This window comes from Cornus florida, unplaced genomic scaffold (assembly GCF_030987335.1).
Source record: "Cornus florida cultivar Cherokee Brave unplaced genomic scaffold, ASM3098733v1 CherokeeBrave_3.0.0_Hap2_Chr04, whole genome shotgun sequence".
Classification (NCBI taxonomy): Eukaryota; Viridiplantae; Streptophyta; class Magnoliopsida; order Cornales; family Cornaceae; genus Cornus; species Cornus florida.
The window spans coordinates 102,400,443-102,461,390 of NW_026775574.1; the positions used below are offsets into that span (position 1 = coordinate 102,400,443).

The window sequence follows — 60,948 nt, forward strand, 5'->3', positions numbered from 1 at the left end:
CTAGGTGCACAGAACACGAGCCAAAGAGAAGAAGAAAGAGAAAAACTTGCCTATGATTTCAGTTATGAAATCTCGGCGTCGTCTCTAAGTTTTTCGGCAATTATTGCAACACTGTCTAGCCTCTTATACTTCTGTTCTTCCCTTTTCCTAAGCCAAATCTTGAAGCCTTGGTTGGAAACCTCACAAACTTGATCTGCTCTCTCAAAGCCTCATTCTGTAGCTCTCTGTATCTATGTTACGTGAGTAGGTTTTTTTCCAGCCCTTGATACAGATTATAACTATATATATATAGGCGTAAAAATCCTAAACCCTAATCCTTGTTTAATTAGAGACAGAACCCTAATTCTAAACCTAGTCGGCCCATGAAACTATCTCTGTTACGATTTACCTATACGTGAATTTTTGACCCCAAAGTTAACTGTAACTTAAAACATAATTAAATTAAAATTCAATTAAATAATTAAATACACTTACCCAATTAAATAATAAACGATAACACATGTCACATAGGTAAACAATTAAATCAAATTAATAAATAAAATAAACACATGTCACATAGGTAAACAATTAAATCAAATTAATAAATAAAAATAATTAAACCAAATAATCACCTAAAAATAATAAAAAATAATAAATAAAAATGCCGAGACTATCCTTTTTAAAATTAGGGGTATTACACTTGACCCAAAACTATATGGTGTCAGGTGTGAGCAAAGAGCATCTAACCTAATAATACAATCTTACCATCCTTGAAGAAGAGGAGAAGAGCACGAGCTTGTGGTGAGCTAATAAAAGAATATGTGAGTGTCCTTGGCATTGAGGGTATGTTTGGTACAGTGGGTTTAAAGAGAAAGGATAACATTAGTTATGAAGAAAAGGGAAAGAAAGGGAGGGAAAGATAATTTTAACCTCCTATTGTATTTGGTTGATTAATGAAGGAGAAAAAAAGGAAGAATAATAATCATATTTGGGAAAAGAAAGGGAAAGGGAATTATTTTAATAAATTGACTATTATACCTTTATATATATATATATATATATATATATATATATAGTTTCCTATACCTGCACGAGAAAAGAAAAAAAAAATTAGGGCAAATCATTTCAGCCTCCCCAATCTCGGCTCCATCTCTTTTATATATATATATATATATAGTCTCCTATACCTGATGGGCCACAAGAAAAGAAAAATTTTTTTTTAGGGCAAATCATTTTAGCCTCCCCAATCTCGCCTCCATCTCTATTCTCGTTCTCAACTCTGAACTTGCCCTCTCTCTTTCTTTCCCCTCTCTCTCTGTACTATAAGAATCAGAAGTTCAAAACCCATATATTTCAGTTTATCTATCTGTCTGCAAGAATCAAAAGTTCAAAACCCGTATCGGTATATCATTTCAGATTATTCAGAAAATCAAAACCCATATCTTTCAGTTTCCATCGCTGTTGTTCCAGTTCGGGTTCGCCGTTCACAAGCTTCAGCTGCTGGCCCGTCGTCTCTCATTCTCTCTGTAACTGCTAACTTGTATGTATATTGTTTTGCAAACTTGTGTAATCTTGAGGGTAAAATTGGCATCACAACTCCTTCATCAGCCATTGCCTTCCATTTCCTCCCATTTTTGGGAGGATAAGCAAATTACTATACAAAGCTATACATAACCCTCCAAACCCTTCCCTCTCATTTCCTTTCCTTCTATCAATTTTACCCAAACACAATTTTTTAATCACCCTCTATCACCTTTCCTTCCCTTTCCTCCCATTTCCACTCTAACAAACTGAGACTGAATTTTAGACATGAGTAAGAGCTTGATAGGATTTTGTGTAAATTTTCATTTTACTAAAACCTATATTTTAAAAACTTATACAAAAAATTTCGTTCTACTACTACCACTGCTATATTAATGTCAATTAATTTAAATTATTTTGAATTTATAATTTCATTTATATTCACAAAAAAATATTTTGCTTGTTTACAGTCATATTCATTATAAAGTATATGAATCAAATTAGTTTATGAATGGTATCTCAAATGATTCTATTTAATTCAATGTTACTTTTATTAAAAATATGTTTTGATGAAATCAAAATTCATTCTAAATCTCTTATTAATTTAATTGAATTTTTTACTATCTTATCATGACTTTTTTTTCTCTCCATGTCTAAAATATTTAATTATCCTAGTCTTGTCGTTTGATTTTATTATAAAAAAAAATTGGTGTGTTATTTGAGTTAGAATAACACTCATTTATTTATTAATCGAAATTTTACTATTTTTGTTTGAGCTCAATTCATTTATTAAATAGGAAAAAAAATTCATTTATTAAATAAACCAACACAAATCAAACACGTATGAACTCTGTTTGTTGCGTCCAATTGTGGGTATCTAAAAGGGTTAAGTGCAAAAAACACCCCCCAAGTATGTTTACAGTGCATCTCACACTCCTCCCTTGAAAAACACCCTTCAAGTTTCAATTTGGTGCAATCAAGTCTCTCTAGCACATTTAAAACCAAACTTGACTAAAGTACCCTTAGTCAACAATTTTTTAAAATATATAAAAATACAAAATTTTGTAAAAAGACCAATGACAATAAACAGTGACGGTGGTGACCTCGAAAGCTGTGGCGTTGATGGGGGAAACGGTGGCAGAGATGACCATGAACTCAAGGGGGCAGGGGCGGAGGACGAGCCAGACGATGAAAAAGGTGAGGACTGAGGCGATGGGTGCCGGCCGGAAGCTACACTCTACAAATATTGAGGGAAATCCGGCAGCACCTCCCGCGGTCAAAATGTGAAGCATCGTGTCTCAGAGTTTCAAACTCGCCATTTCCACCTCCGACCGTCCATATCGTCGGCTTCGGCGAGAGCCAGAAACCCTATGCGTCGAGGCACCGGTGGGCAAGGAGAAGTTCGGCTGTGAGCAACGGCGAGCTCGACTATGATGGAGCGATGACAGAGATGACGGATAGTGGTGAGAAGATGGGCTAAGCTGTGGAGAGCTCGGCCGTGGATGACTTGGCAGCGAGCTCAGCCACTGGAATCGACGACCGGCGAGCAAGGGAGGGCTCGGCCATACAGCGGCGGTAACGACAGATAGCTCTTGTTTGTTAAGGTTACCTTGAATGTGTTAGTTTATTTCCTTCTATATGGAGGAAAGCTGAGATACCTCTCGGATCCGAGACACGGGTTGATCAGGCCCAGGCCCAAACCCGAGGGAATATCAAACAATTAATATTTTATAATGAACATGGAATACAAAATAAATTAAGAAATGAAATTAAAGCTGGAAGGAACTAAAAATAGGATCCGCAAAATATTATAATTATTAAAATCCATCAAACCCAAACTCCAAAACTCCATCAGTTTACAACTTGGGAATCCATCTCTAGTGGACCCCTATTAAACATCCAAACGGAAGATAGAACAACTGTAATAAACGTCCAGAAATAAAACTATAGAGAGAGCCCTACATCGTCGGAAGAGTGAATAGAGACCTCTGCTCAGCACGAACACGTCTAAGCCTGGAACTGTCGTGTACCTGAAAAAATAGAAGTGGGTAAGGCCCACGCGCAAGTTCTATACTACTACAATCCAAACAGAGGCCCGATACGCATGTACATCCTAAACAATTCAACAATAGCTGATAGTCCGTAAATATATATATAGTCACACTAAAGGACTCTCACTGGACTACAGGCCGGTCTCAACCTGAATAGAGGTAACATGCTAAAACGCACACGAAGTGGGCATATGTACCTATACCTAAACAGGGTACACCTCCAACCATCGTAGCCAGCTACACATCCTGATGCATACACGCTCCCTAGCCATCGGTCCTGAGGCTTAAGTTCATACCGAGGCACCATAACAGTACATATATAAAATCCATCCAAAATCCCTGGTATTGCCGCTCAACAAGTAGTTGCCATGACAATACAAATCCACGGGACTTAACTTTTAGTTAATCCCATCCTTATTCCAATTAGGTGGGTAATGGTATCGTTTTAAAAACCAAACCCATCCTTAGTATGCCACCGTCCCATACCGGTGCCTACTTTCTAATCCTCCAGTAGTCAATAATACCAATAAATCAAGTATATATCAACTAAATTCCAACATCCAACATTCAATGTTAGCAGTGATAAAATAAGCATTGATAAACAGGGTCACAACAACAACAACAACATATACATGCCCAATTTAAGTTGTTCCCTTTAGTCTGATATAAAGACAGAATTTATTAAAACTTCCATTTAACACCTTACAAATGACATACAGATATGTAGGGTATGTATCACAAAATCCTAACCTCCACAGTTGATACTAACTTTGATAATGTAAGCATCAAAACAATATTCACAGTATGTATGTAGACATGCTCAAATTATAGTATTCCACAAAACCGATCTAGTGTTAAACTCAAATCCTCCTAGTATTTAAGTTCCAACAGTTGCTATTATAGAAGTTAAGATAGCTATCATCTAGACCCATCCTTCCAATAATTTATACTAGCAGTGGTAAGGAAAAACGTGAACCACAGAACCACAATGCATCCACAAACATGCTTAGTCTAGGTTAAACAAGCATACAACACTATTGTAACTACCAGTTTCATAGCAAAACAGATATCATTTTAGTTTGGTTTAATCTTCATTAATCCTGAAATCATTTAAGAGTGCAAAGAGTATGAAGCCTAAGGGAAAGAGTAAGGATAGAATCTTGCCTCAGAAACTTTTGTTCAAAGTTTCAACGTCGTCTTCTTAAAAAATCCCGGCGAGTTCCAAAACCCGGTTACTGTTCACGGGTACGAAACACTATTCCTGAACTCAAAATCTGATCTCCACCGTTCAGATTGTGTGACACTGAGTCATGAACCTATCCTCCAAATTTCAGCTCGATCGGACTACGGACGAAGCAGGATTGGATGTTTGATGAAATCTGGGCAGAATGGAAAAAAACCTGCGCAACCCAGTTACTGTTCACGAGTACGAATCAGTGTTCCTGAGGTCAAACTCTGATCTCCACCGTTCAGATTGTGCGTCACTAAGTCGTGAACCTCTCCTCCAAAATTCAGCTCGATCGGACCACGGACGAAGCAGGATCGGAGCTTTGATTAAACCTTGGCAGAATGTGAAAAACTGCGTTTTTCCTTCTCCACTTCCACAAAACGTGTGCTTTGTTTAAAAAAACCCTACACAGACGTCTACCTTATACTTATAGAGTTTTCCTAAACCCTAGGTTCACTTAAGTCCAACTCACAATCCTAACCGCCCCATCCAATTAACGTAGAAACCTACGACGGCTATAATATAAAACCCTAATTTATACTGTAATTAAAACCCTAGTTAGATGTATTTACCTAATTACCTTATTCACCATTAAATACTTAACAAATAATCTAATTGAACAAAATAATAATTAGTAAACCCAATTAAACCAAATAAGACACACATAAAATAAGACACACATAGAATAATTAAACCAATTACACTTAAACCATTAATGCCAATTAAATAATTAAAACACTAACAAGTAATTCCAATCAAATAACTAAACCAATTACACTTAAACCATTAATGCCAATTAAATAATTAAAATACTAACAAGTAATTCCAATCAAATAACTAAAAATAAATATCATTTAAATAAATTAAATCACGACAAAAGAAAACAATTAAGCACCTAATAAAAAAAAATAATGACACATAATCAAATAAAATATACTTAAATAATAAATTAAATACCATTAAATACCAAGAATATCCTTTTTAAAATTAGGGGTATTACAAAAGCCCAAGTGGGTTTTATTAAAGCCCAAAGCCCAGCTCTATAGGGTAAATAACCCTAAGAAAGTCAGAATAAAAAGGGAGAGAGATCAGCCGTTTTTTTCACAAGAGAAAAAAGAAAAACGCAGGTTTTTTTTCTATTCTGCCCATATTTCATCAAACGTCCGATCCCGCTTCGTCCGTGGTCTGATTGAGCTAAAATTTGGAGGAGAGGTTCACGACTCAATGAGTTAAAATCTGAACGATGGAGATCGGATTTTGAGCTCGGGAACAGTGATTCGTGCCTGTGAATAGTAACCGGGTTTTGGTATTTTTCTCTCCAATTATCTTTGTTTTTGCCAAGATTGTTGATATCTTGATGAGATGTATTGTAGCTTCTAATTGCGATTAGAGAAGACTTTGTGTACCCATTATTTGGTTGATAGTGGAGATTTTAACTGGACTAGGTCCCGTGGCTTTTCTTCCTCACACCGGGGAAGTTTTCCACGTAAAAATTGTTTGTGTTCTTGTGGCTTGGTGTGATTGATTTTATTTTATATTATTTTCAGTACATATAAAAGTAGAGATACATTATATTTGCTTGCATATAGGGATAAGAGTTATTCCATTGTGTTTATTTATTATTATCTCTCCCAACAAAATGGTATTAGAGCTCCAGGTTGACAGATTGTCAAGTTGACAGTTTGAGTTATGGAAGTAAATATGAGTAGAATGGTTAATCTCAATGGTTCAAATTATCACATATGGAAAGAAAAAATGGAGGATCTTCTTTATGTGAAAGATTATTACCTACCGGTGTTTAGTGCTGAAAAACCAGAAAATAAGACTGTTGTGGAATGAACTTTGTTACATCGACAGGTGTGTGGGTATATGAGGCAGTGGGTAGATGATAATGTCTTGAACCATATTAGTGGAGAGACAAATGCACGTTCTCTATGGAGTAAGCTTGAACAGCTATATGTTTGAAAGACTGAAAATAATAAATTGTTTTTGATTAAGCAGATGATGGCTTTGAGATACCAGGACGGGACTCCTTTATCAGATCTCCTGAATACATTCTAAGGAATTATTAATCCGCTGGCTGGAATGGGTATTAAGTTTGATGATGAGATACAAGGGTTATGGTTGCTTGGTTCATTACCGGACTCGTGGGAGGCGCTCAGAACTTCATTATCTAACTCCGCTCTAGAAGGTGTAATCATAATGGATATGGCCAAGAGTTGTTTGCTAAATGAAGAGATGAGAAGAAAAACACAGGGATCCTCTTCACAGTCAGAGATCTTGGTTACAGAAAAGAGGGGGAGAAATAAAAGCAGAGATCCGAAGAACAAAGATAACAACAGAAGCAAGTCCAACAAGTTTGCAAATGTTGAGTGTTATCATTGCGGGAAAAAAGGGACACATCAAGAAATATTGCAGGCAATTGAAGAAAGAAAACAAAAATGAGAAACGGAAGGGAACGAAGAATGGAGATGACAAAAATGGCGATGACAGAATTGCTACCACCACTCCTGCAGACTTCCTCATTGTTTATGATGATGAGACGATAAATGTTGCATACCATGAGACCAGTTGGGTGATTGACAGTGGTGCCTTAATTCATGCTACATCTTGGAAGGATTTCTTTACATCTTATAAATCTGGTGATTTTGGAACAGTAAAGATGGGCAACGATGGCTTAGTTAAAGCCATGGAATTGGGGATGTGTATCTGAAGACGAATAATGGCACGAAATTAGTTTTCAGAGATGTGAAGCATGTTCCTGACATTCGTTTGAATTTGATTTCTGCAGGTAAACTTGATGACAAAGGGTATTGCAGCACTTTCAGTGATGGCCAGTGTAACCTCACTAGGGGTGCTATGGTTGTGGCTCGAGGCATAAAGCACTTTGCACTGTGCATTCTGCAAGCAAAGATCTCCAACGACATTGTTAATGCGATGGAAGATAATGATACAACAGAGTTGTGGCACAAGAGACTGGCTCACATGAGTGAGAAATGATTAGCTCTACTAGGGAAGAAAAGTTTACTACGTAGACTGAAAAGTACACTTCTAAAAAGGTGTACTCATTGTTTGTTAGGGAAGCAGAGCAGAGTCTTCTTCATGAATTCCCTTCATTCGAGAAAGTCAGAGATACTGGATTTAGTACATTCAGATGTGTGTGGCCCTATGAAAACGAGAACACTTGGTGGCTCCAGATACTTTGTGACCTTCATAGATGACCATTCAAGGAAATTGTGGATATATACCTTGAATTCAAAAGAGCAAGTGTTGGTAGTGTTCAAGCAATTCCAAACCCTAGTTGAGAGACAGGCTGGGAAGAAACTGAGATGCATTCGTACCGATAATGGCGGAGAGTATTCTGGTCCTTTTGATGAGTATTGTAGACAGCAGGGTATCCGACATCAAAAGACAACTCCAAAAACTCCTCAGTTGAATGGTATAACAGAAAGAATAAACAGGACACTGGTTGAGAGAGTGAGATATTTGCTTTCACAAGCCCAGTTGCCAAAATCCTTTAGGGGGGAGGCATTGAGCACAGTTGTTCATGTATTGAATCTTACACCCTGTGTTCCTCTATAGTTTGATGTGCCAAACCGAGTTTGGATAGGTAAGGATGTTTCCTACAATCATCTTCGTGTTTTTGGGTGCAAAGCATTTGTGCATATTCCAAAAGATGAAAGGTCCAAACTGGATGTGAAAACGTGACAATGTATATTCCTTGGCTATGGCCAAGATAAGTTTGGGTACAAGCTTTATGATCCAGTTGAGAAAAAAATTGTGAGAAGCAGAGATGTCGTGTTTGTAAAAGATCAGACGATTCAGGATATTGAGAAAGCAGGGAAATCTATGTCTCAGCAAGGTGATATCTTGACTGATGTAGATCCAGCTCCTCTGAAGAATCTGCCATCTCAGGTTGAGAATGATGTACAAGATGTCCACTAGTGTATAGGTGATGTGGATGTTCCCCTACAGGTTTAGGGAGATGTTGAGATTGATGAGCAGTTGACAGCTCCAGAAATTCCACCAGAGATTCCATCCAGGAAGTCTCCCAGAGACCGGCGTCCTTCCCCTTGGTATTTAGTAGAGTAGTATGTGTTATTGACTGATGGAGGAGAGCCCCAATGTTTTGCAGAAGCCATAGAAGATGAACACAAGACAGAGTGGGTTGAGGCCATGCAAGATGAGATGCAATCATTGCATGATAATCACACTTTTGAGTTAGTGAAGCTACCTAAAGGAAAAAAAGTTTTGGAAAACAAGTGGATTTATAGAAAGAAACCAAACGGGTTCTCTTCACAGCCACGGTACAAAGTTAGATTGGTTGTCAAAGGGTTCGGTCAAAGAAAAGGTATTGACTTTGATGAGATCTTCTCTCCAGTCGTAAAGATGTCATCGATCCGTATAACACTTGGCCTAGCAGCTAATCTTGACTTGGAAGTTGAGCAAATGGATGTGAAAACTGCCTTCCTTCATGGTGATTTGGAGGAAGAGATTTATATGAAGCAGCCAGAGGGTTTTAAAGTGAAAGGGAAAGAGGATTATATGTGCAAGCTGAAGAAAAGCCAACAAGCACCGAGACAGTGGTATAAGAAGTTTAAGTTTGTAATGGGAGAGCAAGGCTACAAGAAGACAACTTCTGATCACTGTGTATTTATTAAAAAATTCTCTGATGATGATTTTATTATTCTACTGCTTTATATGGATGACATGTTGATTGTTGGCAGGAATGCTTCAAGGATTGACCAGTTGAAAAAGCAATTAAGTAAGTCATTTGCTATGAAGGATTTGGGGTCAGCAAAGAAAATTCTTGGCATAAGAATCAGTCGTGATAGAAGTGCCAAGAAGTTATATTTATCACATGATGAGTACATTGAAAAAGTGCTTCAGAGGTTCAATATGGACAACACTAAAGTGGTTGGCTTTCCTCTTGCTACCCACTTCAGACTGAGTACAAAGTAATGTCCTTCTATAGATAAGGAAAAGGAAAACATGGAAAGAGTTCCTTACGCCTCAGCAGTAGGAAGTTTGATGTATGCAATGATTTGCACAAGACCAGATATAGCCCATGCAGTTGGTGTCGTTAGCTGATTTTTGTCAAATCTCGGAAGAGAGCATTGGAATGCAGTGAAGTGGATCATGAGGTATTTTCGAGGCACTTCCAGTTTGAGACTTGGTTTGGGAAACGGACAACCATTGTTAGTTGGCTACACAGATGCAGATATGGCAGAGGATATGGATACTCGTAAGTCTACTTCGGGTTATTTGATCACTTTTGTAGGTTGGGCTGTAGGTTGGCAATCGAGACTTTAAAAGTGTATCGCTCTTTCTACGACAGATGCAGAGTTTATTGCAGCAACGGAAGTGACTAAAGAGTTGCTATGGGCAAAGAAGTTCTTGAGAGAACTTGGTTTCAAGCAGCAGAGGTATGTGTTGTTTTGTGATAGCCAGAGTGTCATTCATCTTACTAAGAATTCCAGTTTTCATGCAAAATCTAAGCACATTGATGTACGATAGCATTGGATCAAAGATGCGTTGAACAATAAGTTACTTGAACTTGAGAAGGTTCATACTAATGATAGTGGTTCTAATATGTTGACAAAGACCCTACCAAGAGAGAAGCTTGAAGTTTGTTGTTCGATCGCCGAAATGGCGATTCCCTCCACATAGTCGGAAATGGGGAGATTTGTAGGGTTTATTTCCTTCTATATGGAGGAAAGCCCAAGTGGGTTTTATTAAAGCCCAAAGCCCAGCTCTTTAGGGTAAATAACCCTAAGGAAGTCAGAATAAAAAGGGAGAGAGATCAGCCGTTTTTTTCACAAGAGAAAAAAGAAAAACGCAGGTTTTTTTTCTATTCTGCTCATATTTTATCAAACATCCGATCCCGCTTCGTCCGTGGTCCGATTGAGCTGAAATTTGGAAGAGAGGTTCACGACTCAATGAGTTAAAATCTGAACGGTGGAGATCGAATTTTGAGCTTGGGAATAGTGATTCGTGCCTATAAACAGTAACTGGGTTTTGGTATTTTTCTCTCCAATTCTCTTTGTTTTTGCCAAGATTGTTTATATCTTGATGAGATGTATTGTAGCTTAGAGAAGACTTTGTGTACCCATTATTTGGTTGATAGTGGAGATTTTAACTGGACTAGGTCCCGTGGTTTTTCTTCCTCACACTAGGGAAGTTTTCCACGTAAAAATTACTTGTGTTCTTGTGACTTGGTGTGATTAATTTTCTTTTCTATTATTTTCAGCACATATAAAAGTAGAGATACACTATATTTGCTTGCATATAGGAAGAAGAGTTTTTCCGCTGTGTTTATTTATTGTTATCTCTCCCAACAGAATGGTGCATTGTGAAGTGGACATCGACACCAAGAGGCCAACCATCTTGCTTCAACGTAGAAAGAGTGGCCACAAAGGACAACTCCATGATTGTTCTTGAAACCTCAGCTGGGAATGGTTTATCATTGCTAGTCGACTTTAGCTGGGTAGGCTCTGAAACAACATAAACTGAACATTTGAAAGGTTGTACCAAAGATTTGCGAAATGCGTACAGCTTTGAAGGGTTGAATTGGGTTGTGATGGTGGGTTTAGAGAGAGAGAGTGATGGTCTGGAGAAATGGGCAGTGGTGAGGATTGAAGGTAGAAGATGGGTTGTGACTTGTGAGAGATTGGGTTTGTAAAACTATTTCACTAAGTGAGATCAATCGCGCCTTCCAAGATTCCTGCTTTGCGAGATAATCTGGGAAGAGGAGGGAGAGAGAGAAGAGAGAGTTCGTAGAATTGGATCCGGCTCGCGCTGACCGTGGGTCCCACTGCTCCATCAAGCTGTGGTTGAAGAAGAAGAAAACGGTGGTGGGAGGAACAGGCGGTGATGGAAGAAAGAGTCGGTGGTGAAAAAGAAAAAGGAAACGTCAACGACCAAATCACAGAGAGTAGAGAGAAAAAGATGGATATTTTCGAAAGACTAAAAGGACAAAATGTGTATTATAACAATAATTTATGTAATAGACAGATAGGTAATTTTGCACAATTTCAAAAGATTAGGGATATTTATTACACATTTTTTTAAATAGAGAGTAAAAGTGCTACTCAAAGTATACTTCAAAAGTGTTTTATGCACTTATCTGATATCTAAAAATCCAGTTGTGGGTATCTAAAAATTAGAGTTACTTTACATTGACAAAAACAACATAAGCCTGGTGAAATATCTTAAGCATTTTAAATGTGGTATTTAAAATGTATATATATATTTTTTTAACCAATTTAAAATGTATTGTCCTAACAAATTTTGTAACAAATCCCAACAATTTATGATGCTATTCAAATACATGCTTTAGTACTAAAGGTGCAACGACTGCACATCAACTACGTCCTCGGACGCCATGATCTAACCAATTATAGTAAAAAAAAAATTCGGTCTCACGACTTCACCGTCAAAGACTCTAATTTAATATCATCTTCCAAAATATAATGTTAAGGTTCAAGACTTGTAGAGACCAGTGGGTTGGGTGCGTATATTATTTAGCAAGAATAAATAAATGTTTTTCAGCCCCATTATGGCATTATGCTTGTTTATTTATCCAAAAGAAAATCTCCTATATCTCCAAATATGGAAAACGTACATCCTTCATTCCAAAAAGCTTTTATTTGTGACCATCAATACTAGTGTTCCCTTTACTCAGAACATTTGCTGCCTGTAAAATTTACGCATAGAACCATCCTAACAAAGGAAAAGAAAAGTATAACCGAAAAACTAACAAAATAGTGTGCTTGACATATGACCGTTGTGATATTTACCTTGTCATTTAACAATCAAAGTATCACTAGGCCATTAGCCCAGCTCGTATAATCTCAAAGGAGACGTGAGGGGGTTCAAGCCCCCTAGTTATAATTTGTCGGTGTGTATGAGTATTTACCTAAAAAAAAAAATCTAACAACCCAGGTTACAAGCAAAAATTTCATGCTGTCTTTGGCTTTGGCTTTATGCGATTCACCCTCGAATACAGGAACACCCCAGCAAGAGCCACCCCAGTACCTGTACCAACGAAAAGACAATTTGTTTATTATTTTTTATTAATCACATAGAGAACCAAATGAACTCTTTTTGACATTATTATTATTGATTGATCAGATGTAAGTAGTCATACCTAGAGCGTTGATAGGTGATACAGGTGTGCGGAAGAAGAGTACAGATGCCACAATCACCGCTACCCGCTTCACACAATTGCCAACAGAGTGAGTGACTGGGGATACCCTCTGCAGAATCATATAAGCAACCTGAATGACAAAGTCACATCAGCATTATTATGAGGAGCACAGGTATTTCAACATGTATACAACAGCAAGTTTCAATACATCTATAGCTTTTGACTGTCTGCTGGTTTTTATATATCAAATGTAAATTTGATGCATAAGCTGTAATAGCTCAGTGGAAACTGATAAAGGCATTTCTAGGAGTGCCACCTTGGATACAATTCTTTATTTTGATCATAGGGAAAAAATAGGGTTCTTGTTAAGTGGATGGATTCATATAATATCAAGAAAGGTAACTTATTAAAAAAAAAAAATATCAAGAAAGGCAAGAATATATCAGAACTCCAACAAATAGATAAACAATGAACTCATCTTAAATGTTATGTCCTAAGAAATTAGAGCCTCGTGCAACCATCACAATGCTAGTGCATTTAACCCTTAGTTGTGGAGTTGAGACGATAAATGAAAACAAATTGTTGAAATAAGAACAATATGGCGGAGAAAATGATTAAAGTTGAGGGAAAATATCCGATACAAAGTGAAAAGATTTCTGGACTTGATGATGGTCATTGACCTTCTACATGTATGGTTTTATCCCCTTAATGTGATTTTGTTTCTGAGTGAAGCAAATTTCTTATACTTCTCAATTGCATAGAAACCAAACACCAGCCAGTTTAGAGCACAAGGCTACAACTTCCCGATTACTTTTCCCACTAATAGTAAGCACCCACATAGTTAGCACCAATCACATGATCGATCCTATTTAGGTAACCAAATGCACCAAGTATTACCTTTGGCTTTATGATTGTTGCCATTAAATCTCTATAGAAACAATTGAATGGTATCAAAATTCTAATTTTGTGGGAAGTTCTAATATAGGTGGATTTCACCTGTCCACATATAAAATCAATAGTGAAAGGGTTTGAACTGTATCCACCTGTTTTTGGCAAGCGACCTACTTGTCCCATTGGTCTTTGAGTTGAGCCTAATTTTTCACAAAAAGGAAAGGTGTGTGTGTGTGTGTGTGAGAGAGAGAGAGAGAGAGGAGTGGAGAAAGCTACCATAATTTTTTCATTTTATTGATTCACCGACCTTCAGTAGGCCCATATCACTCTATACACATGACACGATCATCTAGTCCAAATTCTTGTATTACGCCATAAATAGCACTTACCTCCAATGGCCATTTTTTTTGAAAAAATAAATAACAGAAGTAGGCATTACCTCTAACTTCTCAACGATTCCTTCATCTCTAATGCTATCCATCCTGTTTACCAGTCATCTACCTCCACATCCTCTTTATCTAATTTTATCCTTTCTGGCAATAATTTCCTTTCTTGTTTGCCAGTTATCTAACTCCACATTCTCACATTGGCAATGTTTTTGATACGTTATTTCTTTATCAACCTAACATCCCAGCTCTGCAAACGATAGAATTTTGCCATCACCTCATTAGGTCGTTGATCACACAACACTCAAGATGTGTACTCCACTTGAAACATCCCACTCCAGTGCTATGGACAACCTCTCGTATTTTCACTCTCCATGTATAAAAGAACAATTAGACCTAAAATTATCACATTTGGGTATATCCAGCTCATCAATCATCACCATTCCATATATCTACTTCATGTTGCAATATATACAATATATAATATCATGGCATATGCCATCTTGATTAACTTTTTGTTTTATAGCCTCTTCCTACACTTCTTAATGTATGCATTAGATTCGGCCCAGGCCTCAAGCCTAACAACTCTACTTGGAAGTTAAAAGCCAATTCCTATTTTAAGGGGTTGAATCCACAAGATTAAAGGCTAAAATACAATAAACATTTATTAGTATATATATATAATATAAAATTAAAAACTAACTTAATAAGGATAGTTTTTAATTGGTAAAATGAAAAACATGAGACCTAATATAGATCCGAGTAGCTTATAATATGGAATTATACCATTAAATTGCACCAGAATATGAGCAACCCAAGCTCTCCAGCCCATGGTAGTTTTGGTTTCCCAAAACCCAAGTCAAACCACATGCTACCACATATTTCCTAACTATATCAACGCATGATAGTTCCAGTCTTCCCCTTCCCCAACCTCTTCGTGGTAATGCTAAACAATAATACCAACATTCATACATCTTTGATCACTCATTTAAAAATAAAAATAAAAAAAGAAAGAAAGAAAAAGCACAATCTTAAGTTGTATAGGACATTCTTTGAATAGTAAAATTCATTATGTTGATAGGGTCACAGTGAGCTAAAACTAAAATTATAGCTAATCCCACACAAGGCCACCCAAATTATAATAAATGATCTTCCAATCAAACACACAATTTCAAGATTGTGAAATAGTGTTGGAAATGAAAGGGAAATCCTAGAAACATACATAAGCAAGCAAGCAAACAAATAAGTAGAGACACTTCTTTTCTAATGATGTAGGTAGAAAATTTTGAATAATCTCAACCATTTTAATGTCTTACAATATTTTTCCTAAATAAATTAAAAAATAGGAAGATGCACACTGCCATATAGTATACCCATCTGGAGGTGAAATTAGCACCTTAAAGGAAAATTTTAGTGTCCAACATTTTCTACAGAGCTACATGTTCAAAATCACTCAAGATTTGGAATCAAATAACCAGAAGTATATTAAAGGTCGACCAAAAATTCCCATATAAGCAACAACATAAAAAGCAAAATTTCATTTGAATTTGTCAATGTATTCAACTCATCTTTCCAGCAGTATGCATTTTTGTGCTAGATGATAAAAGTTCAAACAATTTGGGATAAAATTACAATGAATGCTGTATTTTAAATTTACAACTTGAACAAGCTACTAGGGCAGGTGCTAGAAAAATAAACTAAGCGACCTTAAAGAACAAATGAAATTTGACTAAAAAAGTAAATGAAAGAACACAACTTTTGAAATGCTTACCTGCTGATATGCGTGGAAGCAGAGTGCAGCAAGGAGAGATCTAATGTAAACCTGCCTCACATTCAATCCCTGACAACCAAAATAAATCAGAGATCACAACATAAAAGTTGCATTTTACGTGAACAAATAAATATGAAACAGAAGCAATTTCTAGCTTTTGGAAATAACTCACAGCAGATTGCAGGTATGAGGGGGTAAACCTGATTCCTTCCATGAAAATAGTAACAGGGGCCAACAAGATGAAGGACATAATTGTTATTATTGAGAAGAGAGTAATGTTGTCCAAAGATTCCTGTACAAAAACAAACTACTGGTAATTTACCAATGAAGTAAATAAAAATAACAAGAACAATCCTTTTTAGTTATGCTGTAAAATAAAGAATACTGATAAAAAAAAAAAAAAGTATAAAGTTTTGCTAAATTATTAGCGCTCTAATTTAAAAAAAGTTGGTGATCACAAAGATGTGAAACTAGAGTGAGCATTACCTCTTTCTTAACCATTAACTTTTTGCTAAGGACATTACGAGATTGGTTGGTCAAATTAGAAGCCATTGCACTCGAAAACCCAGCCCTGTTTCACAAACAACAACAATGACAACAAGAGAGAAAGAGAAAGGTTATATATTAGAATCTAGGAAAACTTAATTACTTTTTACTGGATGCTAATTTTTTAAACTCCCAAACTGAAATAATGTAAATAGAGACTTCTTGCCAGGAAGATAAATGCATTTGTCTTCCTTTGATTCCCCCCACGCCCCTTTTTCCAGGTTTTATGGAGAGAGGAGGGCAACAACGAAGACGAACGCATGTGTGTTTTCTCACCAATTAAAAGAGGCCTCAGTCAATGACGCAAGAGCCACTCCACCCACAATTGGTATCAGAGAAGTAATTACCCAAGGAGTAGGCATCTGTTTGAGCAGGATGATTGGGGTAAAAAAATAAGATTAAAACAACTTATACAACAATGAATATTCATAAATAACAGAGGTCCAAATCACTAAATGATCTTTGTACAAAGTTTCCCATCAGAAGTCAAACCAGAATAGTAATAGCATTTTCAAGCAATCATTTCACAAGAACAAAAACAAAGATGGCAGATTTCATGGGCATATTAACTTCTTTCATTCTCATGTGACAAAAATTAACAATCTAACCTCAATCCAGCATACCCAAAGCAAAGAAAAATGGGGGAAAGAAAGTACAAGCATATGAAATGCGCACCTCTCCCAGAAACATAGCAGAGAGAACAACTGAGAAAAAGGGCTCCATGGCTTTGATTGTGTGAGTGAATGAAACAGCAACTTTTCCAAGACTCATATTAGTAAAAAGGTTGCCTAAGGTGTGCACCACTGCCAAAGGCAAGATTGCTGCAAGCTGTCAAGTAACCAGAACTAGTATTAAATTTGAAATTTGTTTCATGGCACAACCATTCTAGCATGATAGTGGAGTACCTGTGAACCGCTGATTTTAGGCCGTTTGTGGAGATTAAATGTCCACATGAGAGTAACAAGTACAGTCCCAACAGCAAACTGAACTGTGCTAACAGTTAATGGATATGGGTAGACTTTCAGAACCTGTTAACAACAAGTTTAATCGATCATCCCCTTATCTCTTTATCAGTAGTTTCGGCACAAATAGATGTGCGTGTGTGAGTTTCCTGCAAGGTTAAAAAAAAATTGTATAGTAGACTAGTATGACTCGTGTTGTCACGCCACGGTTGAAATTGGTTGATGACTAAATAATACGGAGTAATTGAATAGGCTTTCAGCAAACAAAGGACTTGTTACTTTATGTTCCCTCAAAAGTACAAAAGAAAAATAAAAGAAATCATAACCATGTAAAGATCTTTTTGCTTGACTTAATGATTTGACAGCAACAAACATTTTCATAGAGTTCAACATTCGTGTATACATCAAAAGCAGATAAAATCAAATTAAGAACATGAAAAGGTATAAAATCCCATTTCTCATTGGCTTATAAACACACAAAAAGAACACATTACCCATGCATAAGATTAATCCTGCTATTGCAACAGTAAAATTCATTCACTTACATGGTCAAAAGAATCAGCAACTTTTTACATAATGGAGTAAAAAACATTTTTGAACAAGTAGAAAAATTTAACAAACTTCAGTAAGCAAATTTGTAGAAACCAAATAATAACAATAATAATTCTAAAATACCAATAGTAAACGGATCATGTTAATGTAACCAAATTCAGGCCTCGTCTTCCAAATTAGGATCACCTTGCACAGGGGAGGGTAGAGTGGACCCGAACCCGAATCCCCTCTCGCGCAGAGGGGTTCCAGTGCCCTGTGCACCAAATCGGTTGGTTATGATCACTCCGCAAAGGAAGGGATCCGGATTCCAGTGAACCCAACACTGTGGGAGTGATCTTTACGACCGTACAATTCAACTATTTATGACAAAACTTACATAATACACATTCAAAGCCCGAGCAAAGCAAATAAAGGGCATTAAAAACGACAAAAGTATAAATAATAAAAACGCAATAGTTAAACCTGTTTGTTGTAGATATTGAAGTAAATGTTGAAAATGCACCAAAAGCCGAACAGTGCTCCAAGCTGCAACGTGTTGATCAAACTGCTAGGCTTCTCAGTCTCGCCGGCACTCGCCGTTGCCCTAACCTCAAAACCGTCCGATTCACGCTCGGGAACGAGAGGCGGAGCCGAAATCCAGCTCTTGACTCTCGAAGACGAAGAACAATACAGCGAAGGCAATCGAGAGACGCCATTGAAGGAGACAAAATCAAGTGATTTCGAAACAGACAAAGGATTGAATCTGCATGAAGAGCTAAAGCAATCGCTTGTTGGAGGTCTTCGGTGTCCGGAATGTGAAATCGAAGGAGAGAAGGTAAATGCAGTGCTCTGCATTTTGGAGAACAGAGATCAGAGAAATCTAGAGAGAGAAAATAATGTCCGAAGGCGTTGTCTTCGGGAAACTAGCTAGAGAGAGAAAATAATGTCTGGAATTGTTGTTTTCAGTGTCTATGAATAGCAGAGGTGAGATTGAACACGTTCCTATTGAGAGAGAAATTCAGAGAAATTTCAATGGTGGCTTTTTGTTGGCGGGCCAAAAATTTGTAAAATAAGTCTTCCAAGGCAGGCTAGGTTCGTGTTGGCGGCTCAAAATAGTGGAAAATGAGTCATTCAAGTCGGGGTGACTATTTCGGTTGGCGTCTCATTTATGTGCGTAGGTCAATTCGAATTCAATGCGGTTAAATAACTCATTTATTGGTGAAAATATATATATATATATAATACCTCATTTATTAAATAAGTTAAACGCTAAATGCACCAATTATTCACTAGTAGTCTATATTTAAAAGGCTTAAATTAAAAGGCTAATTACAATAACTTTATGTGAAATGCCTTTATTGCATTGACTTTGCATAAGAATATGAAAATTTTTTTCTACCCTTATCTAATTTAATAAAAAAAATATATCAAAATAAAAGACTATTATCTATATTTTTTCCTTTTTCTAAACACTATATTACCCTACCTAATTTTTTTATTTTATTTGAAAATAAAAAACCTAATCAAACCCTAAAAGAAACCTAATCAGATGTAATTAACAAAAGCAAATATATATATTTGTAAAATTTAATAATATGGAATTGGTATGAAAATTGACATTTTGCATTTTAATGACATTTCATGATTTTATTTTTTATTTTTTTATGTCAAAATATAGGATTATTGAGGTCTTTCAATACAATAACAACTTAGTTATTTTTTTAATTTTTATTAACGAGAGGATGTCGTTGAGCATACACTCCAAATTTTAAGAAAGGTCAAAATAATAAAGGCCAAACACTTTACATGTATGTAATTTGCCCAAGTCTCAGGGGAACTAGTGTAATTACCCTAAATTAAAAGTAGATTGACAATATTTGTCTAAGCAAAGCATAATTGTTACACCATTAGTCTTTGGCCAATCACAACACCATATGTAAGTAACTTTTTTTTTTAAAAAAAAAAAACACAGTATGTGATTAAATGTGTCAATTTTATTAAAATTGAATTTTTACTTGTGTGTCATGTTATAATATCGAACCATGTAATACGCAATCATATAATAATTTCTCATCAGAAGGTACTTCCTTCCATTAAATTACGTGGACCAATCAAAACTTGACACTTATAAAAAACTATAAAAAAAATTCAAAGGAGGGACATCGAGAAAATATTAGATGGTTCTGGGACCATTAACATTTGGTGGCTCAATTAATTCAGATTAAAAAAATGGACCTACGAGAGTGTGTTAATATATTATAAAGAAATCTAACATTAATTTTTATTAAATTAGTTCACCAAGTATTAAATAAACCATAACTATCTAATAATTTATTCTTTGGAAAGGCACATGTGGGTCAAACACGTCTATCCTCTCGAGAATATTTCTCTTGAACTCAATCTTGTTATGGTGTATATTCAGCTACATCGTCATCTTGTTCAACAATACTGATAATATCAATTCTAAAAAAAATATAATATGGAGGAAGTGGTAGATGATGATGTGGCTAAATATAGGGTGCAAGATTGAGTCGTATGGAGTCGGAGTCTACCAAAGTGATTCTCAAGGAGAGGACAACATTCCATCAATAATGGACACAGAAATTTTGTTGAGAGGGGCTGCGTGGAGATACGAAAAAAAAAAAAAAAAAAAATTAAAGATTAAGTATCACTCACGTTGCAAGGTCTAATGATCAAAGTAAAAGAGAGACATTAAAATCAAATTTAAAATTAGAAGTATGGGATAATTTTAAATTTATAAAATTCTATATATACAAGATTAAAATATAAAATTTTGAAGGGGGTAGTTTTTCAAATATCTATATACAAAAGGCAATATAAAATGAGATAGACAACAAGAGAATACGTAGATTTAGGAGAAAATATTAAATACTATGGGATATGGTACTCGTGGTTATCTCAACTCTTGAATGTGGTGGGATCTACCAACACATTCATAATTCAACTGCTCCCACTGCCTCAAGTATCATATCTCGGAGTATTTAATACTCGTAAATATAGTCATATCAGAAATATAAGATTTATAATTATGGGGTATAATTTTTTGAAAATTGTATTGGAGACAATTTCAAAATTTTGTATAATTTATAGGCATATATAAAAATAAAAATTAAAAATTAAAAAGTCAGTGGGTTTGGATGCCCCCGCTGGACTGTACGTAACACCATTTTAGAAAGTCGGACACCAGCAAATTTTTAACAAATGAGTAACAATTTCGGACTCTATAAAAAAATATTTTTAAATTCAAAAAGTTAAAAAATAATAATAAAAAAATCGCCCCATAAGTGTATCACTTGAATGCATCTAACACTACTTGGGCTTCCAATCCAAGTGTGTGCTGTGTATATATATATATACGGTTTATATTATTATTGAAATGGACAATCTCGCTAGTAGAGTTTAATTTATCACAATAATGATGAGGACATTCTAGCCCATTCATTTGTTTGTAGCGTCACCATATATATAATTACTAAGGCACTAATTAACGAGCATCCCCACTCACCATTGTTAAAGCTAAGATAAGCATGCGTGGGGCTGTGGTTGCAACATGTCATGGATAATCTAAAAAAAATGTAATTTTTTGGTTAATTTTTCTGTAATGACAAATTAATTGTATCTCTCGTTAGGACCACTATTCCATTAGTGGGCTGATTCAGAGCACCGATAGAAAGGAAAATGTCAATTTTTATTTGTTTTTAGTTATAACTAAAAGGGAATTAAAAACACTTTTCTCGTACCATTTGCAAGGGAAGATATTCTGACCACTTTGGGGACCAATATGTCTTTATAAAATCAGCATATTTGGGATCCGCAATATCAATAGAATATAAAGGAGGTGCAACATGTGATGATGACCTTAGTTCCAAGTCGGTTAAAGAGAAAAAAGTGAGAAAGAGAAGTTAGGGTTTTCCATTCAAAAAGTGAATGAATTTAGTACACCTTTCCCAATTTCTAGCTTGTTGCCTTGTCTAAGAGGGAATGGAAAAGGAGTTAGGGTTTTCAAAACCTACTCAATCAGAGGAGAATGGAAAGGGAGTTTGGGTTTTCAAAACCTAATCAATTAGAGGAGAATGGAAAGATAATTTTATTGGAAATTTCTTTCCGACTCCATTCATTCCATGGTTTCATTATGTAGGAAAAAACAAATTTGAATGGAAAATAGAGAAGAATGAATGGATGAGGCATCATAGGGAAGAAATTAGGAGAGCAGGAAAAATAAAATTTTATATTATTTTTACCATTATATCCATTAATATCTATAATATTGTAAAAACTGTATAATTTAATTCGTAGCCCACTTTTCTTCCCTCCTATGAAAATTTGTATCTTATCTTTCCTTGTATCATCGGTACCGAACAAAGAAAATTTCTTCTTTCCTTCCAATTTTCTTTCCACACCTCTTCCTATTTCCTTCCTTCTTACGGAACAAAGCAAAGCATAAATGTCCACTCTGATGATCACTCCTCCCTCTCCTCTTTTCTCTTCCACACCAAGGTATTTAAATGTTGTCCACAGCTTATGACCAAATCAAGCCCTAATCAGAGGATTCGGACATCATTTTAGAAACTCACCATCATATATTTTATGTTTCAATCACCAAATGATCTGAAACTAATTGTGTATCTATCTCTCTCTCTCTATATATATCAATGTATAAAGCAAAAACATCATTTAACAAGCCAATAAGGCAAAGGAGAAAAATAGACCCCTTTCATATCATCAAGTTGAAATTATTATTCAGTTCACTATTCATAATTCTAGTGAAAATGATGCCACTTTATATAATTCCTCTACAAGGAGGTAATGACGATGGCAAGTGTTCACAGAGACACACACATATATACCTTTCATGTCATGTATACTTCTACACTTGCAGTCTTCATTGCCTGGCAGAGAGGACATACATTAATAAACCCTTCACAATTCTTACACAAACACAAGTGTCTACAGGGCAATAACAAGACAGACACTTCTTTACCCTTGCAGGCTCTGAAATTCAACTGCTTCGTTGTGAAAACTAGATTTGCAGAAGTGCCAGCTAAGCCTTGATGGTTCTGGTTAGTGTGAGAGACTGCATCGTCTACCTCGCTGTCCCCACATCCTTCTCTCCCTTGCATGGCACTTTGCGCAATGACATGCTGCAGATTGCTTTTAAGGACATTGACTATTGACTCGTTATATTTTGCTCTGGAGTGCCAGGTCCGAGCTTCCATGGCAACCTGCTTTATTCTCTCCCCTAATTCCTTGTTCTTGCAGTTTATTTTCTCCATTTCAACTTCTTTCTCGAGTAACTTCTTGCCGACTCCTTTTTCCAAGACATTCAAGAAAGAAGCAGTATGTCTTTGCTTCAGGTCTCTTAAACCCTTCAAGATGGTTTCCTCCTGCTTGAGAAAGACCAAACGAGACATCACATGAGCAAACAACAGATACAAGGTTTCACAAACTAAATACCGCAGTATAAAGTTATATTTACATATCCATGATGTCAAGTTTTAATCCCCAATCTTTTTATATTCAAACTTTCTACCCTAGTACCTTTTTTTTTTTCCCCGGCTTTCTTCTCTATACCATTGTTGAACCTTTAACAATAACCTGGGGTTCTCTTGAACCCTTGACCTTAACCTGGGCTTAGAAGTTAAGACACAAAGCCAACAAGACAAAGGTAGACGACCAGTTCTACCCAAGTACTTCATTGAAGCTCCACTTGTGTCCTACGCAGATACAATCCAAATATCCATGGAGTGATAGCAACAAGTTTGCTTATAGAAAATAAAAGCAATGAACTTTCATAATTCATGTTTACTTCTTGGATAAAAAAAGTTATAACATAAAGTGCATTACCAGTGTATATCCCATCTTTAAATGCAAATTTGCACCACATCAAGCAAACCATTATCAGTTATCGCTAACAAAACTCCCTTAAGGAGTTAGAAGTGACCCAGATTTATCTTGCTCAATCGATACACTGAGAAAATTACTTTGTTTTTTGGGGGTAAGTAATAAATTCAATTTTAAATCTCATATGAATGAGGTTGGCCATGTGTACTCTCTTTTTCTGTTCTTTTCTATTACAAGTCATCTCACATATTATATTTAACAATTTAAAATTAATTATAATAACTTCATCCCAATTTAATTTTGATCGCTCTTTCTGTCTCCTACCTTTTATACAAACTAGTCTTAGACAGTAAACCATTAGCCAAAAGTAACTAAAATTTTACATCCTTGAATGACGCATGGCATCATGTTAACCATTGAAAATAGAGCACTAAAAAAATATAGGTTTGGTTATCTTCATCTTTTCGCTGCTTCAACCTCGCTATTTGGAACTAGAGAACAACTTGAGCTTCCTAGCATCGTCAATGTCAAGCATGTCCAATAGAGACTCTAGAGAGGTTGAAGCGTCCGTGTCCGTGTCCGTGTCCGTGTTATGTCATATCGTGTCATGTCGACATGGACACTCTCGCCAGTGCCAGCGAGCCCAGGTAACACAGCTCACAGGTGTCCACCACTCTCCCATATGCACGTGTTCTCACATGCACTGCTCAAGTTCGCACACTTCCGGTTGGGCATTGACTTTAATACCATCTGTTAGGACCCACTACCATAGTCAACAAATTGTCTGTTTTGGGTTCCCTTCGCGGCTTTAAAATACATTGTCGGTGTCATCAATCAACTTCAAGATGTCTCACAAAACTATATTTGTTTGTTGATATCCATCACAAGACACAAATCCTAAGTTACTTTATTTTAAAATGCAAATGTAAGAATTTGAATAGCAGATGTTGAAAACATAATGCAAGTTTATTTATAAAACCAGTTTACCTGAACTCTGATATACTGATCAAATTCTTCCTTCTGCTGATCAATCTCAATTTTAAGACTATCACTGAAGGAAAAAGTATCAGGGATGGCAGCTTCAATGCTGTCACCAGCAGAACTAACGGAAGAGTTGCGCTCATCTTCCTCATATGAAAGTCTTAGCCCAGTAGATATAGGATTCGGATTCAAAATGTTTCCAGTGTGACCAGTTTCATCTTGACAAAAGTTATTGTTCAAGGATATCTAAATCTTTTGCTGCCTAGAAATGGGTTCTAGCTTTCGGGCTCTTTTAATTGAACGGTTTATAGCAGTTGCACTTTCATTGCCCTTGTAATGCAAGGGATTGACACTACAACCAATTGGAACTGTAGCATGGAAAGCAAAATTGCTTTTATAAAAAAAGTATAAGGCCCACCATAAAAGCACTATAAGATCAAGAAAATAATGCGAAAGTGACAATAATCGAATAACAAAGAGAGAAAAAGGGGCATGATTTGTAAATAGTACACAATTAACACAAGTCACACACAGTTAGGAAACAGGCGTACTGGAAGTACAACATGCTTTGCTACAAATACTTAATGGCCTAGAATGTGGTCAGGGGTTCTTTCCTTTAGCACCACCAGTTAAGTGTCAAGAACTCATGCGAGATAAAACAAACCACAAATATGTAGAATATGCCATGTCTTTAAGAATGTGATAACTTATGGAGCTCTTAAATTCCTAAAATTTTATATTTCTTTGAGCACATTGTGCAAGACACTTGTGCATCCTTGCTATAATTAAACCTACACAAGACTGCTTATTATGCCTGGCATGGATGATAATCATAAAATATTTGAGCCTTGATGTAAACAAAAAGCTTTTTCCTAGTTAGATTGGAAAGGCTACAGGGAGAAGGAATGGGGAAGGAGACACAAGCCACGAGAAAACTTTAGGAATCCCCAAGCGTGGGATGAGAGTGTTTCCTGGTCGATATCTGTCATATACTGCTTGTGAGAGGAGAATGTCAATTCACAAACCTAACCTAACAAAACACCAATGCAACTGTAATTTGAACCTGAGATTCACTTGGTGTTAAAAATTACCACTACAACTGACCATAATCAATAATCTACATCCCCATCCATCCACTCATAAAAGACAAATGAAATGCTACAAACTTACCTCATTAAAATCACATGCTTTTGACAACATTGAAATGGTTACACGTATTTTAAAAGTCATAATCACCCTAAGCCTACCCCAAACCAAAAAACCCTATTTTGTTGCCATCCTCTATTAGACACACTCTATTGCCATCCCCAATTAGATAGAGAGTGCATCAAGTCATAGCTCGTAATTGAAAATTTGGAAGAGAGTATGTTGCATTATTCAATCGTAGATCTGTACAAGTTACAACACTATTTATATGCCCTAAAAGACTAAAGTAAAAGACCAAATATTTCTCTAACACCCCAACCACCCTCAAACTCATGATGTGACAATGAGAAGCATCGAGAGTTTGTCCTCACATGTGAAGGATTGAGTGTCCAATTTGGGTTTCATGTATCAAACACATATCCTATAGTATACCCATGTCGTGTCATATTGACAGGGGTACGTGGATAAATATATGAGATTCAATGTAAGTTGTAACACGACTTAGCACTAATAAGACAAGTTCAGAAAAATGCACATATTATGACCCTCAAAAAATGGGAAACAAACCCAGCATGTAAATGAAGTAATATATAGAAGCTAAACATAGGAAAAAAGAACATGATAAAATTATAAATTTAAGAGAGTTCACAAATAAACAATAAATCACTACGAAACTCACATTCTCCAAATAACTGCAGCTGAGGCAATGTATTAGTATCATACTGTAAGCGGTTCTCCTCCAAGAAAATAGGAAATGTAGGATTGCAGTTATCAACTCCTCCAAACATATTCGTGATATCTTAATTTCACATACCCTGAAATAGACATAAGATCAACTTGAGGACTTTATTGCTAAAAGCCACATAATTGACAATTCCAGGAATATTAGACAAAATATATATATGAGAATCTGATCTGCCTTACATCCTAATGTTACTGATTAATTATATGAGTACATCAAAACCAAATTAAATATATAAAAAATAATAATAATAATAATCAAAAAATAATGCTATATGATCATCTGATCCGTTTAGCACTTAACAGTTGTCTGGAAGAGGATGATCACAATGAAAGATGGTATTCAAGCAAAGTTGAAGAGAGAGAGAGCATATAAACCTAATACTAAGAAAAATTGCTAATAAGAATAAAGCCTAGTAGTGAGAGTGTGAGCACCTGATAATGTCTCAAGTGGGATTTCTCACAAGAACCCTTTTTTGGGTTTCTTGAGTTTTGCTAGTTTTTATAAGAGTTGTTTAGTGGGTTTTATTTATTTATTTATTATTATTATTATTTTTAAAGTAATAAAATGTAAATTTACCCAAAAAGAATAAAACCCGTATTCTTATTATTGAAAAAAAAAAAAAAAAACCTTCCGTATTCTTTAAATCAAATCATAACCAAATACATAGTAAAGCAAAAGAAATTTTCCAAAAGAAAAAAATAAAAAGAAAAACCAGAAACGTAAGAGTTTATTATCTTGAAAATTTGATATACATCATGTAAATATACAAACCGTCTTCCAACAAACTAGATATAGATTAAAATATAGAGAGAGATCAATAAACAAATTGCTCCAATAAAGATAAAGCAAATAGTAATATGAGATAAATCATTTGAATCATCAATCAATCTGTCTCTCGGTATATATACAATTACATATATGTTATTACGAGGATAAATGATAAACAGTACCTCGAAATGCTGAAATTTTAGAGAGAGAAACGGAAAGGTTGAGTGTGGTTTCTAAAAGAGTGAGATCGATTCCTTAGAGAAATAGAAAAGATCTGGCGCATAGCAGTAGTTGGAGATGCTTCGGTTACGAAAACCGATTCCATTTGTTGGTGGTGGTGTGTGGGGAGGAGCCTCCAACAAATAAATCTCTGTGTCTGTGTGGCAGCTTTATTTTCGTTTTCCCACCGTAATTTGATTTCTTTATTTCGGTTACTGATGCTGTGAAATGGGAATTGACCATTCTAGCCTTATCCTTCAATTTTCCGTTCATTCCATCTCATTTGTTAATTAGGGCATTGTGGTATTTACATTTAGCTGAACTTTGAAACAATAGATTAAAAATGCAATTGAGGATTGTTTTGAAAAGCCAAAAACAACATATGTTTTTTTCGGAACACGATATTTTGTAGTCCAAATTAGGTCGAATGAGTTAGGTGTGAATGCATTAGTCAAAATTGAAAATTCACAATTTTGAAGTACAACACTAAATAAATTACTCACAGATCAACAAAAATTACAAATAAATGAGTTGAGCTTTTTAAATTAGAATTATAAATTGAGTAAAATGATCAAATTAATTTTTTTTTGGTTAAGAGAGAAAGCTTACCTCAAGTGGTATCTAATACTCTAGCCAATGCACATATATACCAAGCTTGTGTCATCCCGAATCAAATCTCATAAATAACTCAAAACTTAACTTGGTTCGGTGCATTTACAGCCCTCAATATGGTAGCTCAAATCACCAACGCTCTTCATCTTTCCTTTATCTATTATACATAGCACTTCTCCTTTCATAATTGCATCTATTTTACTTATGTTCGGTCTTCTTTATTAAAAATTTTTATTTTTATTTTTTGATAAAGTACAACAACACCCTTTAGGTTTGTCAAAAGGACACTTAAATGAAAGTTACCGTTTTTGGGACAATGACACCCCCTTAAAAAAATTCCGTCCAAACAATATCTTAAATCATATGAAAAGACAAAATTGCCCCTTACTATTAAATTTAAATTTATTGCAAAATATCAAACATGTTAAAATGACACAATTGTCCCTAAAAGTTTAGCGCCACTTGGCGCAAAATTAATATCCTGTGAATTTCCCAGAATGAAATTAATATATATATTTTTTTAACAAATGGTGATTATCAATTTTGTTATTACCATAAAAACATAATGGAAAATAACTAAATAACTAAAATAGTGAATCCAGTGTGGGCTACGCAGCCAAGTAACACCCGATAGCATCAATTAGCTCTCAAAAGACTTCATTTAGAGATTGGATAACCCGTTCAGATATAAGTAGCACCGATAGAAACCCTTTTAGATTGGTCAAACTTTCTTCTTTTTGTAAGAAATTGAAAATTTATTAAAGCAAAAGAAATATACACTTTTGTTATTTTGAGAAATTGTGGGTTATCAATTTTGTTATATATTTTGATAAATTGTGGCAGAATGAAAACAAATGGTTTTTTTTTTTTTTCATTTTACCAAAATATTTGTTATTAATTCAGGCATGGGTACTTTTGTCCAATTTTTTAATATTATATCCTTAGTACTGTGGTTGCTTGTTCATATGGAATAGTTTCGTCTAATTTATTAATCTGTAAAGTTAAAAAGGTTAACTAAATGGCGAAAGGATAATTTGGTTATTTTTTCATATAAGTTAGTTTCGAGGGGTGTCTTTTGAGTTTTTAATTTTTTTTTTTTGACAAATACTCTACCTTTTAATTTTCTAAATGTGTTATTATTTAAAAAATAGGTAACTTTCATTTGAGTTTTTATTTTTTATTTTTTGACAAATACTCCACCTTTTAATTTTTATTCACGGGCACCTTTGTTGGAAACTCAATATTTTACACCTGGGACGTGTTCCCCTGAACTTTTTTTCCCCTATTATGTAAAGTTTCCATGCACCTTCACTTACCCCATCAAAACTATCGTATAAGATAGGAGTACAAAAATACTCAGTACCGGTATCACCTCTTCAACTTTCAGTCGTTATCATCCTTCGTCTGGACGGAAAGTGCTACACGCCAAAGACAATGGCGACCACTTCGGAGTCTTCTCATCGGCGACCCGCGACACAGGTACATCTTCTCTCGTTCCTATTCTTTTTTTTTATTTTTCTCTGCTTGTTAAAATAAAAAACCCTAAAATTTTAACTATCTAAAAATCTCATTATTTATTTATTTTTCCTTCGGAAAGAGCTGTATAGAGCTGATTATGGTATGAGATGATTGCAATTGATTGATACTTTTATTAGCAAAAAGGGAAAATTGGTTGATATTTTTTTGGGCATATACTTACATTATTTTACCGAGGGTAGACAAATGCCTTGGCACTGTAGATATTACAGTGGGTGGGATTCATATGGATTCCATTCTTGCTTTATCCCATTGCTTCCTACTGAAGCTGGTACTGTAGGAACCTCAACAAGGTAAGACATGGGTTACTTCTTGCGTGTGAAGATATCTTTAATTCTTTCTTTGAGTTACATGGTAAAATAGATGTAGTTGGACTTGAGAAATGTAAATTTCTTTAACTCCCATTTGATTTTTCAAAATGATTTTATTCAAGTTACTAGTTACAATTAGCCACACAACTTTTTTATGCCACGAATCTGAGTCTGATTTTATGTACTGATTTTCAGGTTTATGTAATTTGTAAATATTAGTTGATTTCATCCCCTCCCCCGCTGAAAAAGAAATCCTGGCTCCATCCCTGGACAAACTCCTAATTTTTTCTCCCACATTGATTAGTAATTAGATCTCATTTCAACTACATCAATACATTGTTTTGGTCCTTTTAAGAAGCTCTAAAATTGCTTTCAATTTTCTCCTTGAAAGAAATGAGAAAACGGTGGCCAAGATGAGGTTAAGGATCCCTAGATTGGACCGTATGTTATTGATTTTTCAAATTTAGAATATATACCCATTCACTCATGATAGGTAGCGTGGATCTCAATTTTTTTTTTTTTTTTTTTTTTGAGGGATACTGAAGAAAGGAAAACCAAGTGGTCCATTTTTTTTTTCTTTTTTTTTGATAAGTAAGATTTTATTGAAAACGCTCAAAAGGGGAGCGGAACCCAAAGAAACACAAGGGCCAAAGGGCACCTTAGACCTTCAAAGAGGCCAAAAAAACAATAATCTCCTCTGTATATCTATAATCCCTCCTTGATACCCAACAAAAAGGAGTGGAAATAATAGAGAACTTAAGCATAGAAATAGGTTTCTTCTTTCCAAAAAAGAGTGGTCCATAAAATGAATAATGGGCATTGCCTTTACTTTGTGCCTTTTTTATATTGCACTTACATTTGCCTTTCCATTAGATAAATCTATTTGCAGACTAAGTTCTTGATAAAAGTAGTTTTAGCGTACTTAGATATTTGCTTAGTGTTGTTTTTAAACAAGTTAATCCAAAAAATCTATATAGTCTTTACTTCTTGTTTATTTGATTATATTATTGTGTACTTCTTTTTTATTCTTTTCGCAATCTTTTAATTGGTTTATGTTTGAGTAGAATTTTTTTCTCAAATCTATAGTTTGCCAAAAGACCCATTCACCCCCCTTCCCCTTGGGTCATTTTTTTTTAGGAAAATTTATTAGTGCTTAAAATTAGAAATAACTGTTTTACATTGATTTTATTCTATATTACTTGTAGGTGTAAGATCCTTTTAATCATTAAAATTTGAGATATGTGGGTCACGGATAAATGGTCAAAGAAATCTTGAAATAATTGTTGTATAGTGGTTTTTAAAATATGAAATAAAAGTAAGAATAAAAATGAAAAAAAAAAAAAAAAATTATTGAGCAATTGTAAGAATAAGTATTTTAAAAGTAATTATGGAAAAAATGTAAAAATTTGTGGGCAAAATTGCAATTATAACTTTTTAAACTTATTAAAGAAATGTTAGGGCAACCAACTTTTATTATTTCTTTCTCTTCTTCGTTTTCATTTACTATTGCGCCAAGTATGAGGGATAAAACCCTAGCCCTAATTTCTTATTTGATAGCCAGAAAGGCATTATGGCAACCATTTTCAACCTCGACCAATATGATTTTCGAGTGGAGGACGTTCAACAAAGCATGTTTTGGCTCTTGTAGTGATTAATCACTACAGATAGGTTAATATTTCTTTAATTCTTCTGTATCTTCCCTTCTTCATGAACTTTTTCTTTCGCTGTGGTCTTGTTTAGTTCATTCTTCCTTCTATTTATTATTTAGATTTGTACCCTTTTTTGTTGGAGCCTTTGGAAAGAGCGGAATAGAAGATCTTTTGATGGGAAGGAGTTCTCCATTGGAGTGCTGAAATTTTCTATTATTTGTACCCTTTTTTGTTGGGGTTGGGGGAGAGATTTTTCTTCTTTTGAGGATATTGTGGACTTTTTGAGTTCATAGGTTTTGTTTTTGTGTAAAGCTTGGAATGCGTTCCCCTTTTGAACGCTTTCTAATACATTTTACTTATTAAAAAAAAAAAAAAATTATTTAGATTTTTCTGAATTCTTTATCGGTATTCTAGGGCAAGGCGTCGAATCCTGCAGACAAAATTTCTAATTTTCTACAATGGAATTTAAACTCTTGTCTCCTTACATAGAGGAGACGATCAAATTGTCTTCACAACAATTTTGAAACGAAATAGAAGAACTTTGCAAGAGAAAAGGAGAATTTGCAAAGAATTGCAAAGCAAATTTTATTTGCTGTAAAAATAATAATATCCTCAACTAAAACTGTTCAAACCCTGGAAATTACAATGATTTATATAGAATTTCTTCCTCCCCAATCCTAGCCTTATATTAGTTAACTATCATATATAAAATAAAACCAAAATAGGAAAGTTGCTGAACACAGACTAAGGAAAATTTCAGAATATGAAAAGTTTCTAAAAATCACAAATTCCATTGTAGAAAACTAGGAATTCTGTCTGCATCATAACATAGATTATATTCTAGGTAAAACATATAAACCGGCCAATCTTTAGTAGGTAAAATAGACACTAAATAGTTGATGCATTTCATTTGACCCGTATCTTCAATCTATGATATTGTCGAAAACTAAAGAATTTTCATTTGATGCATTCATTGTTGATAACTTTTGTACTTGGAGCGTCAGCGGTGCTTTTTGTTTGTTTTGTTGCGGAGTAGTTGATTTCCATTTTGCCTTGAAGTTGCGTGGTAGGTGGTTGTCTAGCCCTAGGTCTTCTTTGCTCCTTAACTGATCTAGTTTGGATTAGATTAGCCTTATTTATTTATTTATTTTTCAGAGAAGGCCTAGGGCTGGAGGAAATTTAGTAGAAACTTTGAACTAAATTTCTTGTAATTTCAAATCCAAACTGTTGATTCAGTACTCCCAAACACAACATAAGGTTCATTTATAAGTTAGCTTCCAAAAGAAGCTTTACTCTTTGCTACCAACACACACACACACACACACACACACACACAAAATGATATCTTTCTCATTGGTGGGCAATAGATTTTCTCCACACCAAGTATTGTGACTGTTGGATGTAATCGAGCGGTCATATTGCAAACCCACCTTTCCCTTTTCTAATCCAACAAAACCACTTTTTTACTTATTTATTGTTTCCCAACCACTTTTCTTTTATGTAAAGTTTCCTAAATTAACATTACCAAAGTTAGTGTTCAACGGATCTCTGGTGAGTAGAGAGTTGTATACTCACTTTTATTAGTGGCCTTAGGATCTAATCTGACGGACAACCTTTTTTCCACTGTCTTTTAGGAAACTTAATAATTCTTTCAATTACCATCCAATTGAAATGACAAAAGTAGACACTCCCTTAAAAGAAACAAAAATAAAAATATTTTATAACTAATTTCGGAAATTGAACACTCTGGAATCAAATAAAAAATTATCAAGTCTCTTCTACCCAGAAAATAAAATTAGAGATTATTGTGTACTTTGTGCGAAGAAAAGAGAGAAAAAAAAAATCTGAATTACAAGAATTACACTAAAAAGACTTCTCTGAATTACACTGAAAAGAGTTCTCTTAATTACACTAAAAATACTGTCACCCAGTTTCGATGCCATTCCACTAATAATTACAAGAATTTGTGGTTGAGGTTTTGGTGGTTAGGGTTCTTTTAAGATATTGTGTTCTTTAAACCTAATTCTAAACTACGTTTTTTGGGCACATGAACAATAAAGGTTAGAGATGATACAGTCCTAGAGATTACAATCACAACACATGACTTCATATAAAAAAAAAAAAAAAAAGGTCCGATTAACAATGAACTGAGAAAAAAGAAGTACCAGCATGCTGTCAAACTTAAATAATTTTAAACCATCTTAGACTTTAATTGATTTTCTGTCAAACTTAAATAATTTTACAGGCCTAGAAACCCCACGTTCTTTCCTCTTTTGTTTTGTTTAGGGTTGCGATGTATAGGACTTGACTTTTTTTTCCCTAATTTTCTTCTGCTTTATACAAGGACTGTCATACATGAAGGGGAGTCAAACCTATATTACATATAAATTAGAGTTCCACAAAGATTAGAGGAGTCAGAATGTTTCTTATGCAACAAAAAAACAAAAATCAAATCTTGAAAATTGTATTTAATTGTGATCCTAATTGATAAAAAAATAAAAAAATTCAAATCTGAAAAATGGCTTATATCTTATAATACACACACAACCCGTGTTTTATTTGATTCCGAATGTTCAATTGACAAATTTAGTAGCAAAATATTTTTATTTTTGTTTCCTTTAAGTGGGTGTCTACTTTTGTCATTTTAATTGGATGGTAATTGAAAGAATTATTAAGTTTCCTAAAGACAGTGAAAGAAAGATTGTCCGTCGGATTAGATCCTAAGGCCACTAATAAAAGTGAGTATACAACTCTTTACTCACTAGGGAGCAGTTGAACACTACTCTGTGTGTGTGTGTGTGTATATATATATATACATAAATGATATCTTTCTCATCGGTGGGCAATAGATTTTCTCCACACCAAGTATTGTGACCGTTGGATGTAATTGAGCGGTCATATTGCAAACCCACCTTTCCCTTTCCTAATCCAACAAAACCACTTCTTTTACTTATTTATTATTTCCCAACCACTTTTCTTTTATTTAAAGTTTCCTAAATTAACATTACCAAATGTTTTTTCATAAGATTAATCACTATTTGGATTCGAGAGACTTTTCAGCCCCAATCAACTTTCAATAAATATTGTTATCAATGGGTCTAAAGGATGTCCTTCCATCTCCTTTTTTCCTTTCAAAAAAAAAAAAAATCATATTATTTCGAGAACTCAACAAATTTGAAGAATATCACAATGATTTCTAAGAAAATGATCAATTTTTGGTAGATCACTATTTTAATCAAAACATACATTAAGAGAGATATCAATTACTAAATAGTACCTCGCTTAGAGGTATATAAAGGTCAAACCTTTCATACAATAACATAAAAATGATACTGAACCATAAAAGTAGGTGATCTCAAGCCCTGCTTGTATAACGATCCAGATTCCATTTGTAGCCATTTTTCAAATTTATGTCAGATAAGCATATCAACAAAAATCAACAAATTTTTTAATTAATCCCTCCTCTGATAAGTGTACAAACAAAAATCAAACTCCCTTTGAAACTTAAATCACCAAGTTCCTCTCTTGTAGAATATATGTTGTTGTTACTGAAATCACGAGACATTGAATGTGAAGGTAGGTTGAAGATCGATTGTTGGAATCTAAAGTTGCGAAGGAGAAAACGATGTAGACGAGTTTGGGCCTATCCAATCCCGAGCTTGTCAAGATACGGCCGAGCTGAGCCCAAGCTCGCCCTAGCCAAGTTTGTGCGATTTCGAACCAAGCCTCAAGAACAACCCAGAGCTTGGCTTGGCTTGGTTTGGTTCATTTGCAGCCCCAAATGTGGTAGCTCACATCATGAATTCTCCTTCTCTTTCCTTTTCTATTAGACACCACTCATCCTTTCATATTTTATTTTTTAAAGTTATTTCTATGTATTGCATCCCATATTAATTATGGTCAGCCTCCTTGTCTCTTTCCTTCGATGGAAACTCAATTTTTTTTTCATTAGTGCATCCACAAGTCGATCTTATTTTATACACTTACCACTTATGTAGTACCCGGGATTTTAGTAAAATAATTTTTAAGGTTAGAATGTTCACATAGAGGATCTAATGAACTAGAGATTGAACGTTATAGTTGGATACGTATGTGAACTAGTTATGCTTATTAGAGAAATAAAGTCAGATGGGTTATTGTGTACATGGACCACCCAGTTTCAAATAGTTGTTATGGGGGTTCCCATAGAAACTTTGATAATAATTAATTGTTATTTATTTAATAGTAGGGGTGGAAGAAAGTTAATGAAAAGTGTAAGGCATGCACACTCACCTCTTAATTTAATACAAGTGGCTTTGGGCATACCATAGATCTACAAGTGGATTTGCGTATGCCAATAATGGCAACACCTGTCCATGATAGTTAATAAAAAGTGTTAGGCATGCACACTTACCTCTTAATTTAATACCACGTGTAAAATTATCATGGACAAGTGTTGCCATTATTGGTATGCCCAAAGCCACTTGTAGATCTGCAACTTTTACCTTAAGGTCTTGTAGGACATCTGTAGCTATGCATGCGAGTAACGAGTACAGATGTTCATCACATTGATAACATCTGTAGCTATGCATGCGAGTAACGAGTACAGATGTTCATCACATTGATAACATCTGTAGCTATGCATGCGAGTAATGAGTACAGATGTTCATCACATTGATTCATATAGAAAGCCTTGGGTCTCTGCATCGAATACAATAGCAACTTTCGGCCAAAACAAGGGGAAAAGGGGAAAGAGAAAGAGTTGTAGCATAGATTGGATTGGCAAAGAGGAGGAAGGAGAGTAAAGAGGCAAATCGGAAGAAAACGTGGAAGACAAGTTGGGAAAAAGGGCTCAAAGGAAGGTAGGTTTCCAAACTAATTTTTTTTCCTAACCCATATTTTCTTATAAATGAATTTAGAGGGTTGATTGTTAAATTGCGAAGCCATGGATTTATTTTTTTAAAAAATTCTTTTGTCAAGAACATGAAAGCTGTTGAAAAATTCGTTGAACTTTAAATTTATTTTGTTATGGGAACTATGAATTGAACATTAGGTTAGGTTTGATATTTGCATGATTTAGTTTGTTATTTGATTCTGAAATTTTGAAATATTGAACTATATTGAATATTGATATTGTGGGATTTTGTTTGAACTATTTTCATTAAGATGTGAATTTAATTATGAGTTTTCAAAGAAGCTTGAAATCCGCTTCAAAACTGTTTAATTTTCCTTTTATTTTGAGTACAAATTTGACTTGATTTGTGAACGTTTTCTTGATGATTATTTGCTAATATTATGATACTATCAGTTAGTTTCTAATGAGTTGTGGCTTTTGCAGTCTAGCAAAGTAAATTTGACGAATTTTTAAAAATAAATGCTTTTGTTGCGATTTTTGCTATTGACAGTGCTTTTGGATATTTTCATTATACGTCTATACTACAACTTTGAACAGGAAGTTTTGAAAGGATATGTGAGATGTATAATGGTTTACTAAGAAGTCTATTCTATTACTTAATTTGTAGTACTAAATTTAACCATAAATTTAGTATGTATGAACTGCTATGGAAAAAGAGTATTTCGCCTTTGGAAATTGTGTACGTATGCAAGTTTTGGTATTTGAGTATGTTTCTTAATTGTGTATGTGCCCGACACAAAATAGGTAGGGTAAGAGTTTCCCTTACGTTGTAAAACCTTAAACGGCCCGGCTTTTTTAATGAAGGGGTGTTCACGGTCCCAGGGTGCAAGCCCCTAAAGCCGAAGGACAGAGGGTGGCGGTCCCAGGGGGAAGGCCCCTGAAGACGCAAATGGACACTCGTTGCTAGTTTGGATACGAAATTATGATATTCCGAAATTCCTTACATTTGTTGATAACTTTATTTTTATTTTGTTTTTGTTGTACGGCATTACATTTTGAGTATATTACATGGAGATGAATTGAATATGGAAGCGATTTTGGTGGTACAAGTTAATTGGTTGATAATATATTTTGCAGCCTAGCCTGAATGTTCGGTTCATTTTCTGAAAAAGTAATATTGTTTTTCCTGTAAATTTACTAAACGAAAGCTGTTTTCTCATTTTTGAGTAAAATCTATCAAAAATATTTTGTTCAAACTTCGGAAACCTATTGGGCTCTTTTTAGCTCACTCCTTTTTCTAAAACCTTTTTCAAGTCCTCTCCGTGGTGAGCAAGACTTAGCGGGAGTGACGGGGTCACTAGGAGTACAGCTCTTGGGGAGGTGGCAGTCAGGTTGATACTGGATACGGTTAAGCAGTTTAGCACTAGTTGTCACTATTGGTTATTTCGTCTTGGATTAAGGAAGTATTGTAGATGTTTATTTAATGGATTAATGCAGCCCTTATTTGAAGATACGTATATTGAACTTTGAAGTGTTTTGTTATTTTTGTGGTGTAGTGATCTCACGTCCCTGCTGGGAGCGGGACATGACAACTTAAGTCTGATTTATCTTAATTATTTGGTCGCCGATAGGCGAAGTCCTAATTTATCCCTCACACATTGAGTAGTAATCAGATCTCATTTCAACTACATCCATAGATTGTTTTGGTCCTTTTAAGAAGCCGAACGAGGTCATGGAAATCAATACGTCAAACTGCTCTTAACTGGCTTTCAATTTTCTCCTTGAAATAAATGAAACAAAAGTGACCAAGATTGGGTTAATGATCCCTAGATTGGACTGTATGTTATTGATTTTGCAATTTTGTATTATATACCCATTCATTCAGGATAGGAAGTGTAGATCTCAATTTATTTGTGGGGTATTTTGTTATTTTCACCCTTATTATATAATACCCTGGATTTTTAATAGGCTTTAATCATGATTAAGTGGCTTTATTTGGGATTCTTTACCATTTGCTAGGACTGTGGGCCACAAGCGGGATTTATATAGAACTATTGGGAGATATATTAGAGGCTTTTGTGTAGTTATGTTAGTGAGTGGCAAAGGATTTGGAAATTGTAATACCCCGAGAATTTTAAAAGATTTAGTAATTAGGATTAATTATTTTATTTTATTTTTCAATGATTTATTTTATTTTATTGTGTGCTAGATTAATTATCTTATTTTAATTAAGTTATATTTCGTGATTATGTATGATGATTGATTGTTTGTGTGGTTGATTATTGATTGAATTATTGGTGTGTTGATTTTATTGGTATTATATGACTTAGTTGTAAATTCTTATTTGTTTATGTGCTTCATGTAATTAGTTATTTTAATTTCTGTATTTCATTAATTATCTTATTTATTTAAATTAATTGGATTGGGTTTAAGGAAAGTTGGACCAAAAGATGTGGTCTTGGGCTTGTATGAAACCTTATTGGGTTAATTAATGAAGGTCCGTGGTTATTTAATTATTTAAATGATCACTTTTGTATCAATTATATATATATATATATATATATATATATATGTATATAATTATATATAAATATAATTAATTAATAATTGTTATGGAAAGATATATATATAGATATATATTTATTGATATTTATAAGTATATATGATTTAATTAACTAATGAGTTAATTATGGAAGGAATATATATTTATATATATATATATGTTTATAGATATAAATTATTTAAAGATTATTATTTTAATTCATAATACTAGTTGGAATAGGATTTGGAATTTAAGGTGTATAAAAATACACATAAGGCTTTAGGGTTAAAGGTTTTACACGTTAGAAAAATAAAACAGACAGAGAGAGAGGAAGAAGAAGGGCTGACAAGGAGGAGGTCGGATCTGAAAAGGAGGACGTCGGAATTGGAAGAGATAGTTAAAGCTTAAAGCGTCGGTTTCGTTTCGAAACCTTCAGGCGAGTTTTCTCTAACTTTCCTCTTAGAACTCATAAGGATTTCACCTTGAGTATCAAGGCTTTAATTAAATTTATTTGTTTAAAAATTATGGTTAGATCGGAATAATTAAAAAGTATAAACTATTATATTTGATTTTTAGATTATTGGATTTTAATTGATATATATAGGTGTTATGTATATTTTAAAATCAATCTATAGGTGGATTTGTGACCCAAGAGAGTTAATTATGGTTTCTTTATTTTCTAGAATTGTTCTGTAATTTTCTGGAATTTTTCTGATATTTTTAGGAATTTATTAGGATTTATTTTCCTATTATTTGTTAGGAAAATAATTATATATATATATATATATATATATATATATATATATATATATATACTAGGTAACTGATCTAGTGCGGCGCGGTGTAGGATAATAGGGTGTATACGCCAATTAGGGCCATTTGATTAATTAAACTTATGTGAATTGATATGGTGCATCGCGGCGCATAAAACTTTGGTGCGCATGTGTATCTGGACCATAGAAGTGGTCTGGTCAACTATGGGATTATTTGGTGTATTGCAGACCATGAGAAGATGGTGCACTCGTTGATCTGGACCTTAGATCTATTATAGTTAATAGAAAATAATCTAGTGTGAGCGTGTTCATTTGCGCACTCATTTATGACCATTGGATGCGGCATAAAGGAAGTGATGGATTCAGTGTGGTGAGCTCACGGTAGCTGAAAGAGCTTAGCCAATACCAGCACACAAGGAGGCTTGAATCCAGCGCGTGCAAGTGCATAGTAAGCACGTGGGCGCGCGTGGGAAACTATGTTGGCCTAATTCGACACTAGAAATTAAAACGGTCATAACTTAGTCATTTTAAATCGAAATTGGGTCATTCTTGAGCTCAAATTCAAGGATTTTTCGTCTTCTTTCCAATGGTACCAATTTCATTATCAGATTCCCATCCTACTAGGAGATATTTATGTTTTAGTGAGAAAGTGTCGGAAAACTATTTAAACCAATATGGAGTATTTAAAGGAAACTATTTCTGACATATTTAGTTGCACTAATTTGTGTAAATATAATAAATTAATAATTTGTTATGGAAGGAAGTGTATATATATATATATATATATATATATATATATATATATAATTATTTATATATGTGTATATATAGTTTAATTTGTCTATGAGTTGTATGTGTATATATAGTTTAATTTGTCTATGAGTTGTATGGATATATATATATATATATATATATATATATATATATATATATGTATGTATGTATATTGATTTTAAATAATCAAGGATTATTAAAGAAGGTGTTAAACACATATATACATTAAATAACATATGTGTAGGTATATATATATATAAATCATTTAAGATGATTAATATTATCATTCTTATTTGACATATCTTAATAGGCTGGTTGTTAAATTAATGATATGCGTATAATTTGCATGTGATGGCTATGTATGATTTAGCGTATTGTTAATTTTAAAGTTAATTCATGGTTAAAGTGTGGGCATGGATGAATTGTCAAATGATTAAATATATTACCTAAATATTTGTATGAATAGAATACATATATGGAAAGTATGGATGAATTGCTAATTAAATGTATGAATAAATATACCTGTGGAGGCATGGTTGAATTGCCAATGTATAAATATACATACACGGAGGCATGGTTGAATTGCCAATGTATAAATAAATATACTTATGGAGGCATGGTTAAATTGCCAATATATAAATAAAAATATTTACAATGGCATGGTTGATTTGCCAAAGCATAATTACGTTGTTATGTGTTAGATGATTAAAATATCATCTATGATTATTGTATGTATGGATTGGATTAGGGTTAGATATTCTTAAATGAGAATAGTTTAGTACTTACTGGTTAGTGTATTATTTTACATTAATAAAATAATATTGGGGAAGACGTGGATGATTTGTCAAAACTTGGATTTTGGATATGTGATTTAAACAATTAAAATCATTATCGGGTTGGGATTAAATAGAGTATTTCTTTTATTATAATTTGTTGTTTAAATGATTAAACAACTGACTAGGATGGGATTAAGGTCAAAGGAGTTTTTATAAAATGAAATGGTAGATTGGTCTAGGTATGAATATTATTTTAATAATTATTTAATAGGTATGGAAATTTAATAAACCTATTAATGGATGTGATTAGTATAGTATATATAATTATATATAGACATGTATATCGTGCTTTATTAAAGTTAAAACTTTATTAGGTTTGATTTTGATCAGAGATGATCTGCTTATTGGTTTTCAGAGGCCTGGTAGAGTGAACTTGCTCGTAGGGTTTAACCCACGATTTATTTTTCAGGTTATTAGAGGTTCCAGTCTCGAGGTTGAGGATCCGCAGCTGGGAGACTGTCATTCGTCTATTCATCTTGTGTACTTTTAAATAGTATTGGATTATTGGATAATGTTTTAAGGGGTCCTTGAGTTATGGGATTTCCGAATTGTAATTGTTGGAGAATCATTAAGTAATATTTATTTATTAATTTTCTTCAGCGGTTTATTTATTCTTTATTATTCATCTTTGTATTCTGTGCTTGTTAAATACTTAAATTGTTTTGATATCCCTTGATTTTGTGCGCGGACTTGATCAATCCGTGTTCCAAAATTAGGGGGTATTACAGTTGGTATCAGAGCACTCCAGGTTCAAGTGTCCCTAGGGTGTCTTTCGTTGTGTGACTTCCGCGTTATGTACTCTTTTACTTAGAGCTTAAGTTTAGGATTCATTGTATTCTATATTCGGTCCGTTAGTGTGTCCTAATGGTAAATCATTGAGTCTTATCAGGAAAATGGTAAGACACCGATTTAGAAGGTATTGGTAAATCGTTGAGTCTTCCCCTAATTTTGAAGTATGGGTTTTATGGATTTATGCACCAATAAAATAATATGGAGGTATTTTAGGGACGGATTAACGGAATAGTTAAGTCCTACCTATTTATTTATGAATTGTATGGTTTAATACACCGGTATGGGACGGTGGCATTTCAGGGACGGATTAACCAAAGAAGTTAAGTCCTACCTATATATTTATAAGGGAACGGATTAACCATAGCGTTAAGTCCTACTTATTCGTGTCAGGTTAACGGAATAGTTGGATGGTATGCCATTGAAATAATATGGTTGGATAGTTTACTTTTATGTGGATATAATGGATTATATATATATATATATATATATATATATATATATATATATACATACACACACACACACATATATGGGCCATGATATAAGCTTGAGTCTCAGGATCAGTGGTTAGGATGGAGGCGTATATTGCCGATTGAGATGGGTAGCTGGGTTTAAGGATGTGTGGGCTCTGGTAAAAGGAGGACTCGTAATCACCTTTGTGTGCGTTTTACATGAGATACCCACTATCCGGATGAAACTGCTTTAGTCCAGTGAGAGTCTCTAGTGTGTACTTATATTTATCAATTATATAAATATGGAATTAGCTAATTACGTGATGTGTCTGCTAATAATGAATATGTGTGGATGGATTAATTTCCACACGGATAAAAGGAATAATGAAATTTGAAATTAAATAATCAAAGTTTTTATTTCATGGATTTGTGAATTTCGAGGACGGAATTCCGTTTGTTAGGGGGGAAGATTTGTAACGACCCACTCCACCACATGGTATGATATTGTCCGCTTTGGGCCTGAGCCCGCACGGTTTTGCTGTTGAGCTTCACCCCAAAAGGCCTCATACCAATTGGAGGTGACACACTTACATATAAGTACTTCACCTTTCCTCTACCCAGGCGATGTGGGACTGTGCACCCGTAGCTCGCCAGTGTGGTAGCCTGACAGTGTCTCTCGCACCCGCCCACGGCACACCCGCCCACAGGGTCATCACAATCCACCCCCCTTGGAGGCCCGACGTCCCCGTCGGCACACTTCCGGCTGGGTCAGGCTCTGATACCATTTGTAACGACCCACTCCACCACATGGTATGATATTGTCCGCTTTGGGCCTGAGCCCGCACGGTTTTGCTCTTGAGCTTCACCCCAAAAGGCCTCATACCAATTGGAGGTGACACACTTACATATAAGTACTTCACCTTTCCTCTACCCAGGCGATGTGGGACTGTGCACCCGTAGCTCGCCAGTGTGGTAGCCTGACAGTGTCTCTCGCACCCGCCCACGGCACACCCGCCCACAGGGTCATCACAGAAATTACCAAGGTTAAATTAAGGGGAGACTATGTGGTAGCCTCACATGACTTTTAAAACACCTGTTATATACATGCAACCCATAGGACACGATTATTGCCGAAGCTTTACATCTGTTCCTATATTGTAACCCAACAAGGAAACGTTTTGCCCAGTTTCCCTTTAAAACTGTTGCTGCCCTTTCTCTTGTTACAACAGAAACCAAAGGAAAAGCAAGAAGAAGAGAGAGAGAGAGAGAGAACTCCAGCCGTGAGGTTTTAGTGAGAGAAAGAGAGGAGCTGTAGCCAAATGCTAGAGAGAGAAAGAAGAAAGAAAAAGGAGAAGAAGGAATAGAACAGCGCTGTACCACCATTTCATCATCACCATCCGATTGTTGGTAGGGTTTTCTCTGTCTTTCCTACCCAAAATGCCATCTTGATTATGTGATTGGTTTGCCCTAAAATATTTGATGGTCTTAATTGTAATTGTCAAATAGCTGTGCGTGTTTGTCTACAAAATTTGGGGGTTTTTGAGGGTTTGGTATTCCGTCAGCATGTGTGCATATACATGTTGTTTTGACATGCAAATCACATAATTTTCTGTTAATCATGCCATCATATGCATAAAACCACGTTGGAGCTCTTGTTAGGATTTTTCCAGCGTCGACTCCCCCTATTACATTTTCGGGTACCAAAGTTGATTTGGAGACTTCGAGAGTTGCTTAAGGCTCATTTGTTTCCTTTTGAGAATGTCCTTATTATTAAATTTAAATTTAGGGATTGCTTATATTGCTCTTATGGATTTATTTGTGTAATTGAGGTTGGGGTACATTGTTGAAATCAATTATGTATATGAAGCAGGTTCTTTTGATCATATTTTATTTTGTGGGTTTTGTATTGGAATTGATATATTACAGTCCAGGGGATTTCTCAGAGACGTTTTAGCAAACTGGGTCGTTACATATTATGTTACCCTAATTATAGTTTAAGGCGATGGTTAATTATTTTATAGTTTCGTTTTGCTCTTCATCATAATGAAATCTCGGTGATGTCGTGTATGTAACCAAATTGGTGGAGCTTATGCTGTTATGGCTATTAGATGCACTGAAAACATCAAATATATTTCCTATCATATGTGCAATTAATGTAATGTTTATTAGAATCGAACATTGTGGTAATATACTCATCGTTTTAAGATTTTATGAATAAGTTCTGATTATATATGTAATTTAATGCAGTGGCAATTCGAGCAGATGGGGCTAACAAACATAATTGTTATTTGAGGATGTCAGTCCTCAACTTATTTGTACTATTCACTTTCGCTTTATCTCCATCCAATGCGTATGAGGCCAAGAGCATAGTTACTGGTGCCTCTTACCACATGGTGAGTTTCATTTTTGTTTTTTTTTTGGTCAGTATTTTGTGGGTCTACTTTTGAAATAGAATCCATATGAATTTAAATGTTGTAGGTCTACATTTTGAGAATGGAAAAGAACTTCCAGATAACCAATAGGGAAAGGCTCACTGAAACGAGTGGAATCGGAAATGAGGGTATGTTTCTTAATTTACATTCTTCTTTTCCCTGTTAGTGCTACATCCTAGTAATTGTGTTTCTCATGTATTCAAACATTATTATATTATGTTGGTGCAATACTTCATTTTTTCTTTTTATGGAATGGATAAAATCAACATTATTGCACCGTAAATATCAACCATTTCTTGTGTATTCAAACATTTTTCGCCTTTAAGCAAAACTGTCTCTATTGATCAGTGGAACTATTAAGGTCTCATTTTTCTTTTTCATTTTCATTTTTTTAAAATAAGTTAACAACATTTAGGCATTGAGTGTTGCCTGTTCCATTACATCCTAGTGTAATTATGCTGCATCACTATCGCTTCATTTTATGCTTGCTATATAGGCATTCTTCTTTTATGCTTTCTATAAACTTTAAGAAACAATCTCATCTCTCTCACTTCATTCTTCTTCTTATTCTTTTTATTTTCTGTTTTATTTTATATTTTAATTCTTTCAATCTTTTAAACAGTTTTTTTTGCTAATAGTCAATATTATGTCAATGCCTTAAGCCAGGGGCGGAGGTAAGGGGGGGCTGGCGGGGACCATGGCCCCCCCTAATTTTTTTGAATTTTTTTTTTTTTAAGTATAGGTAAAAATAAAATAATATAGCATATATGGTATAAAATCTATATTTGGCCCCTTAAGAAAAAAAAAAAAAAAAACTTTCTTTAATTAGCATTTAACAAAAGATAGTTTATATATAATCTAAAAAAAAGTGATTTAATTGACAACTATAGAACCCGATAAAAACTGATTCACATAAAAATTTAATATTTAACGTGGCTATCTTAAAATTTCAACTCAAATACTGTTCTTTCCATAATGTGACTATCTTAAAATTCTTCCAACTCAAGCACAATTATTTCCATAACCTTATTATCCTAAAATTCCCTCTCATACATGATTCTTTCCATCACTTTTTTTTCTTTTCTTTTTATTTATTTTTATTGGAATGATTTTATAAGAATTCTATAAGAAATTACAATTTACAAAATCTAGAACAAAAATTTCATTTGAAGTTTTGAATATCTACAAAAATCGATGATTTAAGAATCTAAATTCTTATTTTACTAATTTGTTTTGTTTTTTTATTTTATCATTGTTATTGTTTTGTTAAATTTTCAAGTGTTACTTTTTTTTTTTTAAAAGTTCTTTTTGTTTTTGTTTTTTTTCTTTTTGTTAAATAAAGAGAGTTACTTAATTATTATTATTATTTTTTTATAATTTTGGCATAAATCTTATTTGTGTTTGTTCAGAAAGTTTGATAAAAAATTTCTATAAATAATTAGTTTTTTTTTAATTTTTAATTTATTTATTTAAATAAATTGGGAAAAGTTTAGATAGATATATTTTTGTATGAATATAATAAATAGTAAAATATTTTTGCCCACGTAATAAATTTTTTTTTTCCAACAATTCGAGCTAAGTAATGTTGTTTATAATTTTGGCCCCCCCAACCTCGAGATCTTGGTTCCGCCCCTGCCTTCAGCCACAACGTGAATAAGGAATTTTCAAGAACAATCTTTTTAACAATTTATAGAATGTTTGAGTCAAATTTTTTTAGTATATTTTAAATGTCGTAGATTTCAAACTTATTAATTTACCATTTTCTTTCATAAATAATTTTTCCAAGACTGAAGAGTTTTTGCAGTTCTAGTGTTAAAGTTATCAGGGTTTGCAGAGTTTAAATAATGTAAATAAAAGAATAGGGTTTTGTGTTCGCGGGCATAAAATTAGAATTTAAGTTAAAGGTTTAACTTTCATTTTAGGTTAAGGTTTTATTTTTCTTTGCGATAGATTATTTTCTTTCTTTATTTATTCTTCTTCTTTTATGTTCTTTTTCTTTCTTTCTTTATTTATTTTTCATGTTTTGAGGTAGAGAATACTGTAGTGAAAGACTTCAAGTTTAAGAGATATCTTGGTTCAACATATTTTTAAGGTTTAGGATTCAATATTAAGATAGGGTTACTATTGGGAACTCAAAACATAGATGCATTGAATTCTATTTAAAATAATTTTGAGTATACTAATTGCACTTTATTAAGAAAATTCAATAATTTCACAATCTCATTGAATATTGTCAAAAACTGTTAAATCTAGCTTAACCAATTCCCCAAAATACCATTCTGCCTTAATAATGAATGCTCTTCAAGGGTTAGTTTATAAACTACATTTAGTATTGTTTGATTGCAACTAATTAGCCTTTATTTACTTATTTTTTTTATACTTAAGTTGCAGTTACTATCTTTCAAAAATATTTTGCATCAATGTATCATCTCTTGAAACACAAAACTCGGGTTAGGGACCTGTCAAAACTAAGCAGGGTGGTTTCATGCATTTGCTTTTCTGTTGCTACATCGTAATATCTATCTCTCATTTCCATTGTACATGTTGATTTCTTGCTTAAGAGAGAGAGATGTTGAAGTTTCTCCCATCAATGCGGGGTTACCATGGAGGTTTACACTAATAAAAAAAAAATGTGGGGTTACTATGGAGGTTTACGTACGAGGGAGAAGGTTCCCAAAGCATGTGCAAACCTTCAAAGAAGGACCAAACTGTAGTAAGGTCGTCACCTTCAATAGGCTTGACTTCATTTGATCAAGTGATCGAAACCTCAAGATATAGTAGGGTAAGTAGTTACCATAGTAGGATGGGGCAGCTGCAATCAACCTCATTGGCTCAGAATTAATTTTGTATTTCTTTATAAGACTAATCTCAAAAACTAGTTTATATCTCTGACGGGTCCGCATGATGTTGGAATTTGAGAAAAAGTAGATGGTATAAATGGTGGTCTTCTTCTCCTCCTCCTCCTCATCCACTTTTTTTTTTTTTTTCAGTGCTAACCTAGTTGAGGACAATATGATAAGCTTAAATTGTCCTAAAATAGAAAAAACGTTCAGAACCTATTATTACTCCAATAAGTTTTATTTCATTAGAAGTATTTTTTGGAACATTTAATTCTTTTAGTGCTTTACCATTTTATGTGTTTATGTGGCTTGCAGTTACCCAGGAATGACTGATTTCCTAATATCCGGGCTTTATAAATGGGATGGTGATGCACATAAATTCAGTAAGAGCAAGCCTTACATTGAAGTAGTGACATCCCCAAACAACCCAGATGGTTTTATAAGGGAACCTGTGGTAAATCGTAAAGATGGAAGAGTGGTTCATGATCTTGCTTACTACTGGCCACAATATACTCCAATTTCTTCTCCTGCAGACCATGAACTCATGATGTTCACTGTCGCCAAAGCCACAGCCACAGCCACAGACCATACCGGGATGCACATAGGGTGAGAATTAATATTATAAATTTGAAAATGATCAAAATTAGGTAAATATTGGTCTGTTATATTTCTAAGTATCTGTGTTTTTATATTTTGCAGTTGGGCTCTCGTTAAGGATGAAGATCATGAAGAAGATGCCAAAAAAAAAAAAACTGGTAAAATACATGGAGCTCAATAGTATTGGCGTATCAAAAGATTCACAGCTTCGAGCCACAAAGATTCTGCAAGCTGTGATTGATAGTTAGGACCATACTGGCATCCCTGAAGAAGGTGAAACCTTATTTGAGTATGGTTTTAACCTTATGGCAGAAAGGTGAAAGACACTCAGGGCGGTAGTAAAACAGAACCCCATTTTTAGCTTGCCTCTCTATTCTACTGGGTTGTGCAGCTTTAGTGGTCGAACTTTTGAACCACAACCAGGTAATTTCAGATGCACACAGATCACGCGCTCTGTAAGCACGGACACACTGTGAAAGCTTAAGTTTGGTGTTAGTCCAAAGTACGTAACAATTAGCATGGTGGATCATGATAATATTTTTGATCTCTTTGCCTGAAAGATGGTAACTTAGAGGAGGGAAGAAGTTTGGTGTTAGTCCAAACTACATAAGATTAACGATCCATTTCACCATATGGTATAATATTGTTCGCTTTGGGCCCGAGCCGGCACGGTTTTGTTTTTAGGCTTTATCCCAAAAGGTCTCATATCAATTGGAGATAACACTAGTATATATAAGCACTTTACCTTTCTCTTATCCAGGCGATGTGGGATTGTGCACCCGTTAGCTCACCCGGTGTGGTAGCCTATCAGTGCCTCGCACTCATACACGGCACACTCATTCACAAGGTCACCACAAATTATCCATAATTAATCCTCCCATAGCACTCCCAATGTGGTCTTCATGTAAATAAATTTGTTAATATTTTATATAATTTTTTATATCTTTTGTACAAGCTCATATTATATATAGATTTCTATTTGTATGGGATTTTAAGAGGTCATTTTAATTTTAGAAAGAAATATCAGATATCCATGTCTATATATCAATATATATTTGTATCAGATGCTAGACTGGATTTTGCTTCTCAACTTGAGCAAATCAATCTATGCTTCGGATTTGATTAATTCTAGTAGTAGAAAACTTTCAGAATCTACTTTTGATGATGACGACGGAAACAATTCCCAACCAGGATCCAAACATCAATTTTCCATATCATTCTCCCATTATCGTGGTTCGTCGTACCGTTAGTTGATATATTACCAATTTTTAAGTTCGATATATGATTTGTATCGGTCAGTTTATACTAACTTTGTCTGAGTTTGGTATACCGCGACCGATACAAACCGTGACTGATATTGTCAACCATGTCCATGATCCAAACATCTCCATTGACTACATAATTAAACTGATTAGGAAGTCCTTGCTTTGGACATTCAAGTACTTTATAGGAGCCATAACATGTATGTCTGTGTATATATGTATATGTATAGGAGTTTGAGTAGTTGAGTTGGAGCTTCGGGGGTTTGACTAATCAAGAGTTGAGAAAGATTGAAACAACATGAATTGTCAATTCCTGAATGATTGTTTTGATGGAATTTGATTGTTAGTAATTGTGTTTCAAAATTTTATTCAAAATAGGTTTTTATTTTAGGGGGTTTTTATTTTAGAGTTAGTATTTTTATTAAGTAATTTTTTGTTAGGAGGAATTAAATTTTGTACTCTATAAATAGAAATACTTGCCTTCTCGTCATTTGAATCTGAATTTTGCATCACTTGATCTGGCTAGCAGGGTTGATGGGTAGAGGGAGTATATTGTTTGATAGGGTGGACATTGATTGCGAGAGGGAGTCTCATGAAGTGCACGAAGAAAAATTCAGTCAATAGTTTATGTTCGTAGTTCAGTGTTAAAAATTCTCTATAGTGTAACATTCCTACGAAATTATAATGAAATCGTTTCTCATTCATAGACAATCCCAAATTTTGGATGAATAACATAAATTTTGTGTGGTAGAATTGTAACCTACACAAGAACTGTCCCGATAACATTAATACCCCTAACCCTCACTATAATCAAGAAAAACACATGTAGCAGAACCAGCAAATGTGCTGTAGTTAAAGATAAGGGTTATGTTTAAAGGGTACATGGGCTTGGGTCACTGAGAAAGATTTGGGGCTTAGGGGTTTAAAAAAAACAGGCTTATTCTTATACACAATTATGGGGGCTATAACAGAAGTGTGTGTATATATATATTTCGAGTTCAATTCTTATGTACGTTTGTAAGAAGGAAAAAAGAGGGGTGAAAGGAAAATAAAAAGTAATGAAAGTAATGAATAAATTTTTTTCAAATGATATAAGGAAATAAATAATAATAGAAAAGATAAGTCATTCTTCTTCTTTCACGAATTTTCATTCACCCAAATATAAGCAGAAGATAGGAGAAAAGACGAGTGAGTCTATTATAAAAGTTTTAAATTACTACATCACCCTTTATATAGTGATGGTTTACTGATCAAATTAAATTGTCAACTTTTTTTATCAAACAAAACAAAAATAAGGAAACACTAATCTTTTTGCGGGATGTCTCAGTCATCCATTATCTTCTCCTTTTTATTTAATTTTTTCCCTTCCTAATGTATTCAGGAATAAAAGAGTCAAATAAAGAGGTGTTTGAGATTGACTTGTTTAGTAAATGAGTTTAAGAATTTTGTTTAAGTTTAATTTATTTATTAATCAAACGAATCTATCAAACCGAGTTTGACTGTTTTTCAAAAACTTGATAAATTTACGGTCCTAATTAGAATGAAAAAAAAAAAATCCACCGTTATTAGTGCAATTTATGATTTAGTCCCTTAAATTTATCGCAACCATAAATCCGAAACAAGACAATTGTACATTTTTACTTAACAATAAGCCGACACGTGTACGTATATAATCCATTAACACCAAAAATCTGCTGGTAGTATTCAGATCCGACGTGTCTCACATAGAGAAAAACAAAACCGAGTTCCATTAGTATCCAGTTTCGCTCAAATCTCCTAAATACCCTTATTTATCGACCGTTATAAGGCACTCACAGACCCAATTCAGTAACTTCAGACCCTGAAAATGGATAATCCCAGATAAAAGTTGCGATTTCGCAGGCTTTTTATCTTCTTTACGGTCCGAATCCCCTCTTTTTTCGTTTTCTTCTTCTACAATTATTCTACAATTAAACACTGATCGGTTGATAGGTCAAACGCGACAAGATTGGCTCGGAAAATTCGTCGGAAAACGAGAGGGAAAGTGAGAAAATCTGGGAAAGAAGGAAAATGCACTCGTTAAACCTCAAGGTTCTTGCAGATTTCAATGCGGGAACCACAAGGTGTAGGCCGCCTGGTCGATTGAGCTTTGGAGTTGCAGATTTCGAGGCCGGTACGAGGAGGCAATGGTTGAATTGCAGAAGTTGGGGGAAGACGAGTAGGATCGTTGCCTGTTCGTCGGAGAGAAGTGGTGGTGCGGAGAGTCAGCAGAGTTCGAGTTCATATCTTTCTCGTAGCCAAACCTATGCTATGTTGAAGCAGCAAATGGAAGTTGCTGCAAAATCTGAGGTAACTGGTCCTTTGTTTTCTCTCTCTTAATCTATATGTATATGTACGAATATTGAATAATGCATGCAAGATATTAGTGAGATTCGCTGATGATGAATTTGATGGTTCTTTAGAAAGTGCATTTTTGGTCTGTTTCTCTCTCTTCTATTGATATGATTCTTCAATTTTACATATTTTTCTGGCAATTAGGTGAATTCAGGATATTTTAATATTTGGGCTGCTTCAATTCTTATATTTATCACAATTTGATTTAATTTTAAGGGTTTTAGAAATTGAAGTTACAGGATTAATATGGTTTGTGCATTGCAAATATTGCATTATAAATAATATTATTAAAGAATTCATGGTTGAGAATATGATGAAAGCCTTTTCCTTTTATGGGAATTTATTTATGGTTGGCAACTTGATTTTCTGTATAAATACTTTATAGGAATTAATGGTTGGCAATTAATTATCCGAGTCAGAGTTTTATTTTTTTATTTTTTATTTTTTTACTTCATTTCCATATAGTAGTATATAATTTTTTGTTGATATTAACATTTTTTACATTTGCATTTCTGAATTTCTACACTTTCACACTCTTGTTTTTGGTTTATTATTGGGCATGCATGTTGAATTGGATTATATATTTTTCCGTACAACTTGATCAGGACTACAAGGAGGCAGCAAGAATTCGTGATTCATTGAAATTATTTGAGGAAGAGGAGCCGATTTTGCGTCTTCGGAGATTGCTGAAAGAGGCCATTGCTGACGAAAGGTTTGAGGTACCCCACTCCAACTCCTTGATGCCATTCCTAAACACTTGAAGTTATCCTTATATTAGTAGTTTGTATCCAAAAATATTGGAATATAATGGTTCACATCCTCTCTGCACGCAGAGATAATGCTGTGTAAATCTAACCCTCCCCAACACCGCAATGGTGGGAGCCTCGTGTATTGGGCTATCCCTTTAGCTGGTGTTTTGTATAGTTTTAGACAGTTGCTATGTGCTTTGGTGATCTATTTTAGGGACTTTTCACATTGTTAACAAGGCAATACCTGATGTATAAAACAAGTATTCTGTATGATTGATCCTTGGTCGCTTTCAGTTAGGATGTTGATAATTGGAACCCTCTAGTTGGACACAACAGTTACTAAATTTCAAATCTTACTAATGATTCATTTGTTGAGATCTACACTCCAATGTATTTTTCATCTTATTTTTTTATGTAAAAAAAATGAATGATTTATTGAAAGTAAACTATTTCCTTTTGCTCACTCTAATCAATGGCCAATTGGGGTTTGGGTTTAAGTACTAGCTTGACTATAATCACTTATTTTATTTTTTGTTGGTATATCAATCTTTGTAGTGTGGTCCACTTTCAAAAGCTTACCTCTCACATGAAATTTGTGACAAGAGGACAAGGCAGGTAATTATTGGCAATGACATGGAGAAAGGATATGGGAGTAGCAAATGTTGTGAACTGCGAAAGCGAAAGGAACATGGAGATCCAATGAAAGACAGAATAGAGCAATCACACACAAAATACAATATTTACGTGGTTCAGCCAAACCCGGCTTTTCATAACATATGAGAAGAGATTCCACTATAATTGATGTAAAGATTATACAACAATAGAGAATTTCAAACACCAAACCATGTACTCAAACTCTTGCCCCAGAGTTATTCTCCGTGTACTCCATGAGACTCCCTCTCTCCATTGGTGTTCGCTCTACCGAACCCGTAGCCATCTCTACCCATTAGGAAATTGGGTAATCAGGAAATTGTGCCCGTAATTGAATTATTTGAGTAAGAAGTCTAGCAAATTCAACATTGCGAGTAGAAAGTAAATAAACATTTGACCATCGTGTTGAGGCATCAATTAAGACCATAACATAACGAAACGGTCCACATGGGGTGAATCAGCCAAATATATCCCCCCACCCAACTAGCCGTATGGGGTGGGGTGCTTGTAGTAAGCTGCCTTGGATATGAGGAATTCCTTTAAAAAAAGAGGCAAAGCTTGGTATTTGATGAAAATCTCTTTGCGATTTTGTTGGGGGGGGGGGGGGGTCCCTATGAACCAACAACTGAATCCATCGTAGATACCTCTGGGGGCGATGAATCGGGACCAGCTTAAAGAAGTAATATAGGAAAAGTGTGGGGTCCTTTTCCCGAGGATGGATCGAGGGAATTCAGGTACTCAAACAGTTTCTCAGTCATCAGTTTGAGATGAAAGATCTCTTGATCACTCTCCCAACTCATAACTCTTAACCATAACCTAGGTATTTATTTACAGAGTCCAAAATCCATTCCTTGTTTGTTAAAGATTATAATTTCTTAAAGTCTAACACTTGCTTAACAAGAATAGATTTTGACTGTGCTTGCTCAAATTCTTGTCTGAGCACTTATTCAGATTGAGCTGGGCTTGCTAGTGGATGTAAACTCTTAACTATAGTTATGGATTCTGTTGGGCTGTGTTTCTTTTTTTCATTCGAACTAGACACGCCAAAACTGGAACTTTCTAGTTTATAATTTAGTGCCACTAAAATACTCCCTCTATCCAAATTAAGTTTCCCTTTATCCTTTGTGGATGTTCCAAAATAACTGTCCCTTTGAAAATTGAATTTACAAACATTGAAACACCTATCCTTGGGATTTGAATTTTTTTCTAAATAAAGGATGTAAATCTTCAAATTATTGAAGTTAATTTTGAAAATTTAAAGACAGACATGCATTAAATGAATGTCCCCATTAATAAAGTTGGAATCCTTAAAAGAGACACTTAGTTTGGGGAGGAGGGAATAGTATGTACTTTCAGTTCACCTTTTCTATTGTGAATAGTGTATTAAATAAATACACGTATTCATACTTATACAAGAATGTGTTAATTGATGCAATGTAATATATTAAGTCAAGAGTCTTAGTTAAATTTTAAGTTAGCCTCAATTTCCTCAAGATGGATCACATAGTCTGGTGGCTATGGTTTAACAAAGAAAAGAGGAGAAGAGTTAAATGAAGGGCAAAGGCTGGGGGTGCGTGAGGAGATCTTGCCTTGGAAAAACCTTCAGTACCCAGATTGCCCATAAAAGAACAAATGTATAATTACAGTAAAACCATTATTGAGAGCATATGTAGTGTATTTGCCGAATGGGCTATTTTACCATTATTGAGAGTTACCTGTCCTGTTTTTGGGTCACAACTTCATTTTTTTGAGGTTATCTATTACATTCTTTGACCTTTTACTATGCTCTGATCCGTTTCAGCGATATCAAAACAGGTTTTATGACTTCTAGTTATATAATTTTGGAAAAGGCTTTATTATGATTTTTTTATTATAAGATATTGAGTATGTTCCGAAAGATGATGCATGTTCATTTCAATCCACTGCGTTGGGTAACTTTTCCATGGTATATTGTAATAAATTCCTTTTCTTTTCAGGATGCAGTTAGGATCCGTGATGAAATGAAGGATATTGCTCCGCACTCTCTCTTGAAATGTTTGAGCGATGCAACAACCTTGGTATGATCAGCATTTGATTCTCATGATGTGATTCTGTTGGTTTAACAGCAAAATTCTTTCCATTATCTGATTAAGTCAGTTTTATGCAATTCTGTATCTTGAATGCATCAAATAAATTTTCTTGTAAAGCAAACACACACACTTACAACATACCCCTAGCAAGACTCAAATACTCAACCTCTCCTTTGGGGAGGAGAGATCATACCAATTGGGCTAGTGGCCCGGTGGCGATCTTATTTCATCATATGTGAAAGCAGTAATTAGATTGTTGGTCAAGCTAATTTTGTAAACCTCTCTTAAATTAATGTGTTGGAAAAATGACATGCTTTTAGGAACATGAAAAAGAAAATTTAAAGAAAATGTGAGGGTAAAAAAAGGAAGAGAAGATTTTGCTTCATACTTTTTACATGGAATGTTATCAGTTTTGTTATATTCTTACTTAGGTATCGGGTTTCACACTGTTGCCACATTAGACAAGTAGACAGCCATTTGCAATGCATGTCTTGACACATCACTCTGAGGGCTTCAAGGATGTTGTGGTTTGATGGGTTAATAGAGAAGACTTTAGCTATCAATACAATCACGTTGAAGCAAGTATATTAGAGCCACCTGATATTGTCCCATATCGTATTCCATGGGCGCCCACCTCTAGCTAGCTTAACTATACGTGAGGAGAGAGTGGGGGAGAATGATGGGACATGTGTTTCTCCTTGATTAACAGTGTCTTGGCCACACGTTTTTTTTTTTTTTTTTACACATAAACGTAAGCTGCATATTTCGTCGTGTATACATACCTTCTCTGATAATGACCAAAGGGTCAACTTCTATCTATTCTATAAATTGAGGGGCTACTCTCTCTCGCTGCATCTCTCTCTCTCTCTCTCTTACATTTGTCCTCTCCTCTTCTCCTCCATCAACCACTCTCTTGGGATCCCACTAGCGTGACATTAATGATCCGCAGTATCCACATTTTGATGGCTCAAACTGGGAAATTCCATTCATAGTGGCACTCTTTCTTCACTATTTTGTTTGGGAGACCTCTAACTGAAGGTTTGAAACCATGTTCCCAGCCGGCATTTTGGCTAAAATAAGTGGATGGAGTTTTATAGTCTTACAGGAATATTGAGGTGGAGAGAATGAGGTGATAAGGATTGCTGTGAAGCCAAACTCTACAAAGAAAACGTGTTAAGATCATCAGACTTCTAGTTGTGGTCAAAATTTGCTTATGAGGTGCTGAGTTGCACACGGCATCATGTTCACATGACTCTATGCCTAGGTAGTTGTCAAGCAGCAAGGAAGATGAAATATTAGGTTTGTCAAAACTGAGATCGATTTGTGATTTACACCCACTATTTTTTCGGTTCGCCTTTCATAAAAATATTATGTGATGGCCTTCATGCCACTGACATATCTACGTGCAAGCCCTGCAAGCACATTTGAATATTTGATGGAAAGCTTTTCATTCACATGCTGAAAGGTCAAAAAGCATGTCATTGATGGTTCCAACTGCTTTCATCTCCATCACATTCCAAACTGGTGAATGTAATGAATGTACATGCTCTTCATGGGATGATGTCCTGCGCCCATTTCATAGCTATTTTTTATTTTTTGTTTACCGTGGGATAGTGCCTGTCTTGCTTACTGCACTGCCTACATTCCTGACAATATACATCATACATGGCAACAAGTCAACAACTGAATTTTCATCTCACGAATTAGCCCAGCATCTATAGTTGGTCACATGCTTTCTGAATTCATATTCCTACATCCAATGCCTACCATGGGTGATGCCCACATGCAGGTACCATGGTACAGGCTACTAAGGGTCACTTGCTTAAGGGTCCACCCAATCATGTTATGGCAATGCCTTGCTACCATACCCCCTAGGTTACTACCTCACCTCAAGAACACATGTCGTGCAATGTGCAATCAATTGGCGTGTCGTCTCATGACGACAACTTATTCTATTACTATTAATTCATGGAGCTGCCTCAGGTTTTTCATTTTAAATACCAGGGAGCTTACTCTTGCTTCCCTTATGGCATTGTTTGAAATCCCACCTTCAATCATTATCATAGTATAGCACTTCTCATTACTTCATTTCCCTTGAATCTCTCATTAAATGGTCATGGCATATCACTACCATACAATGCAAAGAGGGTGAGATATTCCCTGTATAGATGTGTGTGTGTGTGTGTATTTATACAGGATATTGGCAACAAGGTATCATGGTTGGTCATTATATGATGCCCACCACCGCATGATTGATCATCCTAGAGATCCCAGCCCCCATAATGAGAGGTCAATCTAAAGCATGTCACCACTTTTACTTCACCGTGACAGCAGTTGATTGAATCCCAACCTTCTCACCTAGCCGTAGATTACAGCAGATTGGTAAAGCCTTTCCATGCCTTCGACAGCTATTTGTAGAGGCTTTTCCATCCCATATCAGATTACACGGTTTACACCTTAGTTATAGAATTTGTTGATGTGCTTGCATGCTGTCATTTGGACATGACCTGAGTACTGCCTTTAGATGTAGGCTGCTCCTACAATGTTTTTTTTTTTTTTTGATAACTAAGATGGTATTAGAAAGCATTCAAATGGGGAGCTTACCCCGCAAAAGCTAAACTCTAAATATGACAGTGGATCAAGCGGCTACTATTATGCTGCTTATTAAAGCATGACTTGCATTGATGGTGTGGTTCTGCCATGATATGTAGGATATTTCCACATGTATTTTAACATCTTGACCTTACTTGGCATCTTCATCCTGCCACTATAACCTTTATGAGGCCGTCTTCATTTGTAGTGGACCTATCCATGCAATTCCCTATCTCTGTGTATAAATTTATGCCTTTTTGCCTGCATGGTCAATAGGACAATCAGGAGCGATGTACACAAGCATGCCTTTGCTACCCCACTGCTGGTTCCATGGTGTGCTGCCATCTACATTTATTGGGGCCATCTTATCCCATATCACACGTTCTGTGCATATTCTATCCTGACATCTATTTATATACATAATATGTGAAATCATGTATATGCGAAGCCATATGTTTATGAAGACAAAGGCATTTTCTAAAGAAAATTCTTTTTCTTTAAAAAAAAAAGAAAAAAGAAACGAAAAGAGAACTTCTTTCTTTTTTGGCATTTGAAACTTTCTTTCTTACTGACCTAGTACACCTTAACTCAATTTAAGTAATGACTTGAACTAATCTGTAGACTCCCTCATTTCATTCTAAGAATAAATCTCTGCCACACTTAACCTATTTTCTTACTCTGTGTTCTTAGAAAACCTTTTGATCAAAAGTGAGTTGTGACAGCCCTAATTAGACATATAGAGATCTCAAGTATGCGGTTGTTTCTTGTACTTCAATTTTGACAAAGCCTGCATGTAATCACACCATGATTAATTCTGAAATTGATATTATTTTTTTAGGGGGTCAGGGTTCAAGTGAGGAGTGTGTACATTGAAGGTCGAAGTCAGCCTTCGAAAGGCCAGTACTTTTTTGCTTATAGAATAAGAATTACCAATAACTCAGACCGGCCTGTTCAACTTCTCAGAAGGCACTGGATTATCACTGACGGAAATGGGAGAACTGAAAATGTTTGGTAAGTAGTGAGTTTTGAACTTCTTTTTCTGTTTTCACATTTATATTATCTTGTGTATGCTTGTGTTTGTATGTGGGTGTGCGAGTGTGGGAGCAATTGCTCTTTCTTTGCTCGAGTTATCTATCCACTTCCTTATGCAGGGGAATCGGAGTTATAGGTGAACAGCCGGTTATACTTCCCAACACTGGTTTTGAGTACTCATCTGCATGCCCATTAAGCACTCCCAGTGGGAGAATGGTAAGATGTGGAATCTTGATTTCTACCTTCTTCCATGCATAAGTTTACAATTTATCCAAAAAAGGTAGTAGAAGGAATGTTTTAGGCTTGCCTGCACCCTATGTTGTGTTTGGTTGGAGGGTTTTGTAGAGATGGAGGGACATGGAATTAGAGGAAAGGAAAATAGAGATAGTCCCTCCAGGCCCATTTTTTCTTTCCTCCCAAAAAATGGGAGGATTTGGGAAGAAAGCAATAGTTAGTGATTGTTATGCAGCTTCTTTTTCCACTAGTACCAGCTTGTTTTGTCCTTTTAACTTGCAAATTGAAATATTCCTTCCTTTTTCTTTTGAAATCAATGGCCGTACTTTTCATGACCTTGTATTTTATGTGGTGTAGAAGTAATAAAATATTGTACGCTGCTTTGATGGCTCCCACACCAAATGCAAGCTTAATGCCACAAATATTGCTTTCAAAGAAAAAGAAAAAGAAAAAAGTAGTTCTATACACTGTTGTACATATATCTGCATATCGGCAAGATTAAATGCGCTGTTCTATGATAACCGGTTATATTTGGAGCTTCATCTCTCTTTGAAGTTACTCATGATGGTGTTATGTCTGGTTTATTACCTTGTAGGAGGGTGACTTTGAGATGAAACATATTGATAAAGTAGGATCACAGACATTCAATGTGGCTATTGCCCCCTTTTCTCTCTCCACATACGAAGATGGCACTGATACATTTTGAGTCCTGAATTGTGGCACTGCTTAAGAGAGATGGAAAATGCATTGTCAAAATGTACGAAGCTTCTATCAAAGCAAGAGAGCAAAAAGCTGTAATTTAGTGTCAGAGAAGTTGACATATATAGAGATGTAAAGTTTCTTTTTTATTTTTTATTTTTTATTTTTATAAATATAGGATAAGAATTCAATGTAGTTGTATTTGTGTGTCATTGTGGAACTTCATTGTCGATATTATGTATTGCCATCTACGAAAGAATTCAGTGTCTAGACTCTAGAGATGAATGTATATATACATCACGACAGTATCAAATGAAACTATGTTGACCTTTACTGAATGGAACTCCAATAGCCCCAAATGTGGATGCAATATATTCAACTAAATTAGCATTTTTACTTTATGTTTATACCAAGTGAATCACAAATTTCTGTGTCAGGACGGAAGGTTAAATCATCAAGCATAGGAACCATCCAGTTGTTCTGTTGAAGAGAACAGTCTGCCTTTAAAAGCGTTGGGCAGGTCATTCAAGTACAGGTTTGTCGATTACTCTGTAAATGTGTAAAAACTTGG

General features: G+C 34.7%; 3 protein-coding genes and 1 pseudogene across 6 annotated transcripts; 2 read left to right on the plus strand and 2 right to left on the minus strand.

The window, feature by feature from the left end:
• Positions 1 to 12,523: 12,523 nt before the first annotated feature.
• On the minus strand, positions 12,524 to 19,155 carry LOC132304306 (triose phosphate/phosphate translocator, non-green plastid, chloroplastic-like). Its single transcript, XM_059801910.1, has 9 exons — positions 18,499 to 19,155; positions 17,428 to 17,550; positions 17,198 to 17,350; positions 16,799 to 16,884; positions 16,463 to 16,547; positions 16,149 to 16,268; positions 15,977 to 16,045; positions 12,929 to 13,058; positions 12,524 to 12,816 (listed from the first exon to the last, which is right to left on the minus strand). The coding sequence occupies exons 1-9, from the start codon at positions 18,868 to 18,870 to the stop codon at positions 12,740 to 12,742; spliced, it is 1,215 nt and encodes a 404-aa protein (XP_059657893.1). The 5' UTR covers positions 18,871 to 19,155; the 3' UTR covers positions 12,524 to 12,739.
• A 3,731-nt stretch (positions 19,156 to 22,886) lies between these two features.
• Positions 22,887 to 26,792, minus strand: LOC132302384 (E3 ubiquitin-protein ligase BOI-like; annotated as a pseudogene).
• Positions 26,793 to 29,658: 2,866 nt separating this feature from the next.
• On the plus strand, positions 29,659 to 49,742 carry LOC132304307 (tryptophan aminotransferase-related protein 2-like). 4 transcript variants are annotated; one of them, XR_009481565.1, is made up of 5 exons: positions 29,659 to 29,827; positions 45,095 to 45,240; positions 45,326 to 45,407; positions 48,435 to 48,725; positions 48,819 to 49,742. XR_009481565.1 is itself a non-coding variant. In XM_059801911.1 (5 exons), exons 4-5 carry the CDS (start codon positions 48,445 to 48,447, stop codon positions 48,962 to 48,964), a joined length of 411 nt encoding a protein of 136 aa, XP_059657894.1. In that variant the 5' UTR covers positions 43,902 to 44,254; positions 45,095 to 45,240; positions 45,326 to 45,407; positions 48,435 to 48,444; the 3' UTR covers positions 48,965 to 49,742. The 4 variants fall into 4 exon arrangements, 1 of the variants encoding a protein (XP_059657894.1); XR_009481564.1 differs by lacking the exon at positions 29,659 to 29,827 and adding an exon at positions 29,894 to 36,685; XM_059801911.1 differs by lacking the exon at positions 29,659 to 29,827 and adding an exon at positions 43,902 to 44,254 and having other exon boundaries at positions 48,835 to 49,742.
• Positions 49,743 to 51,859: 2,117 nt separating this feature from the next.
• Positions 51,860 to 60,715, plus strand: LOC132304308 (uncharacterized). The gene is made up of 6 exons (XM_059801912.1): positions 51,860 to 52,306; positions 52,957 to 53,070; positions 55,728 to 55,808; positions 59,251 to 59,423; positions 59,564 to 59,660; positions 60,274 to 60,715. Exons 1-6 carry the CDS (start codon positions 52,028 to 52,030, stop codon positions 60,382 to 60,384), a joined length of 855 nt encoding a protein of 284 aa, XP_059657895.1. The 5' UTR covers positions 51,860 to 52,027; the 3' UTR covers positions 60,385 to 60,715.
• The last annotated feature ends 233 nt before the right edge of the window (positions 60,716 to 60,948 follow it).

Coding starts and splice junctions, on each gene's coding strand:
- LOC132304307 (XM_059801911.1), top strand. CDS start 48,445: ATGACTGATTTCCTAATATCCGGGCTTTATAAATGGGATGGTGATGCA. Junction 48,726..48,834: donor CATACCGGGATGCACATAGG/GTGAGAATTAAT, acceptor GCTCTCGTTAAG/GATGAAGATCATGAAGAAGA.
- LOC132304306 (XM_059801910.1), bottom strand. CDS start 18,870: ATGCAGAGCACTGCATTTACCTTCTCTCCTTCGATTTCACATTCCGGA. Junction 17,351..17,427: donor CTAAAATCAGCGGTTCACAG/GTACTCCACTAT, acceptor GTTACTTGACAG/CTTGCAGCAATCTTGCCTTT. Junction 12,817..12,928: donor ATCACCTATCAACGCTCTAG/GTATGACTACTT, acceptor TCGTTGGTACAG/GTACTGGGGTGGCTCTTGCT.
- LOC132304308 (XM_059801912.1), top strand. CDS start 52,028: ATGCACTCGTTAAACCTCAAGGTTCTTGCAGATTTCAATGCGGGAACC. Junction 55,809..59,250: donor TGAGCGATGCAACAACCTTG/GTATGATCAGCA, acceptor TTATTTTTTTAG/GGGGTCAGGGTTCAAGTGAG. Junction 59,661..60,273: donor GCACTCCCAGTGGGAGAATG/GTAAGATGTGGA, acceptor ATTACCTTGTAG/GAGGGTGACTTTGAGATGAA.